The sequence below is a fragment of the Hevea brasiliensis genome, chromosome 12 (genome assembly GCF_030052815.1).
Source record: "Hevea brasiliensis isolate MT/VB/25A 57/8 chromosome 12, ASM3005281v1, whole genome shotgun sequence".
Taxonomy (NCBI): domain Eukaryota; kingdom Viridiplantae; phylum Streptophyta; class Magnoliopsida; order Malpighiales; family Euphorbiaceae; genus Hevea; species Hevea brasiliensis.
Genome location: NC_079504.1, coordinates 13,225,963 through 13,296,532, shown reverse-complemented (window position 1 = coordinate 13,296,532; position 70,570 = coordinate 13,225,963). Strand labels below are relative to the sequence as shown.

Here is a 70,570-nt window from a genome sequence, read left to right as displayed (position 1 = left end):
ACCATAATCTCTATAACTATCTAAAGCTAATGCACCATGTAGAGTGAAATGTAACATCGTCAATATTTTCACATCATAACAGTAAAAAGATAATCTGGAGCACTCACACACCCGATAAGGTCAAACAATAAATATATGGGAGCTGATCCCCTATACAGCCCTCTTAATATAACTTGTGCTAGCGAAGAACTCAGGCTGAACTTTCACTTAATAAACCAAATCGGGGTCCCAGCGAAGAACTGAAGCTGTGTCTACCCCGAAAGACCAGATCCCAGCGAAGATCTCAAGCCATGTCTACCCGTCCTGTTTATATCCAACACCATACCACACGCACGCCAACTCACGCACACTGCTTCAAATTATCACAACAACATCCATAGTACTTTAACAATTATGAATGCAACATAAAGCGTGCCTAGTGTTTAACTACATAAATACATATTTATAAGTGATACATGGGCATGCTTGAACATATAATAATATCGAAATTACAATTAAAATTAATATTTTACTCACAGTATATCGAGGACTATTGTGGCTGCTGAATAGAGAAAAATAGCTGACATCAATCACCTAAATAATTAAATTACAAATTTATTAGTACTAAATTAAAATAAAGCTCTAAAGAGACAATAGAAAGCCTAATTTATACCGAAAATTCGACAGAATTTTCCCTATATCTGGGACCTACCTAACCTGCAAAAGATTTTAAAATACACTTCTATATCTGCCAATCACACAATCACTACTCAATCACATTACAAGGCCCCTCCTGGGCCTACCCAAACAGTTAACAATCCACAATTTGAAAAATTATAATTTAGCCCCCATAACTAATCCTTTTGCAAAAACTATCCAAACGAGCCCTAAAAATTTTAAAATTTTACCCCGCTGTCCTTAATAATATTATAAGGCAATTGCAAAAGGAATTATAATTTTCTGATCATCCATGAATATTTTATGAATTTTATTCTAAATCGATATTAGCCGAAAATGAGCAACTTGGAGTTCGAGTTTACCTATGCCAATTCTGACACCTGAAACGCGTCCAGAACGCGTGAAAATGCTAGGATTGACTCTAATATTGATCATGTTCTAAGACAGGCCGTCAAGCAGCCAGATCTGGCTGAAAATGAGGTCCCGGCGCTGGTGAGCTATCCTCGATCTAATTACATCTAAATTAACTCCAAATTGTGTTAATAATTATTATAAAATTATTTTTAAATTTTGAAAATTGAAAAAGTTTGAAAATCTCACCAAATGATCTGGACCTTTTAATTATCGCCTTTTTCAAACAGTGTCCGATCGGAGCGAGACCAGTCCTATCTCGAAGATCTTGTCATCCTGAGTCCATTGGTGACCTTGGATTTTCGATCTGACGGTCGGATCGTCGAAAAAGTGGCCGAAAAGCCACTGCCGTCACTTTCTCTCTCCTCTTTCTCTCTCTTCGAAACTCACTGGAAACCTCCACAGAATGGAGCACCGCCGGTCAAGATGGGAAGCCCGTGGTCCCAGGAGTCGAGCGCCACCCTCACTTGGTCGGGCATGCAGGAATCGTCGAGAATCACGCTGAAAGGGCGGCCGCGCGGCGTTGGGGCCTCCTCGCCGCCGTTGTCGGAGGGTTGCCGGTGCCCGGGGAGGACCGCGGGAGCTTGCAGAACCTCTGCTGACGATCGACCACTAGGTCGGAGAGGCCTTGATGAGCGGAGAAGGAGAGGGAGAGAGACAAGAGGAAGAGAGAAACGGGAGGGAGGGGCTTGCTGCGTTTTTCAATTTGTGAGTTTTTTTTTATCTTGTAATTACATTATTAGTCCCTCAACTTTTTAGAGGTTTATAATTAGGTCCAAAATAATTTTTTTATTATGTTAAAATTTAATAAAATTCTAGTAATGATAAAAATAAATATAGTCTAGGAAAATTTAATTATTTTATTCTCATTTACTAAATTAATTTTAATTAATTTAATTATTATTACTTTATTTATTATTATTATTATTATTATTATTATTATTATTATTATCTTCCTTTATTTTTAAAATCAAATAAAATAAATCCTATGATATTAATAACATAATATTTTCTTTTTATTTTATTTAAAATTTAAAAATTTTTGAGGTTGTCACATCTTAAGTCTTAACAACAACAACAATTAAATCTTAATCCTGAACTAGTTGAGGTCGGTTATATTGAGTCTCAATGTGAGCTTCTTTAAAATTTTAAAGAAAAAGAAGCAACTTGCATTTATCTTCACCATGAATATGCTAAGACCTAAGGTGCCAAGATTACATGTTTTTGGGAGTGATGAGGTGATTTATGGGAAATTTTAAGTTAAACCAAAAATTATGGATTGTTAATTTTGAAAATTGAATTGAACTCAAAATGGTTAATTTTTAAAACTTAAATTGAGCTATTTTAACTATAAAATTGAACCAAAATAATATGGTTTTGTTTAGTTTCTTAAATGTTTTTTATTAAATAAGTTTATTTGTTTAAGATCTTCTCTATTAAGATTGTAAAACCGCTTTAGTTAATTTTCATTTAAATAATTATCTATTGAATAATTATAATTAAAATAATAAAATACTAATTAAAACTATTTGTATTCTAATTGAAATATGTTCATCTAATTTTAATATTTAAAAATATAAGATTAATATTTTATGAATAATAATTAAGAAAATATATATTTTTTAAAAAAATTGAGCATAATTTCAACAAAAAATTTGTGGATTAATTGACTCCCAAATTGAGATTCTTCCGATGAATTTTAGGGCCCTTGAAAAACCTTCGGAGGGTAAAATCGTCTTTCAAGAAAATTAAAACCCTAACCAGAGTGATACATAAGACCCTTGAAAACCAATTCCCTCTGCTGCTCGTCTCGTTGGCTATTAGAAGTTGCGCCTCAGTAGTCAGTACTCCTGAGTCCCTCTCTGCTCTCTCTCCCTCGCGAAGTCACTCCAATCCAAAATGGTAATTAGGGTTTCAATCGCTTTTACGTCATTAATTGTATTTTCTTTATTATATAAACAGCTGCATTTGCTTGCTCGTTTATGTGTGAAAGATTAAGCATCTTTTAGTTCTTTGAACAGTCTGTTTGCGTGCAGTCTCTGGTGGCGAATGAGGACTTTCAGCACATTTTGCGTGTGCTGAACACTAATGTTGATGGGAAGCAAAAGATAATGTTTGCTTTGACCTCAATCAAAGGTATTGGGAGGCGTTTTGCTAACATTGTCTGCAAGAAGGCTGATGTTGACATGAACAAGAGGTCTGCCACTTCTATACTCTGTTAATGTGTTTTCATGATTATTTTTACTTCGAAGAATCTCATTAAATTAAATGGATTTGCAAACATGGTCTTCTTAACTTATTCTGTTTATATGTTGGCTGAATTAGTGTGTTATCTTTCATTTACATAGTATTTGGTTCAATTCAATCACAAATTTAGAATTCATTTGAAATGAATTTAATAGTGTCCAAGAAATTATAATTTTCTGCTCTATCAAAAAAAAATTCTTATACTTGATAAATTTATAACAATTAACAAATATTTAAATCTTTTAACGATATATTAATAAACATAAAATAAATTCACGTCTCATAATATAAGATATTTATATAACATACATAGTGTCATTACTAAGTGCATAATAAACTTAGATATTGTTATGTAAGTTTTATGGAATTCATTTCAAATTCCATCAAATTTAATAGGAATTGGTTTTAATTATAACCAATTTCATGGAATTGAATTCCTGAAATTGAAATCTAAATTTTTTTAAAACAAATGCATAAAACAGGGAATTCAATTGAATTCCAAGAGATTTTGTGGAATTGAATTGAACCAAACATAGCCTTAGTGGGGATGCTTTTTTATAGAGACATGAATAGAATGGGTGGGGAAATTCTGACTTCTGGATTATTCTGCGGTGGAATATTTGAGATCTTTCTTGAAATGTAATGATTTACTTGTATTTTTTTTTTCTTATCTTGGATGATGTTTTACTGTTGGCAGTTTAAAATAATATGTGGTTTTGGAAGACAAATATCATAGAATTGGGATTGCAATGTTAAACCCGATAGTTATATGTTTGAACATTCTTTGAAATAATGCATCTAAAACTTGTGTGCTTTTAGTTTTTTTACCCATAGAAACAGATTTGGAGTTCTGCTTTATTACCAGTTTTGTGCTCTTATTGCCAAGGCTGTCTTATATTTGTGGTCGTCATTTTTCCTATCAATGGAGTTATAATTTTTCATTGATTTTGATATATTACCTAGTAGGGCTAAGCATTCGGTTCAAATTGGACCAAATCATTAAAACCGAATTAATTGAATTATCATATTTTAAAAATCGAACCGAACCGAAATAAATAAAAAATTGAATCAAACCGAGCTGCTATATTTCGGTTAGGTTTAGTTCTAAATGATCGGTTTGTAAGTTTTGATGGGTTTTTTTAATTTAAACTTGATTTTCAAGTTATGTGATCCGATTTTGACCTTGGTTTGAACCTAATAATTATTAATCAATGAAATATATATATATATATATATATATATATATATAATTACTTATAATTCATAAATTCCCTTTAAAAATAAATCAATTTAAAAATCAATAAAGCAATTCAGTTTGATTTGGTTTAACCTAACCGATTTTTTTTTTCAAAATCGAACCGAACTGAAGTAACAGAAATTCTTAAAATGCAAAATTGAATTGAACTGAATTATCTTAAAAATAGAACGAAATTATCGAATTAAGGTGGTTTGGTTTATTCGATTCAAACTGAATAGTGCTCACCCCTATCACCTAGCAGGGTTTCATACTGTGATTTATCTCTGACACCAGATCTTCTTGACATTGATGCCTTCAACTAGTTATGATTCATTAAGCCATCATTTTTTGTTGTATTACATGTGTAATGTGATTTACTTCATTGATTTCAGGGCTGGTGAATTAACTGCTGCTGAGCTGGATAATCTCATGGTCATTGTTGCAAATCCTCGTCAATTCAAGATCCCAGACTGGTTTTTGAACAGGCAGAAGGATTACAAGGATGGGAAATTTTCTCAAGTTGTGTCTAATGCACTGGACATGAAGTTGAGAGATGATTTAGAGCGACTAAAGAAGATCAGGTATTTTATTATTTCGATTATTAGTTGGTTTCCTTGTATAATGCCTTGCTCTCTAGTTTTGGAGAGCAACATTTACTCAACACTTATTTCTGGCTTGGTGTGCTGATCTTGTTTTTGGCTGAAAGAAGGTTTCCTTTGCTATTATTGGCTTCTTTATATAACTAAGATGGGCATTTCTTAGATGTCCACTTCTAAGTGTAGCTGGGAAGAATGGAAAACAGTACTTTTATCTTTTTCTTGGAAGGTGGTGGCAGTGTTATGGCTTAAGATGTTAAATCTATCTATATAAATATTGTAAAGCTGAGCTATGAAAAAGGAATACTAAAAAAGTTGCCAAGTGTCACTTTTTTTTTCATTACATATGGCGTTCCAAAATGTTCACACATGTTAAAGTTATTTAATAGGTGATGACTCTTTGTAATGCTAATATAAATTATTAGAAACTGGTAAGTTATATCTCATTTAAATGTTCACACGTGTTAAAGTTATTTAATAGGTTATGACTCTTGGTAATGCCAATATAAAATATTGGAAACTGGCAAGTTATATCTCATTAAATTTTTTTTTTATTATAACAAGTGCATCTTTAATTCATTTATGTAATGAGTGAACTAATTTAACTTTATTGTAGTTACAAAATGACTTTTAATGTGTTAAAGTTATTTTATAGGTTATGACCCTGGGCAATGCTAGCGTAGATTGATTTTTTTTTTTTTTTTTATTATACGCAATGCAGGGGCTTTCAACTAGTATAGTTATATAATTAGTTATTTGACTTGGATTATGCTCACACTGGTGGAACATAATACTGCTAGCTGATCAGACATCATTTTGCAGGAATCACCGGGGTCTGAGGCACTACTGGGGTCTTCGTGTCAGGGGACAACACACCAAGACCACTGGTCGTCGTGGAAAGACTGTTGGTGTCTCTAAGAAGCGGTGAAAATCCGTTCACTGGGTTGAACAATTTAATGTATGGGGTGGCAGGGTTGGTTCCATGCTCCAAGTTTTTGCACCAGAAAAATTTAGTTGTGTTTTTGTTAGATTGGAAGGGTTTTATCCTATAAAGTATTTTAACCATTTACTGTAGTTGCAGAATCCTTATTATATTATGTTAAAATGTTTGCAATTTGCATCTATTTGAGATGTGATTTTCTGTGTAAAATTATTATTAATATTGGCCTATTGTCTTTTTAGTGTTTGGATATATGGTTCTTTAGTGGTCAAGTTAGGCCCAGCCACTCACTGGAAGTGCATGTCATTTTCTGGGGGTTAATATGAACGCATTTGCATGGTTCCGTGCCTGCTTAAACAAAAAATAATTCGTTGTTATGCATCTCGCTTTCACCAAATGTCAAAGCTTAATCTTAACCATTTCCATAAAAATCCATGTATATTGAAGGTGTCATGTGGTTAAACTTTTTCAAGAGTTAGCCACGCGGCATTCGCATGATATGATATTTTTTTATGAAAATAATTTTTTCTAATGTTGTTACATGATTCCTTTTACGAAAAAAATAATGAAAAATTAATATATAAATTTGTAATAATTTAGTTAATAATAAAATTTAACTCAACTAAATCTTTATTCTAATAATTTGGAGTCGACTATATGAATTCTCTTTTTTCACTCTAAACGATTTTGGGTTAAATCCTAAAAAATGTGTAATGCTTTTAGGTCATGTTGTATCACTCTCCTCTAAATTAGTTTAGATTTACCATTTTTTTTTTCTATACTCTAACCTAATGTGCTCTATTTGCCTCTAAGTTTGTTTAAATCTGTATGTTTACGCTTCACATGACCAAACCACCTCAATCTCCCTTCTTTCAACTTATCCTCAATTGACACCACTCTTACCTTTTCTCTAATACTCTCATTACGGACTTTATCTAGTATAGTATGGCGACTCATCCACCTTAACATTCTCATCTCTGCAACTCTTATCTTAGACACATACGACTCCTTCAGTGTCTAACACTCACTACCATATAACATGGCCGATCTTATGGCTGTACGGTAAATATTTAGTTAATAATAAAATATAATTTAAATTATTAATATTAATATTTATTTTTATAATTTATACTTGCATATTTGGTATAATTCTCTTAAAAATAATATCTATTTAAAATAAAAAATAATTTTATTTAAAATAATAATTTTATTATTTAGTATATTTTTTCTATTTTATTTTATTTTTTATTTATATATTTTTTATAATTATTTTAAATATTAATATAGATTTATGTTAATAATTATTTTTTTTAGTATTTTATACAGGCTTTTTAATCATTTATTTAATGTTAAATTTATATTTTCTGTTATAATCGGTTAATATTGATTTCAAATATAAATACATTAAAAGTTTAGATCTTAAAAATTAATAAATTTACATACAAAAGCAGAGGTATTTAGTTAGTCTACATGTATAAAAAGCTCTATCATGTTTTTAGGTAGGACCAATCATGATTTTAAAATACTTATCAATTTCTAATTAGGTTGATATATACACTAGAGTACATTTAAAAATTTCCCATGATAAGGAATTTTTTAATTTGGACTATCTCCAATGAATTGTATATTTTGTTATATACATATTGCTTTAACATTTTTAGGTTAATGTAATAAATTTCTCTGGTAAATGTAATTTGATGAAAATCAAATTTTAAAGTGCATGTTACTTTCAAAAGTGAGAATAGACCTCTTTGATAGAGGCCATATTCATCTCATATGATTTTTGTGTAGTGTTATCCAATTATTATTATTTTTTTAATGGGCTTCGGATTCAATATCGTACGGTCTTGAAAACTTACAGCTTTGAAACACTAAATTTAAAAATTTTTATTTTTTAATTATTTTATTTCCTTATATATTTAGTTTCGATTGAAAATTAAATTCCAAATTATAATTTTGTGGACGACTCAATACTATTAAGCTAATTTATTATTTTTTTATTCACTATTTAAGTATTTATTTATTAAAAATTAATTCATTTTGTATAATACTTTTAAAAGTATATTATCTTTCGGTTTAATATCTTTAAAATTTTAAATAATTCTAAAATGTCTTCTAATAAAATTGAGTTTCGATTGGTAAATAAAAGTAATTAAATTAATAATTTAGTTATTATTTTTATTATATATATCTCACAATATTTATAAAAAAGATGACCTCTAATTAAAACACTATGAAATTAGCTTTTAAGATAGTGTTTATTATATATTTCTCTTATTTATACTGTTTATTGACATAGTATTTATATTAACTTGTAGAAATTGAGAGAATAGTTTATGAAAATCTATTATTTTTTATTTTTAGAGATTGAGAGTGTATTTTAACTAAGATCAATAAGATTTTATAATTATTTTTATATTTAATAATTAATTTAATAATTATTTTTATCAAACACTTCTATTTTAATAATTAATCATTAATAACTAATATCTAATAGTTAATAGCTACTAAAACAGTTAATAGCTAATATTTTCAATTAGGACTTAGTGTGCTTTTAGGCTTATGTGTTTTTAGTGATCGGCCGTATGATTCTTTAGTGGTCAATGTAAGGCCCAGCCAAGATTTAGCCGACTCACTCGTTGTGCATGTCATTTTCTGGGGTTAATGTGAACATAATTGCATGGTTTCGTGCCTGCTTAAACAAAAAATAATCCATTGTTATGAATCTCGCTTTCACTAAATGTCAAAGCTTAATCTTAACCAATTCTATTTCATGGTACACGTCACAACACATTTGGCATTCAAAGAGGATGACATGTGATGTTTTCTATGAAGATATATATATATTTTAATGTCATCACATGGTATTTTTTATCTCAAAAATAATGAAAAATTAATATACTAATTAATAATTATTGAATTAGTAGTAAAACATAATTTAATTATTAATATTAATATCTATTTTTATAATTTATATTCATATATTTAGTATAATTTTCATAAAATTAATATCTGTTTGAAATAACAAAGTAATTTTATTATTTAACCAATCTCAAATTATTCCATATGTTTAATTTATATTTTCATTTTACTACTATTTTTATTAAAAATACTTTTTGTGTTTATTATATTATGAAATCCTCAATAGAAAATAGTGAGATAAAAGTTTATTCTACATAAAAATTAATAAAATAAAATATGAGCTAATTATTAAAAATTTAAAATATTATTTTATTTTCATATATCAAACTGAAAAATTATTGATATATTATGTACATATTATAATTATTAGCTATATGCAAAATATTGGCAAATCCCTATAAGAGTGAGTATGCCTTTTTCCATGATATAGCCACGTGTCATTCTCTATAAATGAGTGTTTAATTCTTTTTTATAGTAATTAATTATTTTTTTATTTTTCTCTTAAATATTATTATAATTATTATGTTAATTTTTATTATATAAATAATTATTTTCTTTAATAATTATTGTCTATTCAAGGATTTTATGATTAAATGTGTTATTCAAAAATTTAGTATATTTTTTTAATAATTTTATTTATATAAAAATATAATATATTGATTTATATTTTATTTTTATATTTTATTTTCATTAAATGAAATATATTTTTTTATTAAAAAAATTTAATTATTATAATTTATTTCATCTTGATTAAATAATAAATATATACTTTATATGATTATTATTATTTCAAACGTGCCTTGACTTTTAAAGAAAATTTTATATCATTATTATAACATTATCTCCTATATTAAATAATTTCACATTATTTTACTTGAAAATATTATTTAATTACTTATTTAACTCTAAAAATTTTTAAAATCAGTTTTAAATATGTAAATTAGAAAATAATAAAATGTATTAATTGATAGTATCTTATTTAAATATTTAACTCTTAAAATTTTTATAATTAACTTTAAATATAACAATTAAAAAATAATAAAATATGTTAATTAATAGTATCATATTTAAAATGAAATGATTTTAATTATTTAAATGAAAGTGTATTTTTCTATTTTATTTTGCTTTTTATTTATGTATTTTTTATAATTATTTTATATATATATAAGGTTCTATGATGTTTTTAGATAGGGTTAACCATAATTTTAAATTACTTGTTAATTTTTAATTAGATAAAATTATCCAATTATAATTATTTTTTTAATGGGCCTCAAATTCAATATTATATAGTCTCGAAAGCTTATAGCTTTGAAAATGATTTCAACACCACTAATTTTAATTTTTTTTTATTTTTTAATTATTTTCGATTGAAATTTAAACTCGAACTTGTAGTTTTGCAGATAACTCCAATACCATTGAGCTAATTTATTATTATCTTTTTCTTTTTTTTTTCACTATTTAAGTATTTATTTATTAAAAATTAATTCTTTTTCTATAATAATTTTAAAAGTATATTATCTTTCGTGTCGGTTTAATATCTTTAAAATTTTAAATAATTTAAAATGCCTTCTAATAAAATTGAGTTCCAATTAGTGAATAAAATTAATTAAATTAATTATGTTAATTTAGTTATTATTTTTATTACATATATCTCACAATATTTATAAAAAAGATGACCTCTGATTAAAACACTATGAAATTGTCCTTTAATGCTCTAAAATCATAATTTTAGTATTGTCTTGAAATTTCTTTAATGTTATTAATTATTTTTTCTATCCCTATGAATTATATTAGTTTAATGTGACTAAAATTCATCCTACGTGCTATATATAAAATCAATTATTCATATTTTTGAAAAAATTAATGACATCTTAAATGCTTATGGTAATAATCATCAAATATTCTTTTTTTTCTATTTTTATTATTTAAATAATGTAAAAATAAATATTTCATTTTTCCAATTATATTATATGTTTATAATTTCATTAGTTTAATTTGTAAAATTATTTATTTTATTTCTTGTTAAGGATGCCTTATTTTCACACGTATTTATGAATGAGAATAATTCACCCTGGGATCGAAATTGAGAGTTAATGTTGAAATGAGAGATAAATATTAACATAACTTACTAACTTTGAATAAATGGATTTTATAAATCTTAAAAGTCTTCAAATTATTTATTTATAACACAAAACTCATTTTAAATATTTTCTTGTAAGTAGGAGATTGAGAGAATAAGAATTTAAATCTGATTCTGCCAAATGAGTTATATATTTTCAATCACAAATCAAGCTAAATTAAGCCATTTTAAATAGTTAATATATACAAATATAGATTGACATTTGAGATATTGAGTTTGATTTTATTACCATATATATCCCCAATATAATCTTAGCATATTTTACCATATTTGTGTCTACAAATTTGAATTTACAACCAAAATTTAATTGTAACACCCCTATATTCATTAGTTCTGTACATTCCACTATTCCGCTGACTAGTGTCAGTCTAGACAGTCAATGGGCTTAGAACCATATTTAAGTCACCTAGAAAAGTCACAAATAAAAAATTAATAATAATTACATAAAGGTAAAATAGAAATCAGGAAAATAAAGCATAATGGGTTAAAATGAGCCGAGGCTACAGTGATGGGTGATCGAACCGGGAAGTGACTGCGAGTTCAGTCACTGCCCTATTTTCGACTGGGACCTTATGGCACCTCAGACCTAATGATTATTGCGATGCTAATGGTAATGTAAAAATCATATAAAAGAATAGAGAACCAGATCAAATAATTGAACCAGAGTTGTGGAAGCAATTTAGTACTATTGAAAAAACAGATCAAACCGGTAAGGGGCAAATTGGTCAATTCACCCTTAGAGGTGACTTTTGGCCTAAATGTCCATTAAAATACAGAAAATTAAAATTGTGAAAAATAGATTATAAGTGAAAAGGTGAGTGAAAGAAAAGGAAAAAGAAATGAAAATTTCAAATTCAAAAAGATTTATGACATCATTCATGAGGTATGTATGACACAATAAAGAATTTTAATTTAATTTAACTAATTTGGGATAATTATAAAAGTGAGATAAATAAAAAAATTAAAAAAAAAAGTCTTCTTCTCTACCCATTGCCGTCCACTCTCTCATTTCTCTCACACTTCCACCATGAAAGCTCACCTCAAGCTCTTATAAACCCTAATTTTAGCCATAAATTCTCTAACTCCCTTTAAGTAAACCTTGCTTTTGGACGTTGGTAAAGTGATTGGCAACAAAAAGAAGAAGAAAGAAAGGAGGTTTGAAGACTTAGAAAATTCACAAATTTAGGTATATATGAATTAGTTTAACTTCTTGAAAGATTACTTGAAATTTAGTTTAGATACATGGAAATTGTGAAGAAAATGAAAAAAAATTGATGGGAATGGAGGGGTAGGGAATTCGGCCAACATGAGGGTATTAGGGCTTGATGGGAATTGATGGAATTAAACATGTTTTATGATAGCTTATGAAGTGTTGGATATAATTAGTGTAGTGAAATTGACATGAGTTAAGCAATTGGGAATTATGGTTCTTGACAACTAGGGTTTTAGTTGAAAATTGGGGATTTTGGTAGATTGATGACCAATTGACATAATTAATGCTTAAATTGGTCAATTGGTGTAAGATTTTCAGAAATCCTAATTTAATCAAAAATTTAATTTATGACCTAAACTTCAATTAATGATTTGAATAATTATTCAATATTACCCCCCATTTTAAAAATGAATGAAAATTGTTTTAAAATTCCTTGTAGTATATTTAATGAGTTATCGGTAAGCGAAGTTCGGTAATTTATTAGGTATACTACGGGATCATGTTATGCCTCACAGAAGGGCAATGTGTGACATTAATTTTGGTAAAAACAAATCATAGAGTGATATTTTAAAATATTCTATATAAAGAAATAGCAAATTTTAAACAACCAATTTAACAGACTAGTTAAATTTTTAATTGAGAAGAGGATTATTGTATATTTATAACTTTAAATTGGCTAATTATAACTGTTATTAATTTTTAAAATAGTATAAAATCAATAAAATTAAAAAATTAATTAATTAAAATTAAAAATAAATGTAAACATTTAAATTTTTAGTTATTATAATTATAACACATAAATTTTCACAATAGAGTTCTTTAAGAGATTGACCAAATTTTGATAAACGTTTATATTTTTTAATAGTGAACCTTTAATTAATAAAATTATCGTTATTTTTAAGAAAATTTGAATTAAAAAAAATAGATTTTAAAATTTTGATAATTATTTGGTAAGAAAATATTATATTTGGAAAATAATTTGTACTTTACTTATAATATTTTATTTATTTAGTAAAATATTCAAAGTCACCTTGATGCTATATTACCTTTAATAATTAGACATCTTTTAAAAATATTTCAATCATTAATTTCTCACAAAAATTTAAATATTTAATTTTCATAGAAAAAGATTATTTGAATTTGAAAGGTCAAACTAATTAAAAAGTTATATATTACAACAAAAATAATCTAATGTTTACCTTTCTTTCTCTTTATATATATATAGAGAGAGAGGATATCATGAATAATTTATCATTGTAAGCATTTGGAAGGTCAAAATTGGTTAAGGTATGAAAATTCAATATTATATAAATGCTATATGAAATTCAATAAATATCAACAAATTCAATTAAGTTGACTTTTAAAAAAAATTACCACTTAAGATAAATGTGATTCATTTGAAATTTTATGTGATAGCATCAAGAGAAAACATGTATGCTTTATATATATATATATATAATATGGTTTTGCACCTTGACACACGATTGACCGTAATTTAATTTTTATTAAATTGATATCTTGTGTTTTTTTTTCATTAGTAAATGTGGTCTAAATTATTAGTTATTGTTGCTGGTATGGTGAATATATGGCGTTGACATAGTAATACATGATGATACATAGCAGATATTGTGCTTACATAACATTCATGCGACGCTTATGGGGTATTAACGCGTCAACCATGTGTCGCTAAGTCAGTGTCACACCTTTGCCACATCAATATCATTTTTTTAATGGTAATGAACAATTTGTACCACAATTGTTCACAGAAGAAAACACATATTAAATTTACAAAAATTAAATCAAAATCTCTCATGTATCAAAACTGGAAACTGCATAATATTTTTTTTTTTACTTTTCCTTTTTTATTTTTGCTCTGATTTTCTAGGCCTAGTATGATTTTTTTTTTATTTAAAAAAGAACCGAGTTTAGCTAAGGCTTATCGTCCGTGCTCAAATGAGAACAAAAATTTGCAAAGATGGAAAATAGCTCGGTTGGGGAGCAAACCTATATGGCAAGAAAAGTAAATATGATTAATGTTAGAGATGATGATTTATTATCCTTTCTGGATAATTTTTACCTAAATTGGATTTATTATAAATCCAAAATAAATGATAAATGGTAAAATTTTGAGTCCTATATATTTATACATTTTGAATTAATGATAAATGGAGTCTAGATAAAAATTCCCATCCTCTCTTTAAAGAACATACTAAACAATAGGGCGTTGATATCAAGACACATAGAAATTGTCTTTTTTCTCATTAAATTAATATGAATCTTATTGCCTTCTTTCTGCCTAATAAAGATACTTCCTCAGATGCCATGAATCCAAACAATTTCCAATCTATATTCTTTTTGTCTCATTGCCAAAACCCACTTCTTCAATCTCCATTAATCTTGTATATAAAATGGGCTATTATTAGGGAGTCCTTGATCAGAGTAAGAGAGAAGTGGGTTACAAGGACCCATGTTAAAGATGTTGAACCTATTCAGGGAAGATGTTCTCTTCCTCGTACAAAACAAGTATGATATAGCCTTGGTTGCATTCCTCTCAATAGCAACATATGCTTTCTTGAAAGCTCGGAGAAAAGTCAATACAAGCAATAAAGAAGACAAAATCCCTGGTGGCCTTGGCCTGCCTTTCGTTGGTGAAACCTTTTCTTTTCTTTCGGCTACTAACAGTACAAGAGGGTGTTATGATTTTGTTAGGCTCCGGCGAAAATGGTCAGTGATGATCTCTTCTGTTTCTGTTAATAACAATATACATGTTCTTCATTTCTATCTTCTGCATATGAACCTGCAATAGTTTTATTTGTTTATTTATTTTCTTTAACAAGAAGGTATGGAAAGTGGTTCAAGACCAGAATGTTTGGCAAGATTCATGTTTTTGTTCCAAGTATAGAAGCTGCAAAAAAGGTGTTCACTAATGATTTTGGAGAATTTAACAAGGGATACATCAAATCAATGGCAACTGTTGTTGGAGAGAAGAGTGTTTTTGCAGTACCGATTGAAAGCCATACAAGGATTAGGCATGTTCTATCTGCTCTCTTTTCCATGTCTTCCCTTTCTAAATTTGTTGAGAAATTTGATCAAATGCTATCTCAGAGGTTGAACAAATTAGAACAAAATGGGAAAACCTTTCCAGTGCTTCCATTCACCATGAAGGTACTAAAATTACTTGCATTAATTTCGCACGGATTTTCTTATAGTTTCAGAAAGTAATTAAGCTTAGAAAATGTTTAAATGTCCACTGGCAGCTGACCTTAGATTCAATGTGCAACATGCTCATGAGCATTACAGAAGAATCCTTGCTGCAACAGATTCTGAGTGACTGTGCTGCAGTTTCAGATGCCTTACTATCTGTTCCTCTGATGATTCCTGGAACCACGTATTATAAAGGGATGAAAGTAAGAAAGTCAAAATTCTTTGAATTCTTAAAAGTTTCAATCCTATTCTGTAAATGCTTACACTGAACTCAAATGGTGAAAACAGGCACGTCAAAGGCTAATGGAAATCTTCAAAGAGATGATTGCCAGAAGGCGAAGTGGGAAGGAGTATAAAGATGATTTCCTGCAGTACTTGTTAGAAAGAGATTCCTGTCCATCTAGTGAAAAGCTCGAAGACTCAGAGATCATGGATAACCTGTTAACATTATTAGTTTCAGGGCAGGTCAGCTCTGCAGCTGCTATGATGTGGAGTGTCAAGTTCCTAGATGAGAACGGAGAAGTCCTGGACAAGCTCAGGGTAATATATATATATATATATATATATATATATATATATATATATATATATATATATATATATATATATATATTTTTTTTTTTTTTCTCTGACAGAAACAAAAATGTTTAGAGATGCTGAAATAAACCTGATATTTTTGTGAATTTACAGGAAGAACAATTGGACATAGCTAAAAATAAGCAAAGGGGAACCTCACTTTCCATGGAAGATATAAACAGGATGTCCTATGGATTAAAGGTTAGGCAATCTGAACCAAATCAGTTCTACACATAGAAACTGTACTCTATATCATTAACATTTGAAAGAAAACAAAAACAAATTCCCCAGGTTGTCAAAGAAACATTGAGAATGTCAAATGTTGTGTTATGGCTTCCCAGAGTTGCACAAAATGATTGCACACTTGATGGCAAGTTCTTGGTCTCCTTCCAATAATGTAGAAAAACCCTTCAATGGTATTTTCTAACTTCCTTTCTGTATTGTGTTTGTTCAGGTGTTGAGATGAAGAAAGGATGGATTGTAAATGTTGATGCAACATGCATACATTTCGACCCAGCTTTGTATGAGGATCCTATGCAATTCATCCCTTCAAGATTTGATGTAAAAGCTCTTGTTTATTCTTCCTCTTTATTGATTGATGATTGGGTGTTCAGATGTGATAACAAAAACTATATTGGGATGAAAATAACAGTTCTTAATTTCTGAATCTAGGAAATGCAAAAGCCATACAGTTTCTTACCATTTGGGGCTGGACCTCGGACGTGCTTAGGAATTGAAATGGCAAAACTATCTATGTTGGTGTTTCTACACAGGCTGACTAGTGGATATGAGTGAGTGATCTCATTTCACTCAAAATTTTTATTTTATTCGAAGTTGAAAGTATCTTTTGATCTCGAGCTTTACATGTAAAGTCACTTAATATACTCACATTCATTTGCATTTCATTTGACATCTAAATTTTCTAAAAGTGTAACTATTTAAATCCTGTAGTTGATGAATAGACAGACGTGAGATATAATTAAAGGTGATAATGCTAAATGACTTTTCCTGCAAAATTTAGGGATCAGAAGATGCATTTCGTCTTTATCATATAAATCCACATACTCTACACTTACATGAAGTTTGTTACTCATATCATATAGGTGGACAATTGAAGAACGAGACCCCAGCATGGAAAAGACAACACATGTTCCTAGACTGAGGAGTGGCTTGCCCATAACCTTAAAGGCCCTAACTAAAAATGGAAAGTAAAGTAATACATGGCATGGGCGAGCAAGATTTAGAAGCTCATGGGGTTTTTCAAGGCTAGAAAGTTTTAAGGACGCATGTGTTCATATTGTATGACCTATTTAATATGTTTTAAGTATTTTATGTTGAATAGGTTTGTGGGTAATGTGTTCTTATAAACACTTAGATAATCTATTTTATGGATAATGTGCTCTAATAAATATTTAGAATCTTCCTTCCTTAAATTAGTTTTTTGAGTGAGTTAGGCACGACCTATTTTCTTATCATAATAATACTTATAATTTGACGTATGTTTCTGTTTACGAGCATCATTTAATACTCAACTTATGTCATGTATTTTTGTTGGTGCTTTATGCTAAAAATCTGTTAGTATAGATTATTGGGTACAAAATAACTGCATAGCAAGTTTTTTTGTTAAAGTACCTTATAATTTAATTTTTAAAATATAATAAAAATCACAGTAAAATATTTTTTTAATGAAAAATAAACTAATTTTAAGATTTTTTTTATTAATAAAATAATATTTTTTAATTTAATGTTAGTAGATTGAAAATTATAAAACTTAATTCGTCACATTGCGTTTAATTGCTTGAATTTGGGTTGATTGTTGTAAAATTTAATAGAATTTTTTTTAAATAAAAACATGCCTTAGAAATTAACTTATTTCTCATAAAAAATAGAGGGATTAAACTATCATTTTTATCATAATTTAAATATCCTATTTATTATTATTATTATTATTATTATTATTATTATTAAATTTTAATTGAGCTTTGAATTTTAAAATTTATAGTCATAGAAATATGTCCAATATAATTCAATCACAACAAAGTAGGTTTATTTTTTGAAACATAAATTCTTGAAAAAAACCGAGACATTAATAAAATATTAAAGTGACTTATAATTGATATTTTATTTAAATTAATACTCCGTTTGTTTGAAGGAAAATGTTTTCCTAGAAAATATTTTCTTTATTTTTCAATGTTAAGAAGTATTTAAGAAATTTAGTTAAAGTTAAATAAGTCATTGGTTAAAGGAAAATAATATCAAAAATAAAGGAGAATGACTTTTTATTTTTAAAACCAAAAGTTATTTTGGTAATTTTTCTTTCCCAACTTTCACATACTTGACTTGGTAGATTTTGTGAATAATAACATAAAATACTAGGTATATGTTAAATAATAGAAAATATGAAAAATATTTTCTTAGAAAATGATTTTCACAGAAAATATTTTCTTTATTTTTTATTGTTTGGAGGTATTTAAGAAATTTAGTCAAAGGAAACTAAGTTATTGGTCAAAGGAAAATAACCTCAAAATAAAGGAAAATTGGCTAATTATTATATACACATGCTCATTTTTTCACAAAAAAGTGAGCTCTCCTTATAATATCTTATAATATGAAAAGTGAGTTTCACATGATTGTGACAGATGGTACATGTGCATCAGGTATACCTAATAATTTTTTTGGAAAATGATTTCTCAGTTTTAAATCAGGAAATTATTTTCCTAACTTTAGTTTCCCAGTTTTCATAATACTCAAGTTCTATTTGTTTCATAGAAAATAACTTATATATAGAAAATACTATGAAAATATTCTTTGTTATTTGGTTGCAATGTTAAATTAATGATATGTGTTTATTTTATACATGCATAAGTGTATTCATATTTGAATAAGATTATCAAAATTTAAAAATGAAAAATGACTTCCTCTTTTAAAAAATGAAAGTCATTTTCATTAAAAATGACTTAAGTTTTCCTTTACTTTCATTGATCAATTTTTTTGAGTATCCCAAAAACTAGAAAATGTGAAAAACAGCTTGGTAAAGTTTGTAAATTATTTATCGGAAAACAAACAAGTTTAAAAGTGTGTTTATTATTAACTTAAATTGAAACTGCTACCGAGAAAATTATTTTTTTAAATATATTAATTAAAAAATATCAAAAAAATTAAAATTAAAATTAATAAATTTTAATTATAAAAATATTAAAATAAAAAAATTATTTTTTTAAATAATATCTAAAATAGTGCTTTTAAAGTAATTTAGAGTTTTCAAACTTAATATCAAATAAGCACTTAAAATAATAAGTAAAAGTAGTTATTTTAAGACTTTATTTTTTAAGCTTATCATAAATACATCTAAATTTATCCTCAATTAGAATATTGAAACGATATATTTATTCTAAGTCCAAATACATAAAACAAATCATAAACAGATTTATTAATAAAAGAATTTTTATTAAGGATTAAAATGTTAAAGAATAATGAGAAAAAAAAAAATTACTCAAAAAATAATTTAAAAAATAATATATAAAAAAATGTTCTGGCATGCGGGAAACAAGCATGAGGAAAGCTGCGTCCTTGTTATTATTTGCTGGATGCCTTGTTTCCCTTGCAACTCCCCACGAGCCCTTCATTTCCCAACTGAAATTTCAATTCTCTCTCCAAATCATACAATTCTCTGCAATTCCCATGTTCAATCAATCTTCCAAGCCTCTAAATCCTACAACCGCTACTCCTCAACTCGCATTGCTTGCTTTCTTTGCCGTTTCATTCCCATGGTACGCGCCTTTTTTGTTAAATCAGAAACACTACTGTGTTTTACTCTCAGATCTGTTTTTCTTCTCATTAATGATTCGTCTCACTCTGTGGATTTCTTTGGGATCTGAATTATGACTTTTTTATTTTTGCATTGAATTGCAGATATGATTTTCAATTTGTTTAATTTTCTTTTTATTAGTCGTGAGTGTTGCGTGATTTAGCTGAGATCTATTTTGGTGATCAATGAAATTGTTTGATTTATGAATGTGAGATGCGATCCTTCTGCAGGACAAGTTTATTGTTCGTTGATTTTTTTAAAAAAAAAGTAATTTTCGAGCAGATTAAAATGTAGTGATTTTTAAGTGGTGTACCTTAGACAGTTTGAATTTCTTGTATATAAAGGGTTGACCTTTCAATGGTTGGTTACCATTCATAGAGTAGAGAGTTTGTTGAAACGGACATTTAATGTAATTTTTCTTGTCCAATAGTTTATTTGTTTATGAATTATTTTGGGCATGATTTGAATTGCTAGCTCAAAATCTGGGTAGGTAAATATTTCTGAGGAGTCTTCTGGGTAGGGAAATAAATAGGTCAGATCAGACGGAATAGACATTTCATGTTGAAGTGTTGCTACTCGTCCTCTGCTACTTAATAGTAGTTAGACATATCTATGTGCTTCCTTGTTTTATGATGGTGCATTTTCCATCTGAAGATTTACTGTCAAAATTCTAGCTTTTGAAAACTGGTAACCCAAATGATCATTGTCAATTCTGTTGACGCAGATGGACTTAAGCATAGAGGCTGAAGGGTAAAGTTTTGAAATAGTCATTTTGAAGTAATTTAGAATGGCTCCAGCTAGCAAGGCTGATAAAAAGGCTGCAGTGGATGCAGCTGCATGGACTTTTAACGTTGTCACTTCTGTTGGAATTATTATTGTCAACAAAGCCTTAATGGCCAATTATGACTTCAGTTATGGTGGGTTTACTTTCATTTCTTCCTATACTCATCCATTAATTCCTTTTTTCATTGTAGAAAATAGTAAATAATATGCTCGTTTGTTCTTCTTTGCATATATGCTTATCCAGAAAGCAATTCCTATTATGAATTTTACTATCAAAATATGCTTCACATTATACTTTTTGCAATATATATCGTGGAACTGGGAATTATGTTCCCTACTTTTATACAATTGTGAATCTCAAGTTTTATGCCGGTAGGTGTTAGGGGGTGTGCGGTTTCGGTCGGTTCGGGGTCTGCCTAGGAACTAAAACTGAATCAAAATTTCAGTACGGTTCCTGTTCGATTTGTCATTGTTTCAATTTCGGTTTGGTTCTCAGTTCTTAAAACAATTTTATGAAATAATTTCCTTAAAAAGTCATACTTAAATTAGCATTTAAGTTTTGAATTGAGTTTTTAATATATAATATATTATATAATATATCTTTTAGCTATTTTTACATTATATAATTTTTAATTATAAAGTTCATATATAATTTAAGATTAAATATATTATATAATATAATAGTGTAAGTATATCATATAATATATATTTTAACTATTTATTAATTATTAATTAAGTAATATTTAACTATAAGATATAAAAATAATTGTGAATTAACATATATATAACGTAATAGTACATTTATAATTAAGAATTATAAAGTAATTTAATGTTTTTATAATTAAAATTATTAAGAAAATACAAAAAATGAAACATAATATTAGGTTGTATTTAGTTCATAATTATATATACATATATAAATATTTATAATTATATTGAAAGTATATAATACATCTAAAAAAATAAATAAAATATGTATAAATTCAGTTCTTGGTTCAGTTACAGTTTGATTCGGTTTTGATACGGTTCTAAGTGAAGAATCAGAATCAAACTAAAGTATTAAAATAATTTCGGTTTGATATGGTTCTTGGCGGTTTGGTTTTGTATGGTTTGGGATCCCCAAGAACTGTGCACAGCCCTAGTAGGTGTTTGCAGTTTGCCATCATTTTTTTTTCTTTTATCTGATAAGACATCATCATTAATTGTTAGTCAGTGTAATATTAGTGACCCTAAGGATTTGTTATGGTCTTATGAAGAAAGCCTTGATAATAGGTCCACTTAACTGTCCATGCATATGGTGTTTGATCTTGCATGTTGATAACAGCTTCAAATAGAGCACTAGAATCATTTGGTCCTGCTTTATTCTGTGGGTTCCTTTAGTGAATGTTTGCAGTTATTGAACTACGTGTCTGATATATTAAGGATTTAGCAACTCTAGATCGTTTTGAAGATGATGTCCTAAATTGGATGGAATGGAGAAGAATCACTCAAATGGCTTAACCCTACTAGTTTGGGTTTAAGATTTGCTTGAGTATTTGATTTATTAGTTAATTTTACTAGCTGTACATGTTTGTTAACGCTTGCCTCTCTATCTCAACTTCTTTTAGATAGATAGCAGGAACATATTTTTGGTCTTAGTTCATAGAAAAGATTAGTTTTGTTGTTTTTGTTACCTATAGATGGCAAATTTTTTATGGATGAGCTTACATAAAATTTGTAGACAGATCCATACTTATCTAAAAATTCTGATCTCAGAAGAAAAAAAAATCAAAGACTCTCATTGAAATGGAACTCTAATAATTGTTTGCAGCTTCAAGGGGTGTGATTAAGCAAATCCTTTATCTCTCTTTAATTTATTCTTATTTTTGATGTTCTTGGTAGGATGGTGGATAGGGTTACTGAGAGGAGTCTCATTCTGGATATTGAAGTTTGATATGATTCTCCCATTTGCAATTTGTTAATGGGACCATTTTCTTTTTCTTTGATGGGTGAACAATTTTTGTTAATGTGCTAATCTTGTTGTAGATATTTAAGAGAGTGTTTGGCTTGAATATGAATATTTCTAAGAATGGAATGGTATGGATTAGCTGGGATTGTGAGGCTGTGGATGGTGTGGCTTCTTGAGTGCAAGGGGTGTGGTAAAATGATGGCCATTTTAAGTGGTAATCCTAGGTCAACAGCATCTAGGATAATGAAGATACAATATAGAACCTGAATTTGCAAATTGCAAATTTTGTAATTTCAGTTTTTTTTTCCCCTTCCCTTTGTTCAATCCCCAACTAGCTGACTTGTAGGATTTGGATTTGGCTTGTTTGACTGACAAACTATGATGAATTGAGTCAAACTATTGGCTGAACCATGATTACACCTTTTTTGAATGGTTTGGTTTATTTATAGTGTAGTGGGAAAAAAAAAAAGAAAGGCGCTAGTTCATTGGAATCAAAAACCGTTGTCGGGTAAAATGCTGTCAACTGATTTCTTTGTTTTTGGTCCCCTCTTTCTTTTCTAGGAAGAAACCTTATATCCTGTTGAATTTAATTACCTCTTTTTTGATAATATTTTTCTTCTATAAAAAGTGACATGAAAGTAACTAGGATTATTATTTTCTTGTTTGTGGTGGTGATTATTCAATTGAGACCAGTAAGTTAATGAAAGAAAGGATTTTGGCATTTGGCTTTTATATTATATGTAGTTGCTCTAAAAGTAAACTGCGTATCATTTGTTTGTTCACATTTTTTACTGCTTATGATTTCCTGCAGCTACAACTCTAACTGGTTTGCATTTTGCTACCACAACCTTGTTGGCTTTTGTTCTAAGGTGGCTGGGATACATACAAGCGTCTCATCTACCTTTCCCAGAGCTTTTGAAATTTGTCTTCTTTGCAAACTTCTCAATTGTTGGAATGAATGTTAGTCTAATGTGGAATTCAGTGGGATTTTATCAGGTAAAATTTTTGTTATGCTGGGTTTGGCTATTTCTTTATTGCAATAAATTCATTACATGCTGTTCCATTTTATTGTCAGATTGCAAAGCTGAGTATGATTCCTGTGTCCTGCCTTTTGGAAGTGTTGTTTGACAAGATTCGGTATTCACGAGACACAAAGCTGAGTATAGTAGTTGTTCTCTTGGGTGTTGGTGTTTGCACTATCACCGATGTAAGCGTGAATGCCAAGGGCTTCATTGCTGCTTTCATTGCAGTCTGGAGCACTTCTCTGCAACAGTATGTAAGTTGTCCTTTACACACCCTTTATCATGCGTACTTGTTTTAATGTGCATGCATCTATTTATTTATTTATACATGTATGATGATACCCTATTTCTATTTAAAGAAGCTTAAAACATCATAAATTACAACAACTGACTAGTCCAGTTTTCTGAAATTGTCTAGCAATTTTGTAACCATGTTGAATTGTTTATTTGCAGTATGTACATTACCTTCAAAGGAAGTATTCACTTAGTTCTTTTAACCTACTTGGCCATACTGCTCCAGCCCAGGCTGCTACATTGCTGTTAGTTGGCCCATTTTTGGATTACTGGTTGACAAACAGAAGAGTTTACGCTTACAACTATAATATAGTCTCTGTGGTGAGTGATTTAGTAGTATCTGACCACTTAGTTATGCATTTAATCTTGGTTATTATCTTGATGGATTAAGTGTAATTTGTAATTATCTCGACAGATTTGTAGACTTTAATGCATGCTGTAGAATATTTAGATTAAACTTTGATCACATCATTTCTTGGCATGAGTATGTGTTGTGCACAGGTGCATGATCATTTCTACATGACAACAGATGTCGGTTTCCATCTCCTTGTGGTTTTGATCTCCAGATGTATGTGTGTATATACATATCAATGATTTCATATGGCTTATAAAATTCATTATACAAATTTAAATATAGGCTTACAAGCTGGAAGTGATTTGGCTCTGTTAGATCCTAAATTTAGGAACCAAATTGATAGTGTTCATTAAATTTTTTTTTTTGGTGCAAAAATAGTAAAATTCTGATGCTCTGATGTTTTCTCATAGCACCTACTGGCCAAAAGATGCTCATTTTCCACCTGCAAAGAAAATTAAATAGAGAAAAAAGCACAAGTACAGCATTAATTTAGGCAACCCATTTTCCATTGAAAATGTGGGAACATAACAATAAATCTCTCACATATGCTCTACAACTTCTTGTGAGTCCAGTTGGTATATGCTAACAAATATCGTACAACCATATCCTGTGTAGCAATATTTGACTCCATTATTTGATTTGCTGTTCTGTTTTTGTGTAGCAATATTTTCCAATGATATAGCAAAGTGCATGAAACTTTTTGCTTATACAAATGGAATGAACTTACTGTTCAATACTCGGTTCTGTTGGTGTGTGCATGCTTCTTACCTTAGTTTACAAGAATCCTCTCTTACAATTCTCTCTTCATCTTGATCTCCACAGATGTTCATTATTCTGTCATGCACCATTGCGGTTGGGACCAACCTCAGCCAGTTCATCTGCATTGGCAGATTCACAGCAGTGTCATTTCAAGTACTTGGTCATATGAAGACAATCCTTGTGTTGATAATGGGGTTCTTCTTCTTCGGGAGAGAGGGCCTGAATCTACAGGTAATTCTGGGCATGGTCATAGCCGTGGTCGGAATGATCTGGTACGGAAATGCCTCAACCAAGCCTGGAGGAAAAGAGCGTTGGAGCATTTCACTACCTACAAGTAGACAACAAAAACATAGTAGTTTATCAGAATCCAGTGAACATGATCCAAAGGCCTAAGCATTCATGTCGGGTAAGTTAAAGCATACAAGGGTAGCTAATTCCAGGAACTCATAAATCATTTGAGAGAATAGAAAAGCTCATGGTTTGATGCTAATTAATCTCTTATTTATTCAATTATTTCTTGTTTTTCTTTTATTAGATCCTATCAAGAGAAAGTAGATTTTTTGCTTAGAGTTAGGCTGTACTTTTTTTTTTCTTGTTCAGGAATATATACTATGATAATTATTCCTTTTTCTGTGTGATCCTCAAAACTTTTGTCTCTTTAATATTTTTTTCTTTTCATAGAATGCGAAATAAAAAAAAAATAAATTCCTTGAATTATGAAGGAAGAATATATCTCATTCAAACCAAAAAAATTGATCGAATCAATTTATTTCAGAAATTTAATTTAATTTTTTTATTAATTCAATTCAATTTTTTATTTTAAGAAATTCAGTCTACATAGTTTGACTTTTTGAGAAAAAAAAAATTATAAAGTCAAATTAACTGAATAATTTATTTTTAATTAATTATTATTAAATCTCAAATTAGTGTAAAAATATAAAATATAACTGAAATTGAGCTTAAAATAAGTTGAAAATAAATTAAAAAAAAAAGCCAAGATGTAGACTAACTAAGTAAATTGAATCAAATTGATTTGATTTAATTTTTATTTTTTTTTAATTTAGTTTATTTGATTTAATCAGCTAAAAATTGTCGTTGATTTGATTATATATATATATTTTTTAATTAAGTTTGATTTGTTGAAAATTTTATTTTTTAATTTTCTAGGAGGAATCAATCCATGTTTACCCTAATCTCACTTTCTACTAAAAAAGGAATATATCTCATTTTATAAAAATGTTTGAAATGGAAATTGTCTTCACCCATGTATCATTCCACAGTCAAATTGTCGCAATTCAAAAAAAGTCAAATTGTCATTTCTAAATAGAATTCCATAGCCAATGCAATTCCTAATGAGACTAAATAAAAAATATTTATTTCTTAAAATAAAGTGGAAAAACATAAAAAAAAATGTTTTGAAAAAAATTATTTTGCTATTTTAATGTTTTAATAACTAAATTCATTGAATTTAATTTTAAGTTATTTTGTAATACTTTTTAATTAATATATTTTTAAAAAAATAATTTTTTCGATAGTACAATTATTATATCCAGACCGAATTAGTCGATTAAATTAGTGAATTAATCTTAAACTGGTCTGAATTTATAATTAAATCAAATAAGAAAATGATGCAGTGTGACATGATCAATACGACAGTTGAACTTGCGAACCGGTGTAATTCAATTGATTCGACTGATTTTATTATTCAATAAAATCTTTTTTTTTTTAGTATTGATATAGAGAATTAAATTCGAAACTTTATGAAAAGTCTTTAAAATTAAATTTAATTGAGCTAGGTTAATAGTTATGTGTTTTTTTTTTATTTCAAGATACTTACTTTTTAATATGTACTTAATATTTTATAAATATTAAAAAAAAGATTATACATTTATATAAATTTTTAGGCATTATATTATTAGTATATTTTTATATAAAATTTAAAAACATTATTAAATATTAAATATAATTTAATAAATGTTAATGTTTTTATTTAAATAATTAAAATTTAATTAATTATATTTATTTATATTATTAATCATTATATTTAATTAATTATAAATTAAATTATATATATTTAATTAATTTTAATTATAAATTAAATTATATATATATAATTAATTTTTAATGATCATTGGTTGAATCATTGACAATTGACTCATTTATTCAATTCTCTCGTATGATCAATTTTCAGATCGAATGTAATATCATTGCTTGACAATAATTTTAAATTTAATATCAAACATACCCTTAATAATGCAAATCAAACCCAACTTACGTCCCCGCAAAATTGATCCCAAATTCTTACGCCACTGCTCAATAATATTCTATTAATTAGTCCATGACTTTACCATAAGGTTAGCATCAATGCTACGGTACAGGTTTTGCTATCTATTTCCATCAAGAGGTGGATCAACGATGAAGGTTAGAAGCTTTGCCTTGTTCACGAAGTTTACCAATCTTCACGGTGTATGTAACGGGAAGATTTGGAGTTTAATTTTTATTTATTTATTTTAAGTTTATAATAAAATTATTAAAAATTAAATTATGACAAAATTCAATAAAAAAATTGATATAGCAATCATATTAATGTTTTAAAATATATTTTACATGCTAAAAAGGAGTGAGAAATAAAAAGAAATAAAAAAATATCACATTTTTTTTCATTTTATTGTTCATGTCCACACAAAAAACAGAGAAATAAAGGGGTAGGAAGAGAAATTAAACATAAATAAAAATGTTCTGGGTGGTGAAATAAACATATAAAATGTATTATATTTAACATTATATGATAAAAAAAAAAATCAAAAACTTTACTTCAAATATTAATTTTGGCAGAAACTTTTATATTTTAATTAATTTTAATTAAGAAACTTCATATTGATAAAAATAAAATAAATGAGTAATATAAAATATTATTAACTTAGTTTTATTTTTTTTCTCTTTTTTTATGCTTTTAATTCACATATTTCTTATCATTTTATTCCATATTTGAGGTTAAAGAATATATATATATATATATATATATATATATATATATATATATATATATATATATATATATATATATATATAAACAAATAATATAATCAAAATAAATGTAATTAAAAACCATAAAAAATTAATTGAAATAATATTTTTATCAAATTAAAAATAACTACTAAAATTGACATAAAATGTATAATATTAATGATGTAGGTAAATATTTAAATTAATTTTGTTAATTAAATAATTAAATTAAATTAATTACTAAAATTAAAATTAATGTAAAAATGTGTCATTAAATTGATAAAATTAAAATATTTGACTAAAATTGAAAATATTTATAGAGGTAATGATTATTTTTAATTATTTAGCTTAAATTTAATATATTTATCACGTTGTAGTTTGAATTTAACTAAAATTTAAATTTAATAATTTTATTTTTATTAAAATTAAAATTTACTGATTTTAAGTCACAAAATTGAAAATGTTTCAATAAACTAGATATGAGTGAAATTTGCCCCAACTTTTTACATGATGAACTGAAATTATTAAGCCCTAGACCTAGAGCCAAACAAGTTGGACGTCGTCGGTGGATGTAAAGCCGGGAACACTCCGAGTGGATAATACGTGTCGTAAGGTAACTGGATTTTCACTATTGTCCTGTACTCGTTGCGTACGTTTCCAAAACCTTTTCTGCCAAACCCTCATTCTTCCTCATGGAGAGTCAAACATGCCTCAATACGACACAGTTTTACACTAATCAAATGTATTGCACCCTACGCTACCGACTTTGCGGCACCTTCCCTTCCCACGTATAAAAGAACCACAAGCAATTCGCCTCTCATTTTCATCATCTTCTTTGCAGGACTCCTTTATTTATTTTTTTTAAGGGAAATTAGGGGAAATTTTTTAGTAATTGAACAAATTTGATAAATAAAATCAATCGGTGGAATCGGGAATTGGTAGCTATGGCGAAGAAGAGGAAATCAATAGCCACAAGCCTGGACGAGGTGGATCGGACCATGTATGCTTCATTTTGCAGCGCTGCTAACTCTCTCTCTCAGCTATATACCCAGGCTATGAACCACCAGAAACTTTCCTTCCAAGCCGGTGAACGTCACGGCCTTGTGGGATTCTCTCTCTCTCTCTCTCTCTCTCTCTCTCTCTCTCTCTGTTTGGTGTTCGTTGTTTATGTCTTTGATTTTGATGATTTTGTAGTGAAGATTGTTAATTTTGGGTTTTTGTTTTGATCAACCAAGCACATAGTTTTTTTTTTTTTCTTTTCTTTATGCGTTTTTTTGGATTGTTGTTTTAGGATAAAGGTTGTCTTTTTCTCTTCTTGTGGTATAATGTAACTGGCTTATTTGATTCTAACGATTTGAAAATTGAATGGATTGATTCACGTGGAATTGATGATGGTGTCGTCTTACCTCTGATTTTGGGTATTGTTAGTGAATTTTACAATTGATGGGGTTTTGCCTTTTTTTTTCCCTTTCTTTCTTTCTTTCTTTCTCTACTTTTTTTTGGTGGATTGTACTGTAAATGTAAAGGAGGATGATAGAAACTCCATTGCAGTAGACTGTTGATGCGCTAGATTGCTGTGGGAATCAATTTTTTTCAACCTATCTGACTTGTAGAAGCGACTGGAACTTGAAGATTTGAGTGTTATATTTTATTTGATGGACTAACAAAAAGTGTCTCCACGACTTTGTAATTGTGGAAAAAGAAAGTTTTAATTTTTCTTTTTTTCTCTACTTGTGTCTAATTGTTGCACCACTATCAATTGTTAGTTGAATTGAAGTAAGAGTTGGTTTTAGGAATTATAAATTTATAATTGAAAGTCATGGACCACTGCGATTCACTGTGGTGTCAGAGAGAAAATAAATTGTGTTTTAAGAAGTTGTTCATGATATAGGCAATTAAGAGGACTATGCTATATTGCAAGCGCAATGAGACAAATCAACAACAGATTATGACTCCTATGACATCACGTTGACATTTGCCTCTAATTTTGGATCTGTTGATTTCAAATATATGGATTTTTTTACCTAGGGAATGAGAGATGAGGTAGGCTTAGCTGGTGTAAAAACCGTTTTGGGGACATTAGTGAAGATGAAAATCAGATGGCTTGATAGTGTGGCTTTGGCACAAAGGTTGAATTTATGCTATTAAACTGTAGAAATACTAATTCAGTGATTACTACTTAGGAGTCATGAATTTTGACCTCTAATTTTGGATCTGTTGATTTCAAATATATGGATTTTTTTACCTAGGGAATGAGAGATGAGGTAGGCTTAGCTGGTGTAAAAACCCTTTTGGGGACATTAGTGAAGCTGAAAATCAGATGGCTTGATAGTGTGGCTTTGGCACAAAGGTTGAATTTATGCTATTAAACTGTAGAAATACTAATTCAGTGATTACTACTTAGGAGTCATGAATTTTGACAAATATTATGGAAACTGTTTGATGGGAAAACATGGGCAAAGTAATCAAGAAGTTTGGTTTAGGAAGTAACAATTAACTTGGGCAAAGTAATCAGGGAATTGATTGTGAGAGATGATGGAAACTCTTTGTGAGCTGCTAAAAACTATTAAATTACTAAAATGAGCTGATAAAAGTTTTGTTGTTTTATACAAAATGTGTTACTAGCTGATTCACCAATGGATAAGCACATTCTCATACTCAAGTCTTTGTATCAAATAATACTGTCATCTCAAGATTTGACATTGAGGAATTATAGTTTTTATTTGTGAGTGAGAGGCATAAAATAATGGGTGTCCTCTAGAGAGAAAATAGGTAGTGTTTTATGAACTTGTTCTTGTAAATGATTAAGATGGCTTGTCATTATGCTAGAACAAGATTCCAAATAAAGAAAAAATTATGCATGCACATTGATTGATTTAATTTTATATCTAATAGACCTCAAACGAAACAGATTATGGTAATCTAGCTACTGAAAATAAGGTAGTCTAGTTGGGCTAAAAAATGCCTGTTTGGTGAAATTGAGAACCTGGAAGACAGGTGTTCTAATAACGTGGTCTTTGCACAAAGGTTAAATTTGTGTCATAAAAATATTGAATAGTGATAGTTATCATTAAATTTTGACAGTCGATAAATATTACAGAAGCTCTAGAAGAGGAATTCTTGACTATAATTTTCGAACAGAGGAAGTTGCAATCATCAAGGATGATTTGGGATCAGTAATAGTTGACTTATACAATATATAACAGTTATTTTCATTTCCTAGTTGAATTTTGAGTTGTGCTTTTGGGCTTTTTTTTTTTCTTTTTCTTTTGATGCTTGTAGTTTCTTTTAGGTTATTGCTTGATGATCATCGGGTAATGATGACCTATGACATTGCACAATCTTGTCTGGCTTTGATTTGGACTAATGTATTTCTGTCTTGGTCTGAATCTAATAACTTACACTGGTCATGTTGATTTCAGGAACAACTTTATCAGTGGATTTGGAGACAACAAGAGGGAGGATCAAGAGTAGCAACAGTTGATATACTCAGTTACATTCAGGTTTTCCTAATTTATTTACAATCTATTCTCTTTTTTCCTTTGACTTTATATTTGTGTTTTAAAAAGGTTTTTTGATGCATCATGGTTGCATTACCTTGTGCCTTTGTAATATTTCCGAATATTCAACATCTACTTTTGCCTGTATTTGTGTTTGTGTGTGATGATGACCCTGCATTAGCTATGAATCTGAGTGTGAGATGTAGTAACCCAGAGTTCCAAATAGCAACGTCCTTTGAATTGAATTTTGTTACAATCATAATCACATCTTTACGTATCGATGTTATACTCTTCCACTGGTATCTATGCAGTCAAGGAAAACCAAATTTAAGGATTATGATATCCAATTCTTAATTATTAAAACTTTCTTCTAAATTTTTCTGTTTGGGAAGTTCACAGTTTTAGTAATGTTAGGAATTTTTGTTTTCATTAGGAATATTCAAAAGGCTTTTTTTGCTTCCTATTTAGTATTAGTTTAATTCTTCCTAGTATAAGTTATTTAAGACCCTAATACCAATATTGCTAGCTATTTTCTTAGTTTTTTGGTGGTAGAATTTTTATTTTGATTTGATTTGGAATTCTTGCTTTATTTTTTTTTTCTTTCCTTTTTCTCTCATCATCTCTATCTTTGCCTCTATTGCTGCTCCTTTCCTCAGTTGCTAGAATATTGCTGGTAGGTGCTGTTCACTGCCCCGCATTTCATTTCTTTTCTCTCTCTAATTAGCTCTGTTTTGATTTGCTAACCCTAAGCTCTACTTTCTTAAATCTAAACACTAAAACTTGGTAATTGCTTGAGATTGGCCTACTGAAAAAGCATTAGAAGGCTGGTTGGTCAACCTGTCCTACTTTAGTTTGGTATCAAAGTGGTAGACCCTCATTATTTGAACTTGATGAAGAGCACTTAAGGGCTGAAATTCAAAGATCACAAAAAACTGAAAGCGATGGTTACAATGTGTGATTGGACAAGTTGTTTTATCTAAAGGATGTGTATGGTGGTATAGAAAGAGCTCCTTTGTGCTTACTCTCTGATTTTTAGCAGTCAATCATCTTTTTAAGTTTAAAGAGCAACTTGATGCATGGAGAATTGTTGCATCTATATAGTGATAACTAGACATAGGCACATCCAGGTTTGACTGGAACTGGCCTGGTCAAAACCAGACCGAAAACATTGACACCCGGATTTGACAAGAATCATCTTGAATTGGAGCGAAACTGGAACAAACTGATTTTGATTGGTTCGGTTTGGTTCTGGATCAAAACCAGATTTTTTCGCCTTTTAAAAAAAAAAAAAAATTGATGTCAGATTTGTTTAAACTGGATAGAACTGAACTGGGATCAAATCGAACCTGAACCAGGATCAGAACCAAGGGGAACCCTTCAACCTAGTCCTACGTCCCCAGCCCTTAGGATCAGAACCAGACTGTGCCCATGCCCAATGATAATAACACCTTAATCCTACAAATATTCCCATTTTTACTGTTGAGAATGAAAGGATTTGATTGTTAAGACATTAAAGAATGTGTGAGCAACTAAAAATTATGAAATCCTATTTCTTGTTAAGACATAAAATGTGATTTTGATAAATTTTTCCTAATTTCCCAATCAAATGTTTAACAAGATTTTTAAGTAAGAAAAGTCTAATATTTAATAGCAAAAATATGTATATAATTATTTCCTATGAAATACTTGATGAAAAGATTAGTAATGAACTTCATTAAATTCTTTGATTGGATTTTGCCAGGGATATCATCTCTTTATTTGGCACGGATGGTAACAAATAAGTAATCAGAAATAGTTGGTTATGAGATCTATAAAATATAACTAATGATAAAACAAATAATAAGTAGTTAAATATAAAAAGTTTTTGCTCATGGCTTCACTACAATTTGTGTCAAACTTGCCTTGGGAGAAAATGTATTGGAAGCTTTTTGGGTATGATTTGCAAATATCTTGTGTTTGAAGATTTTTATACTTTTCACATAGAAAAAACATGAAATTTAGATTCATGTGACAAGATGAGAACCTGAGACTACTAATAATCGTGCAGTTTTAGCAGCAAAATTGTACAAATTTTATGTTTCTCTGCTGGAAGGATTGATGAAATATGACCCTTATGTTTACTACAAACTCGTTGGGGCTTGGTTTTGTTGATTACCAAGGAATCATTTGCTATTGTTGCTTAGTTTTTGTTTTGGTTGCAGACTTGCACTATGTAAAAGAAGCATTTTAGTTACATACATGTAAACATACATGGTTGTAGATATTTATGATGTTGTACGATTGCAAAATGCAATGCTTCTTGTAGAATGAGCTGGACTATTGTGGAGAAGAGCCGCCATTGTCCCCCCGAGCGCCACAACATCAGAATTCCCAACCAATTCAGTTCTCAAATTCCAGCTTCCTTGTTTCATCAGGTTCGTCTGGTCCAATAACTGCTGGCCAAGGTACTCGCACTGAGCACTGTGATCAACAACCCAAGAATTCAGTTTTCTCAAATGCTTTGTCAAGCCCTGTCCGGAGGAGTCTCCAGAATTATCATATTGCTCAGGACAGCTATTATCCACCTGGTGGTCCACCGTCAGGAAACGGAACCCGCAGTAACGAGCCCAACTTTCTTCAGCACCAGAACAGGGATCCTAATCCTGTTAGTTCCAATGACTCTTCAATGGATATCTAAGATAGTAGGTGTAAAAGCTTGGTGGCATGCGTACTGGTTAAAAGAATCAGAGGGCTGTTGCAATTGCATTAAGGTTTTGGCACATAGAAATGGTTACTTCATACAAGAATAATTGCATGAATCTGCTTGCTTGTTGAAGTGTGTGGAGAAGAATAGGTAAATCGTGTGGGTTGGCATGGGGCAAAATGGTATATGATGAGCACTGTAACCTATTAGTTCATCTTTTATTGTCTTTCGAATGCTTAGGATGGGTCTTCTATGTCATGTAAAGCTTCTTGTCGAATTGACTTGGCTACTTATAAGATGGTAATATTTGTTGCATTTTAGCTTTTGTTTTACTTCTTTAGATTGTCATCGTTAATGATATACGTCTGTAAAAAATAATTCATGTTCATGGTGCATTGCTAATTTTTATTTATTTTTTTTTAAAGTAGGACGGTTATTTATTTAAGTGAAAAGCTGTGAAATTATAACTAAGCCATCTCACTGGGCTATGAAATTAGGGCCTTTCTTGCCAAATTAGGGGCAGTTCAATTGTACTTCATTCTACTAAAACGAAACTCTGCCTCTAGAAAGAACTTGCTTTCTTTGGTTGGAGGCATGAAAAATAATTAAATCAATCTAAAGGGTTTTTTGGAAGATCCGTGTAGCTTGTGTGTGTTGATTGGAACAGTACCACTTGCTTTCGGTGCTGGCCGCCATTCCTTTAGGAATTTTGGCCGCCCTGCAAGGGTTTCGGATGTGTGGATTATGGTAGTTTGGGTTCGTCCTTGTGGGTTGAGGGTTGTTTGTGTGGGCTGGGCCTGGGCTTCTTAGTCTTGCATTTGCTGACTTCGTTTATCTTTACGCTGTGGCCCTTGTAATTCAAAAAAGACAGCAAATTCAAAAGACTTTTTGCACACCATTTTCCCTTGCAATGTTTTGGTTTAAAATTAATTCAATTAAAATCGAGTTCATAATTAATCAATACTATCTAGAAAAACCATTTTATTTATTTATTTATTTTAAATGGCGCATGCTGAAGCATCCTTAGTGACTTGCTGATTGAATCAGTCATCTATCGACTTGATCCCATCATTGATAGTATAAAATTAAATGACATGAATAAAATTTATTAAAGAATTATCTTCATTTATTCGTAGTCAGAGAGAGAATAAGAACAATTAACTAAAACAATCATGATGAGAATAGAAATCAAGAAATGGGGAAATATTACCAAACATGTAATTAGATAGTGATTAGAAATCAAGAAATGGGGAAATATTACCAAACATGTAATTAGATAGTGATTCCAATTTCTCTTTCTGAATCCATGATACCAAGAATCTGTTCATTTCTTGTTGCTGCGCAGTTCCAATCATTTGAATCAATTTATCTCTGCATATATATATATATATATACACACACACACACAGGCTTAATAACAGCCGGACCATGCAAGCTCAAGTTACCAAAAAACAAAGAAAAAAAGATTTGGATCCAAACTAATTAGCTTAACCAAACTATGGTCCAAGTCCCATGGACCCAAAAACCCTAGCTAAAGAAAAAAAAAAAAAAAGAAAAAAAAGGGACTTGGAGATGTGTTCCGTTAAGGGTTCAATGTTAAAAAAAAAAAAAATTAAAAAATTGAAAATTTAGGGGATCGGAAATGTTTTTAATTAGCTTATAATATATATGTATATATGGACGAGGATCATGCAGCAGTCTCTCAATTTGCAATGGGTTGACAAGAAATGAATATGCAACTTAGCTGCCAGCATTGCTCTCACAATCAGTTCCTCCTTTAGGGAATCACTAGCAACTTTTATATATTTTTTTGCGTATAAAGCAGTCAATTTCATCCTATCGGAGTCAAATTATTCATATGCATTGTGAATCTAAGATTTTCAATTGATAACTATTGAAAATCTCTATTTATTAAGATTTTATGAAGTAAATTGAAGTTTTTAGATTTATTTAACTTATTGTTATTGAAATCATCAGGAAAATTATAAATTTTCGAGTTCAAACTCTAATCAAAGTCAATAAAAAAAAATGTATCGATTTGCTAAAAACTCAATTTTCATTTAAGTGAGTCAAATAATATTACAAGCACAAAATATAACCATGTTCATATAGGGGTAGCCACGGTTAAGAAATCGCCGGTTATGATTTCTGAATCAGCAATTTAGATTCAATAAAATTATTAACCTGAACCAAACATACGGTTTCGGTTCGAGTCCTAATTTAAAACAATTTGAAGGAAGGTTTGAAAAAGAACAATTCAAGACGATTTGAATGACGGTTTGAGAGCGGTTTAGAAACAAAAATAAAGAAAAATTTTATTAATTTAGAATTAAGTTATATTTGAAAAAATATTATAATTTTTCTTAAAAAACTTTCAATCAAAATAAAATAAGAAAAAAGAGGATGAAACTATTTTATCTTTGAGAAAAATTTAATAAGAAAAGACTTGGACTTAAATAAAAAATTAGAAATGAAATTAATTTTTTAAAGAAATAAAAAAAAAGGTGCATGAATTTAATTTTGCTTATGTATCCTCTTGAGATATAGAGGAATCAAAGTTTCTAATTATATTTGTAGACACTATATTTTGTCCGGACCAATAAGAAATATGTGTAATTCCGTTGTTATTTTCACTATAATTTTAATTTCAATTGTCCTTTTTACATGTTGATTTTATTTTCAATCTTACATGTTAATTCCATTACCCTGGTTTAATTAAAGTTATTGAATTTCACTTTCATATGTAATCTGATTTTAATTTTGAAAAAGTAAATAAAATTATTTCTTAGAATATTTCTTGGTTAAAAAAAATTAACTTTATTATTTGAGGGGGAAAGTATACACTCATCCACACCTACCTGAGCATCGTCACATCCCTCTGAAAAGTTCTAAGGCCGATCTCTACATGAGAGCTAGGAGTAGGCTAATCTCTAGGAAGTAAGCCGATCTCTACATGAGAGCTAAGAGCAGGCTGATTTCTATAGGCAAGCTAGGAAGTAGGCCGATCTCTACGTGAGAGCTAGGAGCAGGCTGATCTCTATGGCCAATCTTTATAGGAGGGCTAGAAAGTAGGCCGATCTCTACATGAGAGCTAGGAGCAGGCTAATTTCTATTGCCGAACTCTATGGCCGATCTTTATGGGAGAACTAGGAAGTAGGCCAATCTCTACGAGAGAGCAAAGAGCAGGCTAAATTCTATGGCCAAACTTTATGGCCGATCTCTACGGGTGAGCTAGGAAACAAGGAGGGGGATTTGAGCATTAGGGTACTAAAATATCCAGCTCCACTAATGTTAGATTTTTAGGAAGAGAATCAGTCCCGAGCCTTAATTTTTAAAGATTAAATCTTCACTATCATATTAGAGTTGGTTAAAGCATTTAGGGTATAATTTGATCTTCACCATTAAGCTTATTTGTAAGGATAAATCCTGAGCCATTGGATTAAAGTAATAAGGACAAATAATCTTCACCATCAGATTAGAGTTGGTTAAAGTATTTGGGGTATAATTTGATCTTCACCATTAATCCTATTTGTAAGGATAAATCCTGGGCCATTAGATTAAAGTAATAAAGACAGATTTGGCTCCTTTTATCCAAAACCTTTGGATATGTTTTGTAGGGCATAATTCTCAACCATAGGATTAAAGAGAAAATGACAAAGAAGTCCTAGGTTAAATCCTTGCCTTTAATTTTTGATCTCTTTAATTCTTAACCCTCAGATTTTGTCCTTCTAAATCCAGACCCTTTATTTTCTCCATCTAGAATCCTGACCTTCCATCTTAGGACTCCCATTCCCTATAAATACTCAAAGTCTCCACTGTAGAAGGGGTCCTTTTTTTTTTTTTTTTTTTTTTTTTTTTTTCCAAAAGTAGAGCTTAGAATTTAAGAAAGAGGCTCACTCTCCATAACCCGTCCCTTCAAAAGTTCCTTAGCTCCACCTTCAATCTTCACAAGTCAGAGTATACTTACCCCATCATTGCTTAGAACCCCTTTGCAAATTAGCCAATCCTTTTATTTATTTATTTATTATTATATTTTTTTTATCCTTTTTTTTTACGTTTTAAACCTTACAGTAATTTCATTTTTAGATATAAGGTTCAGGAAAGAGTCCTTTCCTTGAACTCCCCCATTTTCCTTAAATTTTACAAAATCTTCTTTTTATAATAATTTCTTTAAAAATATGGGTTCGGAGAGAGCTAGGAACAAGCTAAACCCTATGGCCTAGCTCTATGGCTGATCTCTAAGAGCAAGCTAGCTCTAAGGTTGATCTCTATGAGCAAGCTAGGAAGATGGTCGATCTCTATGGGAGAGCCAAGAGTAGGCTAAATTCTATGGCCAAACTCTATGGTCGATCTCTATAGGCGAACTAAGAAGTAGGCTTATCTCTATGGGAGCCCAGAGCAAGCTAAATTCTATGGTCGAACTCTATGGTCGATCTCTTTGGGCAATAGGCCGATCTCTATGGGAGAGCTAGCAGCAAGCTAAATTCTACAGCCGAACTCTATTGCCGATCTTTATGGGCGAACTAGGAAGTAGGCTGATCTCTATGGGAGCCCAGAGCAAGCTAAATTCTATAGTCGACTCTATGGTCGATCTCTTTGGGCAATAGGCCGATCTCTATGGGAGAGCCAGGAGCAACCTAAATTATATGGCTGAACTCCATGGCCGATCTCTATGGGCGAACTAGAAAGTAAGCTGATCTCTATAGGAGCCTGGAGTAAGCTAAATTCTATGGTCGAACTCTATGACCGATTTCTTTCGGCAGTAAGCCGATCTCTATGGGAGCCAGAAGCAAGCTAAATTCTATGGTCGATCTCTATGGGCAAACTAAGAAGAAGGCTGATCTCTACGGGAGAGCCAAGAACAGGTTAAACTCTATGACCGAACTCCTCCTCCCTAAAATTTTGCAAAATCTTTTTCTTTATAATAAATTCCAAAAAATATAGGTTCGGGAGAGAGTACTTTCCTTGATCCCCACCTTCCTAAAATTTTACAAAATCCTTTTTTAATAATTTCTTTAAGAAAATAAGAGATCGAGAGAAAGTCCTTTGCTGGAATCTCTTAACTAAAATCTTAATAAAAAATATCTTAAGAGATCGAGGGAGAATTCTTGCCAGAATTTTGTCAACTAAAATTCGAATTAAAATATTTCAAGAGATCGGGAGGGAGTCCTTACCTGAATTCTTAGTTTAAATTTTAACAAAGTATTATAGGAGATCCAGAGAGAGTCCTTTCCTAGAATCTCTTAACTAAAATCTTAATAAAAAATATCTTAAGAGATCGGGGGAGAGTTCTTACCCGAATTCTCTCAACTAAAATTCAAATTAAAATATTTCAAGAGATCGGGAGAGAGTTCTTACCCGACTTCTCAGCTTAAACTCTTAACAAAATATATTGACAAATGTCGACACCATATTTTTGTCGATCCCCAAAATCAATTAAACTTTGAAACCGATCCCCAGTACTAAGTCTCCCTGTGACAGCTAATTACATTTCCGATCCCTCTTTGATAGACAGTCACATTTCCGATCTCTCCTCAAAGAATTGAATCAATGCTAAGTCCTCACATCAGTCAAATCCTTACCAGTCTATTAAATCGCTCACCGATCTCTCCGACCCGTTGTAGTATAAACGAAGTGAACTAGATCTTTTCTTACCAGTTTTATTGCCGATCTCCCTTTCAAAAGTTTAAGAGCTAAGGTTTTGGTCCGGTTTAATGAGGATTCCGATCTTAAGTGTTCAAGTCAAATTTTCAATTTTAATCAAGTCCTGTTCAGCACTTCTTCCCTACCGATCTCATGCTCATTGTGTTTTCCGATCTCTCACACTTAGGTTAATAATCATTTTCAGTTATTTCAACATACTCAGACAATCAAGTGTTTAATAATTTAGAAATTTTCCGATCATAACCATTCATCGAACAAAAAAGGGCATTCCACTTCATTTCATTTCAAAAATTTATACAAGTCATTCGGCTGGGGGATCACCCCCAGCCTGATCTACATTTTGCTCATTTTCTCTCTCACCCTCGGCCTCCTCTTCGCTTTCCTCCTCTCCTTCGGGAGCCAGGTCGGCCATCCAAGAGAAGTCCTCCTCTGGGTAACGCTTCTGGAGCTCGGCCAAGAGATCCTTGTGAGCGTTCACATAGGCACCGGCTATTCCTGTCACCATCTCTTCATCTTTTGCCTTAAGCTCCTCAGCAAGGTGAGCGACCTGAGCAGCTTCGTTGGCCCGGAGCGCCTGGACTTCTCTAAGAGCATGATCCCTTTCAGCCAGAACATGAGTCTGTTCGGCCAACTTATCCTCATAGTACTTCATGCACCCCTCAATTTGAGATATGTAATCCTGAGCGGATGAGAGTTGGGATCGGAGGGATGCCACCTCTTGACTCTTCTTCTCGACCTCCTTACCCAGGCGGTGCACCTTTTCCCGGACTATGTGCTGGTTCACCAAGCACTCTACATTCAGACTCATGGATCGGGTTAGGATGTCGTCAAGATTGTCCGGAGACAGTCTGTCCTGATCCTCCCGAAGGCAGATGGAAGACCCCAAGACTTTGGCAAAATCAGGGTTCTCCTGAACAGTCCTGTTGTTCTCCAGGGAAGCAATCAACACTTGAGCGCCACGAGAAGGGGGCCTCGCAGGAGGTCGAGAACGACCCCCTTCTGTGCTTGGAGCAACTGGAGGAGGTGGAGGCGGCTCTTCTCGTCGAGGAGGAGATCGGACGTCTCGCGATCGGTCCCGAAGGTCGAGGCGGGTCCCCTTGTATCTCCCCAGGTTCATGGCCGGGTGTTTGAAGTAGTGCCGAACGCTTCATCTCCTTTATTTTCCGAGAAATCTCTCTTTCTTTCTTCCGCTTCCTGGAACTTTCACCACCTGCCATACCTGCACAAAAAAGAGGTCAGTGAGATCGCTAAGGTCCAAAGATCTGAGAAATAGAAAATACCGATGCCAAGATCAGAGAGCTGAAGCCCGCGATTTTTGCCCGTGATCAACTCCATCGTCCAATGATGCAAATTTCGGCGATCCACCGCATCTAAACAGGAGTACTTTTGAGTGGCAGCTTGATTCTTCAGTTCCATCACTACTAGGCTTTCCTCCTTGTTCAGGGTAATACGCTTCGGAATCAAGGGCCCCTGGTGCCACCAGCTACGGGGGAAGTCCTCAAAGCAGGTCGGATTTTTGCTCCTCAGAATGAAGAAGCGGTTCTTCCAATTCTTAAGGGAGGAGGGCAGATCGGTAAAGAGCCCACAATGAGGCTTCGACTGAAAGAACCAGTGCTCTTCGTCCTTTCGGCGAGTTAGCCTGTGCAGTTCGGCGAACACCTTAGCCGTAGGTCTGATTCCCTTAGCTCGGCACAGGCCCCGGAAGGCTACCAAGATCCGCCACGAGTTAGGGTGAATTTGGGCAATGCACACTCGGTGAAATTTTAGGACCTCCTTGAACAAGTCGTCCAGAGGGAACCGAAGACCGGCCTTTAACTGTTCCTCGTATACCATCACCATGTCATTCTCTTCAAAGAAGTGATTGGCTCGGTGATAGCCGTGACACCGGATAAGTTCATATGAATCGGGCTCAATGTTGTACTCCTGGCTAAACGATTGCAGATCGGATTCTTGCAAGATCGATGGCAGCTCGTCCATAGGAAGATTCTCCCTCCCCAATGAAGGTGCATGCCTTGATGGTGCGATCCGCCCCCGAGCTGGAACGGAGACCCTAGGATGTTCTGGTTGTACGCTCGGCCCGACCACCTCTTCTTCATCAGACGACCACGAGAACTGAATGGAAGGAGGACTCGTCGCTCTCTGACCTTCGGCGCTGCTCATTTTCAAAGGAAATAAAGAATTTAAACTAAAAAGAAGATCAAAGCCCTTACCGGAGTCTGATTGGCGTCGGAAGAACTTGAGAAAATGAGAGAACTTTGAAGTTGTGAGCAAGAGACTGAAAATGACATACAGGAGCAAATGGCTAACCCTTTACCCTTATTTATACTCGTCCGAGCATTTAATGCTCACGATGTCCCAGGCAATGCATCGGTTAACGGGATTCGCCAGCTATTCTGACACGTCTCTCGAACACTCCAAATTCCATAAAGAGAACGGCTAATTAGAGATCGGCATATTAAGATAAATGTTTCGAATTGCGGATCAGTTAAGGGTTGTTCAGTTAGGAACCAGATTGGATAAACACATCAGAGATCGGAAAATAATCAGTGCAATAATAATAAGATGATAATTGACTTTTATTTCCAAAAGATTACATCATTTGGGCGATCTCTAGGGATCAGAATAATAGAGATCGGAAGATGGGAGATCAGTATGAGAGATCGGAATAGGAGCGTGGGAGGGATCGGAAGGCAAAAAGAATAAGACAAATCCCAAATAACCGTCGTCAGAATCAGAGCCGAGGTAGTTAAAGCGTGGCAGACGAGATCTCCACCGCACGCCTAAGAATCGCCCGCAATCTTGCCGACAGTGCGAGGTATGTCATGACAGTCCTGTACATCCCAATCTCCATCGTTGATCTCACTTGTAAGGACAAACCCGGAACCCTTGGATCAAGAAAGAAGACGACAAGACCAGCGTCTTTCCCTCCTAGCCCTCAGATCGCTCCGGACAAGAGGATTTGAGACCGTCAGATTGAAAGAAGAAAAGGACGAATATTCTGAAGAATAATCTCAGCCGTTCATTTTGGTTCTCTTTAATTCTCAAGCATCCGATCATGTCCTTCAAAATCCAGACCCTCCATCTCCCTTAAAATAAATCCTAACCCTTCATGGGGAGCACCCGATTCCTATAAATACCTGCCTGAAAACTGTTCAAAAGGACGGAAAAAAAGATATAGACAAGAGGCAGTAACTATAGCAGAATAACTCTGAAACTTAATTCAGTTTGTTACTCTGCTATTTTTTTTTTGGAGTTTTCGTAGAAAAAACTTTTGAAACTAGTTTTCTGAAGTGTTTTCTTGCAAAAGGGATTCTTGAATACTGAAATTTTTCATTTTCAGTTCGTTCATTATCCTGTGGCACTCCCACTTTCTGTCTTTGTTATCCTTTATTTCCATTGTCTAAGCTCAACTCCACTCAAGTTTGGTTATTTTGACCTGTTTACATTTTAACAAAGAATACTTCATTTCGAGGCAAACTATAGTCCTCCGACTGCCAACCTGTAATCTTGCTACTTTTTGCGATTCTGTAGTTAGTTCAATAGACTCGACTCCCTACAGGTCAGTGTTAATATCACCATTTTATTAAGTCTACTTCTCGTTTCACGTATTTCCTTTTGTCCTCTTTCTTATGCCTGTTGTTTTCTTTAAGTTCATGTCATGCTAAAAAAATACAAAGGAAAGATATGCTCTAGTTTACTCCCGTGTTGGCTAACCCACACTTTTGTTAATCTTTATTATTTCTGAACACAAATCATCTAGCCCCGAGTTACGTAGAAGCAGCTAGACAAAATGTAGGTAACTGTGTTTAAAGTGTCTCTTTGAAAAAAAGAGGATCTAAATTACACGTCAAGGAAATAGCAAAATTGAATCACTAGGCTGACATGGGAGGCAACCCGGCATAATGCCATAAGGCAGAATAAAAAAATCAAAACTCAGGTAAGAAAAAGGTACAGATGGGATACTGGTAAAGTGACCTTAGGGGAGGTCAGTAAAATTCAGTCCGGTGTCCCTTATTTAGTCTCAAAGTACCAACGAGTTAAAAGAAGTCTTATTTCGACCTTTGGCACCTTTAAATACTAAGACTCTTAAACTAGGACTCCTATGATATATGGTTGTGTCCAAATTTCGAAAAGGTCGGAAGAGAGCCTTTATCCATTCCTCAAACAAAATTTTTAACAAATAATTTAAAAGAGATCGGAGGAGAGTTCTTATCCGGTTCTCAATATAAAATTTAAAATAAATACTCAAAGGAGATCGGAGGAGAGTTCTTATCCGGTCTCAACTCAAAATTTTAATAAATATTAAATAGAGATCGGAGGAGAGTTCTTATCCGGTCTCAACTCAAAATCTTAATAATAAATATTGAATAGAGATCGGAGGAGAGTTCTTATCCGGTCTCAACTCAAAATTTTAATAAGTATCAAATAGAGATCGGAGGAGAGTTCTTATCCGGTCTCAACTCAAAATTTTAATAAATATTGAATAGAGATCGGAGGAGAGTTCTTATCCGGTCTCAACTCAAAATTTTAATAAATATTAAATAGAGATCGGAGGAGAGTTTTTATCCGGTCTCAAATCAGAATTTTAATAAATATTAAAGAGTTCAGAGAAGAGTTCTTATCCGATTCTTAAATTAAATTTTAATAAAATATTCCTTTCAAATAAAATTAACATACAACAGTAACTCACTAAGGTTGTCTCATTTACTTATGTATCTGGGTGATCCAAATTTAGTGAAAAATCAAATGTTCCTTTAGTCAAAAGGATTAACATGTCCATTCAAGCCCTCCTAACTAATGCAAAGTTAAATCTACTTACCCTTATTAAGGGACGAGGTGGGGTGCCTAACACCTTCCCCATCCGTTTACGGACCCCGAACCTAGAATCTCTGTCTTGAAGTGGTTTCATTTCAATTTATTTTCACAAATGGTTTTCTTTAGTTTCCCTCAAAACTAAGGTGGCGACTCCTCACTCTTTTCCACTTCGGTGAGGGTTCGTTCAGGCGACCGCAAAACACCTTGCGACAACAAATACATATTAAGAGATCAGGAAAGAGTTCTTACTCGAATTCTCAACTTAAATTCTAAATAAACTAAGAGATTAGTGGAGAGTTCTTACCCGACTTCTCAGTTTAAACTTTTAACAAAATATATTGATAAATACATATTAAGAGATCAGGAGAGAGTTCTTACCCGACTTCTCAGCTTAAACTCTTAACAAAATATATTGATAAATACATATTAAGAGATCAGGAGAGAGTTCTTACTCGAATTCTCAACTTAAATTCTAAATACACTAAGAGATCGAGGGAGAGTTCTTACCCGATTTCTCAGTTTAGACTTTTAACAAAATATATTAACAAATACATATTAAAAGATCGGGAGAGAGTTCTTACCCAAGTTTTCAACTTAATAAAAATATCTGAAGAGTTCGGGAGAGAGTTCTTACTCGACTTCTCAGCTTGAACTTTAACAAAATATATCAAGAGATCGGGAGAGAGTCCTTTCCCGAATTCTCAACAAAAATTCTAATAAAATATTTCAAAGCGGGAGAGAGTCCTTCCTCTTTTAATCCTGATACTTTTGTTACGAAACTCTCTATATGTTCTAAACAAGGGATCGGCGGGAGAGTTCTTCTGAAGTATCATGAGTATTATGTTGAGGCCTGATGGAGGATCCTCTTCAAGGCACTCATACTTATGAAGCAAAATTCCCTCTAAAAGCATCATAACTTTAGTATTCATATTAATTCTCAAAATACCTATTATACAATGCCCATTCACTGAAGGGTCATCTCATGTACTCGTGTTCTTGGGCAACCCGTGATAGTGAAATATTAAATATTCCTTTTGTCCATTACAAAGGATTAACATCGTCATTCTCCCCCCCTAAACTTTCGATTTCAATTTATAAAGAACACCTCATTAAATTCGCTTACCCTTGTCGAGGGACGAGGTAGGGTGCCTAACACCTTCCCTACCCGTATATGGACTCTGAACCTAGAATCTCTATTTTTGAAGTGGTTCTTAATTTACTTTTACATATGGTTTTCTTTAATTTTTCTCAAAATTAAAGTGGCAACTCCTCACTTTTCCCACTTTGGTGAGAACCGTCCGGCGATCGCAAAGTCCTTGCGACAGCTTGGCGACTCCACTGGGGAATTAAATTAACCCTGGTTTAGAGGTCTAAAAGCATATTTAATCTTGTGCTTTTGTAAATTAAAATCGATAATTATGGGATTTAACTTACGAAATCAAAGGCCTTAACATTTAGATTATCACTATTCTTTTTTACTTTTAATTGTTTAAATTATTTGACTTGTTATGTGCATCATTTAAATTCCCTTGAATAAGGAAGAGATAGATATGTCCCTTTACACACTTAACACTTACACAATGTCCTCACACACTTCAGCCATATACTCAGGCTTTCTTACCCTTTAGGAAGTAGGAGGGAGTCGTGTAGCGGTACCCATGGGTTCTACCCCGTTAGTATCTGTGAGGACTTCTGATCAAATTAGAACTCACTTCATTTATTATGATACCCATGGATTTTCCTGTTAGTATCGTGGTGATGGAATGGGGCTCTACTATGCACTGTAGGGACAATTTGGGAACTTTTAAACTTTAGAGAGCAAGACCTGAGCTAAACCATCATGCTAGTCAAGAGCTCTAGTAAGCCATCTCTGAAGGTAGAATCATCCAATTGGATAACACCTACCCAGTATTAGGATTTTCCCATTCATAGGATAAAAGGGACGCCCATTCTCTTCTTTGACTTTATTTATCATTTGAGCATCTTCCATCTTTAAGAAAAGGTAATTTCGAATCATACTGCTAAAGTAGGCTAAAACATCTTCTTACCTTGACAGATGTATAGATAATATTTACCTTAACCATATGACTTGAGATTACTTAAATCACGTATTTTCATTTTTATCCTCATATGATCAGGTATCATAAGATCTTCATTTGTAAAGGGTAAACAAGAGAATACTCAATGGTATCTTCAAGTCAGTCAGCTGATGAGATCACAATAATGAATGAATAGCAAAACTCCCGTAGGATTAATCCTCGTTAGAGTTAGGCGAAAAGTCATGAGCATGACATGAATAAATATCATGAACATGTGCATGACCTCGTCATTCATGGTTGGACTATTGAACGATGCCATTGGCTCAATGATTCAAATTACCCTTCTGCAAACATGACAATTAAATTGTCGTCATATCCTTTTGATCATAAAAATAATAACTAAATAAAGAAGCCAAGTAAATACAATAATATATTTGCCCACTCACAGCTTAAGAAAAGCTAACATTGCTCAACTCAAAGTGGATCTAGTGAAGCAATCTACTGCTCCTTCAAAAGTTTACTTAACTCGAGTAAGTTCAGAGTTTACAAGGCCAAGTCTCTGAATTGAAGGAGCAAGTTTCTAAGTTAATGAGGAAAATAGCCCAAAATAAAGCAACGATATCTCCCACTTATAACCCAAATGTCTCAGCATCCCCAAGACCAACCCTTAACCTCCTTCCAACCACTAAATACTGGTCCAGCAGCAATTACTAATACTCAAACCAATCCCCATGCCTTTATATTCTAGACTAATGAGACATCTTTCTCTCTTATGGCCCAATCCACCAGTATGCCTTAAACCCAGGGAATTCCTTACATTGAACATTACTCATTAGCACCTAATCCTACAATCCTACCAAACCCTTCAGCACAACCAGTTACCGATTCACCAGCATTAAGAGGGGTTGCGTATGGACCTACTAGGGCTGATAAGGTGAAAGAAAGGAAGAGTGAGAAATTGTCCACTCTAGAGGAGCAAATAAGAGCCATCGAAGGGTTGAATATGTATGGCTTACTAGATGTAGTGATACCTCCCAAGTTCAAAATCCTTGAGTTTGAGAAGTATAGTGGCACTGCTGATCCTCGTATACATTTGGTCACTTATATAGCAAAGATGTCTGTATTATCTTATGAGGACAAGGTACTGAACCATTTTTTCTGTAGGAGAGTCTTTCTAGTCCAAATTTGCGCTGGTATATTTAGTTGGATAGAAGTAAATTGCACTCCTGGAAAGACATAATAGATGCATTCCTAAAGAAGTATAAGTTTAATTGTGATATGGCCCCAACCAGGAGGAACCTCCAAAACTTGGTGCAAAAAGAAAGAGAAAACTTTAACAAATACGCTCATAGGTGGAGAGAGAAAGCCGCAAAAGTATATCCACCACTGATGGACAGTGAGCTTTTTTCTCCTGTTCATTGAAATGTTGAAAGCTCCTTATTCCAATCTAATGATCGGGAACACCTCCAATAACTTTGCTAACATTATACAGACCAGGGAGAGAATTGAAGCAAATCTAAGATTGGGGAGGGAAAGTTTAGTGAAAAGTATGATAAATTATGGGAAGAAAATGGAAGGGGAAGTGCATAATGTGACATAACAGGCCTATCAACCACATCCCCCACAAAATACCTACCGTACTCGATGTCCTTCGCAAAACCTAATGGTAGCCAATTTTCCACCATAGTTTCCAAATTATTCTTATCCCCAACCACAATAAGTCCCATAACCACCTGCTTACGCTTCACGTCCGCCGACTCAAACAAATCAGTTCATCCGACCACCCACTCCAAACCAATCAAAGGCCACCCAGGAATCCCAACCCACCACTACCTATGCCCTTAAGCGAAATTTATCGCTACCTTTTGAGCATAAACCAGATAGTCCCCATACCACTTGACCTTTTACAACCTATCCCATATCCGATGAGGTGTGATCCAAATGCTCGTTGTAAATACCATGGAGGGGCAATTGGTCACTCGATAGACAATTGTAGAACTCTTAAAGGTAAGGTACAGTCCCTTATCAGAAATGGGTGGTTGAAGATAGAAGGTGAAAGTGCAACTCCTAATGTTGAAACTAATTCAATTCCTAACCACAAAACTAGTAAAGGAGGCAATGTGAACATGATAGAATGCACAAGGGATGCCTTAGGAACCAAAAATGCTGATTGTGTAAATGAAAGGAAATCAAGAGCTTGATAATTGAGGGGCAAAGGATATCCCTATACTTTTCTTTGAGTAATGAATATTTGATTACCAACACTTGATTACTCCATCCATGGTGTCAAGTGGAACTATGAATGGACATTTTCTCATGATTAAGCATTAATAAATTAATAGTGTATTTTTCCAAAATTTCATATCCAGTTACTTCTTTTTGTTTAGCCTTTTACTTGCTTAATAAAGCCACTTAATAAAATTCTACTCTTTTAACCACCCCATTTCCATTTTCTTCAGGAATAATAATTAACCAAACCATAATGATTCAATCAACTCTGATATTCCTGAAGTTAACTTTAAAGGACCAATAATTGCCCTGGATACTAGTGATTCTGATGAAGAGGAACTATGCCACACATGCTAATGAACACATGATGGCCAAGCAAAACTTACGACAGAGACATTATTGAACTGTTTTGGAAGGAGAAATTATACTGAATATGTTTGAAAGTGTCACAAGTGCCAAATATATGCTGACTAGATAAATGTCCCATGCCATCCTTTTTTTGAATTTGGTAACCCTATGATCATTTGCAATGTGGAGCATCGATGCCATTGGAAGCCTCCGGGGTGATTCATCTTAATTCATCGCCTTATCGGCCCCAAATGAACAGAGCTATGGAAGCTGCAAACAAGAATCTCAAATGAATGATTGAAAAGATGACCGGCACTTACAAAGATTGGCATAATATGTTCCCATTTTCCCTCTATGCTTATCGGACAACAATAAGAACATCGATCGGGGCAATTCCATATTCGTTAGTGTATGGCATGAAAGTAGTTTCGCCAATCGAGGTGGAAATTCTTTCTCTACAAATCTTAATGGAGGTAGAGTTGGATGAAACCGCATAGATCAAACAAAATTCAATCAGGCTAGTAGCAGTCTGCCATGGACAGTTATACTAAAAAAGAATGGCTAGGGCACTTGAATAAGAATGTACAATCTCGAAAGCTCCAACCAGGAAATCTTATATCAAAGAAAATATTACCAAAGATATAGGACCTGAACTTCAAAAAAAAAAAAAGGCAGAGAGAAAAGAAAAGAAAATGTAGGAGTGAAAACCCGAAAAGGCGCTCCTTGCAAAATGAGTGAAAGAAGATGAAAACCCGCAAGGTCGCCTTTTGTAAAATGAGTGAAGGATGGAAACCCAAAAAGGCATCCTAAAAGAGTGAGAAAAAAAGAGGAAAAAAAAAAGAAAAGAAAAACAGAATGAACTCAAAACAAAAAAAAGGAGTAAAAACCTGAAAAATGCTCCTAGCAATATGAAACCTTATTGAGAATGCGAAATAGAGTGATAAGGATGGTCAATTGAATAAAGATGAAAGGTAGCAAGTGACCATGGCATAGGGATTCTTCTCAGATTACTAGTATTCGGGGCAGTGAAGGGTCCAGAAAAGTTAATGAAGGAATTCGTGAGATTTCTCTTTCTTCCAAATTTGTATACCTTCCACGTATTCTTATTCTTTGTTATTGCAAACCATTTCTATGTTATTTTTCTCATATTCCATTAACCCATTTACCTTGGAACATGTGTTGTTAACTTGTTAATGCTTTATTATGAGTTAAGAATTTAAAAATAGGTAACTTTATATACATTGCTTTGAGAATTGTAGGGAATGACTAAGCAGTGAACACACAACCTATTGATATGAGAAGTTGGGACTTGAACTTCAAAAAAAAAAAATCATAGGGGTAAAAATCCTAAAGGATGCCCCTAACAAAATGAGGGAAAGAAGGCAAAAATCTAAACGGGTGCCTTCTGCAAAACGAGTGAAGGATGAAAACCCGAGAGGGCATCCTAAAAAAGTGAGTTATCAAAAAAAAAAAAAAGAGGGAGTGAAAATCTGAAAATGCGCTCCTAAAGAAGCAAGTTGAGGCCATTCTTCAAAAACCCTTGAGTGACTTTCAGGAAGCAGAATGAAAGAAAAAGTAGAACGGGGTAGAATGAAATGTCTTGTCTTTGCAACTACTCAATTCTCAGCTTCAGGCTCACGGTTAAGTAAACTTTTGACTCGGGTAGAGTCCCTCACCAGGTTTGCTTTGAAGATTAAGCTTTAAATCTTTCGTAAATAAATGAACAATTTACCTATTAAGTAGCATATAATTAAATACTCACAGAATTCGAAATAAAATTATTAGCTTAGATATAATGGCCATCCATTTGTTCTTAAGCACCAATTTGTGCAATTTAATTTTCCTGCACTTTAATTTTAAGATCCATGTTAATTTTAATTTTCAGCATTTAATTTCCTGTTATCAACCTCTGGATTCAAGATCCAAGTTGATTTTAATTTTCAATATTTAATTTCCTGTCATCAACCTCTGAGTTCAAGATTCAAGTTGATTTTAATTTTCAGCATTTAATTTTCCTGTTATCAATATCTGGGTTCAAGATCCAAGTTGATTTTAATTTTCAACATTTAATTTCCTGTTATCAACCTCTGGGTTCAAGATCCAAGTTGATTTTAACTTTCAATATTTATGTCACACCTTACCTCTCTGTAAGGCATAACATGATCCCGTAGAATACTTAATGAACTACCGAACTTCACCTACCGATAACTCATTAAGTACCCTACAAGGGATTTTAAAATGATTTTCTTACATTTTGGAAGTGGTGAGCATTTTTGGTAGGAATTAAAACCATTTATTCAAAGTTTAAATACTAGTGAAATTTTTTTTTCCATTTAAATTTTGCCGCAAATTCTATAAAAATTTTGACAGAGTTTTCTCTGTATTTTGAGAAAACCGTTCTTCAAATACCTGTAAAAAGCACTTCTAAAAATTTTTCTCAACCACTACTTCGGTTTCACAATCAACTCAATCAATTTCACAATCATTTCCTTAAATTTTTAAAGTTCAAATTTCAATAGTCCTCAAGGTACAGTCAATCAATTTCATACATTCATATTTCTTTAAAGATAAACAATTTATGTATACATCATACAAAAATTTACATTAAGAAAATCCAAACTAAAGTTTATTACAAATTTTATACAGATTTTGTACAAGCTGCTCAAAACCCATCTTCACATGTCCATACATTTCTGTGCATTACATACATCAAAATAAATATTTACGATCAGGGTATAAATTATACCTGATAGCTTCAAAGCAGAACGATCCTTAATCCTCGTGACTCGATCTTTGCTCCTCTAGTCTCTCAGATCTGATAAAGCAATAGAAGCTATCGCTGAGTACTAGGACTCAGTGGTGCACAACATACTAAAATAATCTTTATGCAAAACTTAAATCACATTTATTCAAAAATTTGACTAAACATGAGCATTAAACACAAAAACATAAACTATGAGATTTTAATGCAAATCAGGTTCATTTCAAAGTATCAAAACACATTTCATAAAACCCACAGTTAGATCATGCCATTCGAAACAAATAGAATCTCAATAACCAGAGGCTAAAGAGAAATCATATCACAAGGCTAGTTAGCTCAAATATATGGATATCCATTCACATCCTCTTCAACTGGCACACCTCAACACTTCTCCAGAGAAGGAATCAAAATTCGAAACTAATTACCTTCACTAGTCGTGCTAGTGAGGTGTTCAAATATATGGTCATGACACTGTGGTTTCAAAACTTATCTTAACAATTTGCTAAACATTGTCATTTCAATATACATAATAACTTTCAACAATTTAAATCAAAACATCATAAAAATGCAATAATTCAATATTTCACATTATTCAAAACAATATGCAAAAGATGATTATAAAAAGTATACGTTGTGCACAAACCTCAAGCGAGTCGCCTCTTGGCCTTGACTCGGTTCCTCGGGTTTTTCCTCGGTATTCTTTTCAACTGAAACACATAATTTTACAATGTTTCAGTACTAGAACTTAACATAAATCCCAAAATAAATTTAGCTTCACATTTACCTAGTTCTAACGTGTTAAATTCGACGTTCTCGAAATTTTTGTGTTTCAGGTTACTATTCACTACACTATTCAAGTCAAATAATTGACTTTCTAAGGCTTAATAGGTATGGGAACTCCAAATTCACCCACATACCACATTTTGGTCACTAAACTTGTTGGTTTTGGTTGTTACTCAAATCCTAAGTATTTTAGGCAAATTTAGTAAATTTCAGTTTTGGAGTCCTAAGTTGCACTGTTCCATTGGTCACTTTATTGTTGGAATTCGGCAAAACTTTCTTCATAGAAAATGTTCCCCATTGTCTTAAGTTTATTCTTCTTTTTGAATCACCCCAATTGGAGTTTTGTAGCTCAAGTTATAGCCAAAATACAATTACTGTTCACGTGCACTGTTCATGCTGCAATTTTGGTTCTGGCAGATTTTTAATCCAACTTCGTTTAATAATTTGATCAAGTTAAGTCCGTAATTTGGTCTAATTTCCTTCATACGAAATGTTCTACTATGTCTTAGGTTTCCATCGGTTCAAGATTCACCTAAATCGGAGTTTTCTAGAGAGAGTTATAGCCATTGAAACCTTACTGTTCAAATGGCAATCCTGCAGTTTTGCAGGTTCAGTAACTCAACTTTGCTCAATAATTTGATTAGGTTAATGGCATAATTTGAGTTGGTGTTCTTCATGAAAGTTTTAGATCTATATCTTATCTAATTACTGGTAAAATTTCAGGTCATTTTGACCTTCCTAGCTCGAGTTATGACCAAATGAACAGTTACTGTTCATTTGGTCGATTTAATCTTGATGTGACTGCTCTCATTTCACTTTGGTCAATTTGTTCACCAAGTTTTAGTCAGTTTTTGGCCATGGTTCCTTAATGAAAATTGTGCTATTTTATGTCTATTTTCATCTCCAATTGGTGGCATATCAATTGGGCTTGTAAAATTTGAGTTTTGGTCCTTCAAAGTGGGTTTGGTCATGCTGCCAGCAGCATGACCATTGGACCTACGAATTTGGTTTTCATTTTCATAATTTCCACACATCTCTTTTGGTCATTATTGACCATTTTTCATCTCATAATAGACTAAAGTCATCATTTAATCATTTCTCCAAAATTTGCCTCAAAACCCTAGGCCTCCAAACCCTAATCTTACTAATTTTTGCATTTACTTGAATTCTAATTGTATATGTGATACTCATCCATTCATTTACACTTAACAACTTTATTGTTTGCATCAAAACATCCATTTCAAACATAACCCTAGCTGTCCAATTTCATACATAGTTCCTCAACAATTGTTTTTCTTTTCATATTTTTCTATTAGTTCTTTAATTTAATTCTCGATTCTGAAATTTTCTTTTCTCCGATTTTATTTGACAGTTAGGTCAGGAGTCAGCTCTCGGGGTCAATTGACCAAATTGCCCCTCGCCGGTTCATCCCGGTTTGCATATAATTCCATATTTGTTTCGGCTCCCTGACCTAATTATTTGACTGGCTTAACAGTTCTTTTTCGTGATTTTCTCTTTTCCACCGTGTTCATAAGGGTCCTAAGGACCGCAGCGTCACATTTTACGGTTCGAAATTTGAGTTTAAAATGACTTCGCAGTCATTCTCGAGAAGGTCACCCATCGCTATGACTCTCGGCTCGTTTAACTTCTTATGTTCTGTTTTTCTTATTTATACTTAACTACTTGAACATTACAAATTATTTATGTTTATGGTTTATCTAGTTGTCTTAAGTGTGGTTCTAATCCCCTTAATTGTCTGGACCGACACCGGTCACCGGAACAGTGAAATATATCAGGCTATACAAATAGGGGTGTTATAATTCTCCCCCCCTTAAATAAATTTCGTCTCGAAATTTTACCTGGTATCAATCTCTGAACAGCTGTGGGTATTGTCTCCTCATGTCCTCTTCTCGTTCCCAAATAGCCTCCTGGCCCAAATGATGGTTCCACAGCACTTTTACCAACGGTATCTACATGTTTCGTAGCTGCTTCACCTCATAAGCCAGAATCTCTATGGGTTCTTCTTCATATGTGATGTCTGGATTTACTTCAATTTCCTCTACTGGTAGTACATGAGATGGGTCTGATCGATACCTCCTCAACATAGACACATGGAAGACATTATGTATCTTTTGATACCTCCTCAACATAGACACATGGAAGACATTATGTATCTTTTCCAACTCTGGAGGTAGTGCCAACCGATATGCCAAAGGACCCACTCTTTTCAGAACCTCATATGGCCCAATGAAACGAGGACTCAGTTTTCCCTTTCTGCCGAATCTCATAATTCTCTTCCAAGGAGAAACTTTGAGGAAAACTTTCTCACCCACTGCATACTCAATATCCCTTTTCTTCAAATCAATGTAGGACTTCTGATGGTCTGATGCAGTCTTAAGTCGATCTCTGATCACCCTGATCTTCTCCTCAGTCTGCTGAACAATTTTGGGTCCAATCATCTTTCTTTCACCCACTTCATCCCAACACAACGGGGTTCTACATTTGCTGCCATACAAAGCTTCATATGGAGGCATTCCAATGCTTGATTGGTAGCTGTTGTTGTAAGCAAACTCAATCAAAGGCAAGTGTGTATCCCAAATGCACTCAAACTCAATCACACAAGCCCGTAGCATGTCCTCCAAGATCTGAATTACCCTCTTAGACTGGCCATCTGTCTGTGGGTGGAATGCAATACTAAAGTTCAATCTAGTTCCTAGGGCTCTCTGAAGACTACCCCAGAATCTAGAAGTGAACCTAGGATCTCTGTCTAATATGATGGATACTGGCACTCCATGCAGTCTCACAATCTCATCAATGTACAACTTGGCCAATCTTTCCATCCGAACTGGCAGAAAATGAGCAGACTTGGTCAGTCTGTCAACAATGACCCAAACCGCATCATGACTCTTCTGTGTCCTCGGAAGTCCCATCACAAAATCCATCGTTATTCTCTCCCATTTCCATTCAGTGCGGTAGTGGATGTAACAACCAGGTACTTGATGCTCGCTTTACTTGGCCGACAAGTTAGGCATTTAGAAACAAACTCTGCCACATTTCTTTTCATACCCATCCACCAGTAATGCTCCTTTAGCCCTCTATACATTTTTGTGCCACCAGGGTGCATGGCAAAAGGAGACTCATGTGCTTCCTTCAAAATGATCTGCCTCAAATCAACATCATTAGGAACACACATTCTGCCCTGGTGTAGCAATAGACCATCATCTCTGATTGAGAATTCTGGTTTCTTGCCTTGTCTGACTTCTTCCATCAACTTCTGATACTTCTGATCATTCTGAGTAGCCATTCTAATCTTATCAATCAACACTGGCTGTACATGCCATGCAACTGCTGTCTGCCCATCATCATTAATCTCTAAGCTAGCATGCAATGATCTTAACTCATGTACCAAAGACAAAGGAGTAACCCGTAGACTTGCCATAGTCTTGCGACTTAAGGCATCAGCCACAACATTAGCTTTCCCTGGCTGATAGTCTATCAGACAATCATAGTCTTTTATCAACTCTAACCATCTCCTCTGTTTCAAATTCAACTCTTTCTGGGTGCCCAAATACTTCAAACTCTTATGATCTGTGTAGATGTAGCACTTCTCCCCATACAAATAATGTCTCCAGATCTTAAGAGCAAACACGATAGCTGCAAGCTCCAAATCATGTGTCGGATAATTCTTCTCATGCGGTTTTAGCTGGCGTGATGCATAGGCAATGACATTTCGATCTTGCATCAACACACAACCTAACCCATTGTGAGAAGCATCACTATATACTGTATATTCTTTACCCGGAGTAGGTAAAGTCAGGACTGGAGCTTCAGTCAAACATCTCTTCAATTCATCAAAACTCTGCTGGCATTTGTCCGTCCACTGAAATTTCACATCTTTTCTAAGCAGCTTGGTCAATGGAGATGCCAACATGGAGAATCCCTTCGCAAATCGACTGTAGTATCCAGCTAACCCCAGAAAACTGCGAATCTCTGTGACATTTCTAGGTAGCCTCCAATTAAGGACAGCTTCAATCTTACTTGGATCTACCTTAATGCCCTCTTCTGATACTACATGCCCCAAGAAAGATATTTCTTTCAGCCAAAATTCACACTTCGACAATTTGGCATATAGTCGCTTTCTCTCAAAATCGTAGTACAATCCATGAGATGTCTATCATGCTCTTCTGCATTCCTCGAATAGACCAATATATCATCTATGAATACCACAACAAACTGGTCGAGGTATGGTCTGAAAATAGTGTTCATCAGATCCATAAAAGCAGCCGGAGCATTAGTTAACCCGAATGGCATGACTAGGAATTCATAATGGCCATAACGGGTTCTGAAGGCAGTTTTAGGAATACTCTGCTCTTGTACTTTCAGCTGATAATAACCTGATCTCAGGTCAATTTTGGAGAACACAGCTGCACCCCTCAACTGATCAAACAAGTCATCAATACGGCGTAATGGGTATCTGTTCTTTATTGTCACCTTATTCAACTGCCGATAATCAATGCATAACCGGAGAGTGCCATCCTTCTTCTTTACAAACAACACTGGCGCTCCCCAAGGTGACACACTAGGGCGGATAAAGCCCTTGTCAAGCAACTCCTGCAACTGTACTTTTAACTCTTTTAATTCTGCAGGTGCCATTCTATATGATGTTATAGAGATTGGGTCCACACCAGGCATAACATCAATCTCAAACTGCACCTCTCTTTCTGGAGGTAATCCTGGCAATTCATCAGGAAATACATCCAGAAAATCACATACCGTAGGGATGTCCCTCAGTACTGGACTCCCCACTTGGGTGTCTATCACATGTGCTAAGTATGCTTCACACCCCTTTCTAATCATTTTTCTGGCTAGTGCAGCCGAAATGATGTTTGATGGCAGTAAATGTCTCTCCCCGTGTATTACCACATCACCGTACAAAGGGAGACCAAAAGTGATCTTGATCTCTGATCAATCATGGCGTGATGCCTCGCTAACCAATCCATGCCCAATATAATATCATACTCTCTGAAGGGCATTTCAATCAAGTCTGACAGGAAAACATGTCCTTGGATCACCAAAGGACAGTCCCTATAAATTCTGTTGACCCAGACCTCTTGTCCTAACGGACTAGTTACTAGCACTTCAAAACCCATTTGCACACATGGAACAGCAAGTAAACTGACTATGCTAGCACTAACATATGAATGGGTTGAACCCGGATCAAACAACACAAATACTTCTTGATCAGAGATAAAGAATGTACCAGCTACCACATCAGAAGTCTCAGCCTCTTCTCGCTGTCTCATTGTGTAGACTCTGGCTGAAGCACTTCCTTGTGCTGATTCACCAACTGTGCCCTGACTGCCTGAAGCAGTGCCTCTACCTCTGCCTCTTCCTCTGCCAAATGACTGTGAACCTCTGGGAGTAGGACTCTGAATAGATCCCTCGGCAGTAGTAGGAGCTGGACCATATCTCGAAGACGGAGCACTAGTGCAGTCTCTTGCTAAATGACCCTTGCCTCCACAGTTAAAGCAGGCTCCAGTGGCCCAATAACACTCCCCCCCATGAATCTTGCCACAAGTCTCACAAGGGCGGGCAGAATGTGAACCCCTGCTCGACTGCTGTCCAGACCTAGGGGGTCTCTGTCCAGAAAATCTGCCTCTACCAAATTTTCCACCTCGACCCCTGCTGGGTCCACTAAACTTCTTTCTCTTTCCAGAGGTAGCACCAGAACTTGGCTCTACTGACTTTTCCCCTTTATCTTTTTCTGATTTCTCAGCTCTCTCTGATTTTTCTTTTATTGGGGTTGCTTCTTATTCAATTCTCTCCAGCTCAAGTGCTTGAGACATGAGCTCTGAGAAGTTGCTGTGTCGAAATCCCACAACTTGCATCCTTATGCTAGGCTTCAAACCCGTCTCAAATCTCTTACATCTTGCCTTGCTGGTAGTAAGGAGACTCCCCACATAGTAACTCAGGCGGGAGAACTCTCTCTCATACTCTGCCACTGATCGATTTCCTTGTTTTAGACTCAGAAACTCTTGTAACTTCTGATCAACATATGCATCTGGGATTTATTTCTGTCTGAACTCTCTGATGAAGTCATCCCAGGTCAGCACTGGTCGTTCAGCTAAGCTGTGGGGGATGGTCTTCCACCAATCATATGCATCCCCTTCCAGTAGCGACACCGAATACTCAAACTTTAGTTCATCTTGGCAGTGCAGTTTCTTAAACACTCTGTCCATTCTTTCAAGCCATTGTTCTGCCTCTAAAGGGTCCACTGTACCTTTAAATTCTGCAGCCCCATACTTCAGTAATTTATCATACTGTCTGGCTGGAGGCAGTGGTTGTGTCACAGGTGTTTGGGGTGGAGCTTGAGCAGGCATACCCCTAGCCATTTGCTGAAACATCGCAGCCATCTGCTGTGCGAATTGTGCAGGGAACTGCGGCATTTGTGGGGCTGGTGCTGCTGACCCACTGACATTCTGCAAAGCTGGGGCTTCCCCTTGTGCCTCAGCTTCAACAGACTGCTCAACTGAGCGATCCCCTTCTTCCATTTCAGGCTGAAGTTAGGGTATCTCCTGAACAAGTAACACATGGAGATTTCCCTCCGTTAGTTCATATTCATGATGTAATGTACTGTATGTAACAATTATGGACATTGAGCAGTTGTACTTAACAAGAAAAGACACAAATTCATAGGTTAAAACATACTTCAAAAATTTGCTCTGATACCACTAAAACATGTCACACCTTACCTCTCTGTAAGGCATAACATGATCCCGTAGAATACTTAATGAACTACCGAACTTCACCTACCGATAACTCATTAAGTACCCTACAAGGGATTTTAAAACGACTTTCTTACATTTTGGAAGTGGTGAGCATTTTTGGTAGGAATTAAAACCATTTATTCAAAGTTTAAATACTAGTGAAAATTTTTTTTTCCATTTAAATTTTGCCACAAATTCTATAAAAATTTTGACAGAGTTTCCTCTGTATTTTGAGAAAACCGTTCTTCAAATACCTGTAAAAAGCCCTTCTAAAAATTTTTCTCAACCACTACTTCGGTTTCACAACCAACTCAATCAATTTCACAATCATTTCCTTAAATTTCTCAAGTTCAAAATTCAACAGTCCTCAAGGTACAGTCAATCAATTTCATACATTCATATTTCTTTAAAGATAAACAATTTATGTATACATCATACAAAAATTTACATTAAGAAAATCCAAACTAAAGTTTATTACAAATTTTATATAGATTTTGTACAAGCTGCTCAAAATCCATCTTCACATGTCCATACATTTCTGTGCATTACATACATCAAAATAAATATTTACGATCAGGGTATAAATTATACCCGATAGCTTCAAAGCAGAACGATCCTTAATCCTCGACTCGATCTGCTCCTCTAGTCTCTGTATCTGCGGCAAAGATAAAGCTATCGCTGAGTACTAGGACTCAGTGGTGCACAACATACTAAAATAATCTTTATGCAAAACTTAAATCACATTTATTCAAAAATTTGACTAAACATGAGCATTAAACACAAAAACATAAACTATGAGATTTTAATGCAAATCAGGTTCATTTCAAAGTATCAAAACACATTTCATAAAACCCACAGTTAGATCATGCCATTCGAAACAAATAGAATCTCAATAGCCAGAGGCTAAAGAGAAATCATATCACAAGGCTAGCTAGCTCAAATATATGGATATCCATTCACATCCTCTTCTACTGGCACACCTCAACACTTCTCCAGAGAAGGAATCAAAATTCGAAACTAATTACCTTCACTAGTCGTGCTAGTGAGGTGTTCAAATATATGGTCATGACACTGTGGTTTCAAAACTTATCTTAACAATTTGCTAAACATTGTCATTTCAATATACATAATAACTTTCAACAATTTAAATCAAAACATCATAAAAATGCAATAATTCAATATTTCACATTATTCAAAACAGTATGCAAAAGATGATTATAAAAAGTATACGTTGTGCACAAACCTCAAGCGAGTCGCCTTTTGGCCTTGACTCGGTTCCTCGGGTTTTTCCCCGGTATTCTTTTCAACTGAAACACACAATTTTACAATGTTTCAATACTAGAACTTAACATAAATCCCAAAATAAATTTAGCTTCACATTTACCTAGTTCTAACGTGTTAAATTCGACGTTCTCGAAATTTTTGTGTTTCGGGTTACTATTCACTACACTATTCAAGTCAAATAATTGACTTTCTAAGGCTTAATAGGTATGGGAACTCCAACTTCACCCACATACCACATTTTGGTCACTAAACTTGTTGGTTTTGGTTGTTACTCAAATCCTAAGTATTTTAGGCAAATTTGGTAAATTTCAGTTTTGGAGTCCTAAGTTGCACTGTTCCATTGGTCACTTTATTGTTGGAATTCGGCAAAACTTTCTTCATAGAAAATGTTTCCCATTGTCTTAAGTTTATTCTTCTTTTTGAATCACCCCAATTGGAGTTTTTTAGCTCAAGTTATAGCCAAAATACAATTACTGTTCACGTGCACTGTTTATGCTGCAATTTTGGTTCTGGCAGATTTTTAATCCAACTTCGTTTAATAATTTGATCAAGTTAAGTCCGTAATTTGGTCTAATTTCCTTCATACGAAATGTTCTACTATGTCTTAGGTTTCCATCGGTTCAAGATTCACCTAAATCGGAGTTTTCTAGAGAGAGTTATAGCCATTGAAACCTTACTGTTCAAATGGCAATCCTGCAGTTTTGCAGGTTCAGTAACTCAAGTTTGCTCAATAATTTGATTAGGTTAATGGCATAATTTGGGTTGGTGTTCTTCATGAAAGTTTTAGATCTATATCTTATCTAATTACTGGTAAAATTTCAGGTCATTTTGACCTTCCTAGCTCGAGTTATGACCAAATGAACAGTTACTGTTCATTTGGTCAATTTGGTACAGTGGCAGCCTGCTCTCATTTCACTTTGGTCAATTTATTCACCAAGTTTTAGTCAGTTTTTGGCCATGGTTTCTCAATGAAAATTGTGCTATTTTATGTCTATTTTCATATCCAATTGGTGGCATATCAATTGGGCTTGTAAAATTTGAGTTTTGGTCCTTCAAAGTGGGTTTGGTCATGCTGCCAGCAGCATGACCATTGGACCTATGAATTTGGTTTTCATTTTCACAATTTCCACACATCTCTTTTGGTCATTATTGACCATTTTTCATCTCATAATAGACTAAAGTCATCATTTAATCATTTCTCCAAAATTTGCCTCAAAACCCTAGGCCTCCAAACCCTAATCTTACTAATTTTTGCATTTACTTGAATTCTAATTGTATATGTGATACTCATCCATTCATTTACACTTAACAACTTTATTGTTTGCATCAAAACATCCATTTCAAACATAACCCTAGCTGTCCAATTTCATACATAGTTCCTCAACAATTGTTTTTCTTTTCATATTTTTCTATTAGTTCTTTAATTTAATTCTCGATTCCGAAATTTTCTTTTCTCCGATTTTATTTGACAGTTAGGTCAGGAGTCAGCTCTCGGGGTCAATTGACCAAATTGCCCCTCGCCGGTTCATCCCGGTTTGCATATAATTCCATATTTCTTTCTGCTTTCTGACCTAATTATTTGACTGGCTTAACAGTTCTTTTTCGTGATTTTCTCTTTTCCACCGTGTTCATAAGGGTCCTAAGGACCGCAGCGTCACATTTTACCGTTCGAAATTTGAGTTTAAAATGACTTCGCAGTCATTCCCGAGAAGGTCACCCATCGCTGTGACTCTCGGCTCGTTTAACTTCTTATGTTCTGTTTTTCTTATTTATACTTAACTACTTGAACATTACTAATTATTTATGTTTATGGTTTATCTAGTTGTCTTAAGTGTGGTTCTAATCCCCTTAATTGTCTGGACCGACACCGGTCACCGGAACAGTGAAATATACCAGGCTATACAAATAGGGGTGTTACAATTTAATTCTCTGTCATCAACCTCTGGGTTCAAGATCCAAGTTGATTTTAATTTTTAGCAGTTAGTTTTCCTGTTATCAACCTCTGGGTTTCAGCATTTAATTTTCCTGTCATCAACCTCTGGGTTCAAGATTCAAGTTGATTTTAATTTTCAGCATTTAATTTCCTATCATCAACCTCTGGGTTTAAGATTCAAGTTGATTTTAATTTTCAGCATTTAATTTCATGTCATCAACCTCTGGGTTCAAGATCCAAGTTGATTTTAATTTTCAACATTTAATTTCCTGTCATCAACCTTTGGGTTCAAGATCCAAGTTGATTTTAACTTTCGGCATTTAATTTTCTGTTATCAACCTCTGGGTTTAAGATCCAAGTTGATTTTAATTTTCAGTATTATAATTTTATCAACACCTGAGTTCAAAATTCAAGTTGATTTTTATTTCCAATATTTCAATTTCTTATTATCAACCTCTGGGTTCAAGATCTAAGTTGATTTTAATTTCAGTATTTTAATTTCCTGTTATCAACCTCTGGATTCAAGATCCAAGTTGATTTTAATTTCCAGTACTTTAGTTTCCTGTGATCAACCTCTGGATTTAAGATCCAAGTTGATTTTAATTTTTAGCATTTTAATTTCTTGTCATCAACCTCTAGGTTCAAGATCCAAGTTGATTTTAATTTCTTGCCATCAACCTCTGGATTCAAGATCCAAGTTAATTTTAATTTTATGTCATCAACCTTTGGACTCAAGACCTATGTTGATTTTAATTACTTGCAAGTTATTTTTCCGTGTTATCAACCTCCGAACTCAAGGTTCATGTTGATTCTAGACTCAAAGTCCATGTTGATTTTAAGATTTTAAAACTTTTTATGTATCGAGACAATTTATTTATATCAACTTTTCAAGTTTATATGTTAAAATGGTTTTCCCTTTATTCAAACTCCAATATGCCCACTTTTGCATTTTGAAGGGTTTCAGATTCGGTTTAGTTTCATGTCTTACCCGTCCAAAATATGAGTCTATATCTTTACATGTTTCCTATCTAGAGAAAACTCGAAATTTAATTTCCATTTTCTTTAATAGAAAACATGTAAAGAGGGGCAGCTGTATGTAGACCCTTATTTTGTGATGAGTATGTGCATTGAGGCCGTGGGAAACCCGATGATGAAAAATTATATGACTGTAAGATGTAATTGAAGGCATGGAGCTGAATTATTAATTCTGTGGCATGATCTTGAAAAAATAAAAATAATAATAAAGTTTTGGGGAAATTAATTTAATTAAATTTAAATAAAATTTTATTTTGTTTAAATTTAATATGGGCAGTTCTTAAATGGATCTAATTAAGTTTAATTGAGCTCTATGGGCCTAAGAAAGCCTAGTTAAGAATTTTAAATGAGACCCATTTAATTATTTTCTAAAAATTAAAATAACAAAATATCTCTCTCCTCCTTGGCCCCACTCTCTTCCTCACTCCTTATTGGTGCCTTCCATTTTTTCCTGTCTTCCTATTGGTTGAAACACCTCACCCATATCCCAGTCTTATTCGAATTCTGCAATCGCAGTTGTTTAAGTCATCTAAACTTTATCACCCTAAGACTCCAAATCCTACCACACCTCTTCCTCATTCCCTATTAGTGCCTTCCATTTTTTCCTGTATTCCTATTGGTTGAAACACCTCACCCATTTTCCAGTCTTATTCGAATTCTACAATTGTAGTTGTTCAAGTCATCTAAACTTTATCATCCTAAGACTCCAAACCCTATCACACCTCTCTCCCAAAACCCTATAAATACCCTACTAGAGAAGAGAAGAAGGGGATGATGGGAGGAAAGAGGAAGAGAAAATTCAGAGCTATAGGAAATTTAGAGATATTCAAGACTCTTTGAGTTCTTTCTTATTTTTTTTTCTTTTCTTCAAGAAGATTTGCATACAAGATTTCTATAAGGTCAGTTTTTTATTGTTTTCTTTTCAAGATCTATGCCACACAATATTTTAATTCTATGCTCTTTGTCTTCAATTTATTTTATATGTTCATATGGATCATGTAATCATGTTTAATTTGAGGGGATACACAACTCTGCACATGTTTAGTTTCTGTCTCTTTATTTCTTTTATTTTCTTTAGTTTCTTTATTTTTTCTTACAAACAAAATTGGTAAGTAGCCCTAAGGTAAATACCAAAGGGCATTTGCGTGGAGCTTATATGGAGCTAAGCGGGAGTAAGCCGGATATCATTGCCATACTAGAAGAGAAGACCCTTTTTAAGGGTAGCTTGCCAATGGCAACGCATTTATCAACAAGTAAGTAGTTCTAAACTTCTCGAATAACCATTGGCATGAAATTGTAGTAATAATAGAACTTTCATTTGGTAAATTAAAATTAACTTTGTTTTTAATTTAACTGACTTTTGCATGTAATTAATTTAAATAAATACTTTGTAAATTAAAATTAATCTTGTTTGTAAATTAAACTAATATTGGCATGTAAAATAAATTTAATTTAATACTTGGTAATTGTAAAATAAATTTGCATGCTAGAAATCTTTATTAGGTTGTGATTGTTTGGGACTTATGTGATATTAGAATAAATTACACATGTACATAATTAACTTAGTTCAATTATCCTTAGGGTAACTTGGTAAAAATTAATTAATTAGGTTAAATAGAAACATAGGGTTATTTGAAATTGAATTTGTTTGTAAATTAAATTCCCAATAATAAATTAATTTTAGTCATCTGGTAAATATCATTTAAATAATTAGCAACCCCATAGATAGGAATTACTTGTGCATGAAAATTGTGTGTAAACAACAACCCTTTTTGTGAATTACTTGCGTGTGTAGGATTAGAATTGCATTTTTTAGGATAAAGTTTAATAAAGGAATAATAAACAAGACTTCTAGAAACATTAGTAGAGGACTGGCACTCGAATTAATGAGGTTAGTGAAGGAACGGAAGCGTGAAAAACACAAGATTATACCATTGAATTCAAAAATTTTCACCTAAGGTCACATGCACCATGCAAGATTTATTTTTATATGATTTAAAATTTTATTTTTTTTTTTTTTTTATTTTTTTTTTTTATTTTTTATTTTTTTTATTATTTTTTTTTTTTTAATTTTTTATTTTTTATTAAATTATTTAGATTACAATATTGAATTAATTTTATCAAGAATGATTACGCCTTCTTCAACACATCTGCCATTGCTTTGTTCTTTGTCAGACCCCACCACACCTCTTTGTTGTACACCAGCCCTTAGCACACACCAAGAGAACACCTTCTAAAGCCTTTTCTATTTAATTAGAAATTAAGTTTTAGAATTTTAAGAGATTTTTGTAGAGAAGAGAAGAGAAACAATTTCTAATTTCTCTTAATTCAGATTTTTGATTTGAGAATATGATTGATGAAGAATTGAAGAGAAGAGAAGAGGAGAGAGAGGAAGGGAGCTGAGATGAGATGAGAGAGAGGCTTTTTATTTTTTTTTTTTGGTTATTTTTTCTTAACACGTATATAGTTAACACACTAAACTACCACCATAGCCACTCCTCTTTTTGTGTCTCAGTCAAGTTCACCCATCAAAATTCAAGTCATTTTCTTATATTTAATTTAATTACATTTTACAAAAATTTTTACAAAAAAAAAAATTTAAAAAAATTTATGTGTGTGTGTCCATGTCACCATCTCATGCATGCCATGTGTCACCAAAATGAAAAAATCTTAATGTAAAATCTCTCTTCTTTCTTTTAATAATATTAAATAATTTAAATTAAAATTAATTTAAATAAAAATTAAATAAATAATTTATAAATTATATTTAAATTATTATTCAATTTAAATTAATATTTAAACACTTTAAATATAAATTTAATTTTTTAATATACAATATTTTTTATTTTTTTTTTTTTTCAGATTTAATTTTTAAATTAATAATTAATATTTAATTAAAAAATTAATTTAATTAAATTAATAAATTAATTAATTTTAATTTAAAAATATGTTTAATGTGTGTGTGTGTGTGGACTGTCACTGGCTCATCACTGTCACATGATACTTCATGATATCAACTATAATTCTCTCTTCTTTCCATTCTTCATTTCATTTCTCTCTTTCATTTTATGAAAATCATTTTAACACCACCTCATATACCATTGCCATGCCCACCCAATTATTAATAAGTAGGTTTACCTTAAATGAATTTAATATACATATATGTTACCATGCATCTCTCCTCAACTAAAAACTCAAAATCTCAACTCAAGTTTCACTTCAACTCATATTTTATTTTTTATTTATTATCTTTTTTTTATTTTTTTTTCTTTAAGATTTTTTCTTTTTTTTCTCTTTTTTCTCTCTCTAATCTATCTCTCTCTCTCTGAAAAAAAAGAAAAACAACAAGAAAAAATTAAAAATGAATTTATTTATTTTACTTTTTTTACTTATTCATCTTGATCAACACAACCACTATATATATATATATAAGCCCAACACCACACCATATATGCCCATATAATAGTACAAGTATGAAAGCAAAGAAATCACTCAAAAACTATATATAATATATAAGATATATATCTCTATCTAAAGATTATATATATATATATTATGATTGACAACAAATTGACAGAGTAAAACTCCAATGCTTGTGTTGTCATAAGTGTCAATTGTTGCCCTACTTATCATTTATAAGTGCCTATCATGTTTGTTATATGGCATGAGACTCACCATTCCATCTTATTTATATCTCATATAAATAACTTGGGAAAACAAAGAATACATCTTTCTGGATAAGTCATGTCCTTATTATGAAGTATCCTCGATTGTGAACCTATTTATGATACTTTGTGCTAGAAATATTGTCACTCATATTCTTAACAACTTAAGAATAATATTTCTAACAAAATATCAATGGACCTTTTCTATTACACATAAATATATTATGTAAACGGAAAAGTAGAAATGCCTTTTATTATTAAAAATATGTACAAGATACATACTAAATGATATGCTCTAGGGCATACTACTAACAGTTAGACCAGGCGTAAGGGGTGCCTAACACCTTCCCCTTACGTACCCACTATCCCGAACCTAGACATTAAGCTATGGTAATGACGGTTGTGGAAACTCTGCAAGGAGTAAGTTGCCATCCATGACCCTCGGAAGAAACACTGAATATGTCCCGGTTATTACCCGGGTGGCAACTCCTGTCTATCTATGCCTTTGTGGCATAAATCCTTAGTACCGTGGTAGTGTTATGGGAAGACGGTACTTACCAGTGGTTTGATTCTATTAGGATTGTATGAAGTGCATGTCTAGGAAATGCTGTCTAAGGAGGTGGTACTTAAGTGAGACCATTGTGACTCCACCATCTTTCCTGGGCATTACCTGGTGCATTTTATATAATTCTAATGGATGATATTTCGCCTCACGCCCCACCCCTACACTGTAGACACCATATTTTGTCCAGATCAATAAGAAATATGTGTAATTGCGTTGTTATTTTCACTATAATTTTAATTTCAATTGTCGTTTTTACATGTTGATTTTATTTTCAATCTTACATGCTAATTCCATTGCCTTGATTTAATTAAAGTTATTGAATTTCACTTTCATGTGTAATCTGATTTTAATTTTGAAAAAAGTAAATAAAATTATTTCTTAGAATATTTCTTGGTTAAAAAAATTAACATTATTATTTGAGGGGGAAAGTATACACTCATCCACACCTACCTAAGCATCGTCACATCCCTCTGAAGAGTTCTAAGGCCGATCTCTACATGAGAGCTAGGAGTAGGCTAATCTCTAGGAAGTAGGCTGATCTCTACATGAGAGCTAGGAGTAGGCTAATCTATATGGCCTATCTCTATAGCCAAGCTAAGAAGTAGGCCAATCTCTACGTGAGAGCTAGGAGCAGGCTGATCTTTATGGCCGATCTCTATAGGCACGCTAGAAAGCAGGCCTATCTCTACAAGAGAGCTAGGAGCAGGTTAATTTCTATTGCTGAACTCTATGGCCGATCTCTATGGGAGAACTAGGAAATAGGCCGATCTTTACGAGAGAGAAAAGAGCAAGCTAAATTCTATGGCCAAACTCTATGGCCGATCTCTATGGGTCGAGCTAGGAAGCAAGGAGAGGGATCTGAGTATTAGGGTACTCAAATATCCAGCTCTACTAATGTTAGATTTTTAGGAAGAGAATCAGTCCCGAGCCTTAATTTTTAAAGATTAAATCTTTACCATCATATTAGAGTTGGTTAAAGCATTTAGGGTACAATTTGATCTTCACCATTAATCTTATTTGTAAGGATAAATTCTGAGCCATTGGATTAAAGTAATAAGGACAGATAATCTTCACCATCAGATTGGAGTTGGTTAAAGTATTTGGGGTACAATTTGATCTTCACTATTAATCCTATTTGTAAGGACAAATCTTGGGCCATTAGATTAAAGTAATAAAGACAGATTTGGCTCCTTTTATCCATAACCTTTGGATCTGTTTTGTAAGGCATAATTCTCAACCATAGGATTAAAGAGAAAATGACAAAGAAGTCCTAGGTTAAATCCTTGACCTTAATTTTTGATCTCTTTAATTCTTAACCCTCAGATTTTATCCTTCTAAATCCATACCCTTTATTTTCTCCATCTAGAATCCTGACCTTCCATCTTAGGACTCCCATTCCCTATAAATACTCAAAGTCTCCACTGTAGAAGGGGTCTTTTTTTTTTTCCAAAAGTAGAGCTTAGAATTTAAGAAAGAGGCTCACTCTCCATAACCCGTCACTTCAAAAGTTCCTTAGCTCCACCTTCAATCTTCACAAGTCAGAGTATACTTACCCCATCATTGCTTAGAACCCCTTTGCACATTGGCCAATCCTTTTATTTATTTATTTATTATATTTTTTTATCCTTTTTTTTACGTCTTAAACCTTACAGTATATGAGGTTCAGGAAAGGGTCCTTTCCTTGAATTCCCCCCTTTTCCTAAAATTTTGCAAAATCTTTTTTTTATAATAATTTCTTTAAAAATATGGGTTCAGAGAGAGCTAGGAGCAAGCTAAACTCTATGGTCTAGCTCTATGGCTGATTTCTATGAGCAAGCTAGGAAGATGGCCGATATCTATTAGCAAGCTAGGAAGTAGGCCGATCTCTTTGGGAGAGCCAGGAGTAGGCTAAATTCTATGGCTGATATCTATAGGCGAAATAAGAAGTAGGCTGATCTCTATGGGAGCCCGAAGCAAGCTAAATTCTGTGGTCGAACTCTATGGTCGATCTCTTTGGGCAATAGGCCGATCTCTATGGGAGAGCCAGCAGCAAGCTAAATTCTACGGCCAAACTCTATGGCCGATCTCTATGGGCGAACTAGGAAGTAGGCTGATCTCTATGGGAGCTAGGAGCAAGCTAAATTATATGGTCGAACTCTATGGTCGATTTCTTTGGGCAATAGGCCGATCTCTATGGGAGAGCCAAGAGCAACCTAAATTATATGGTTGAACTCAATGGCCGATTTCTATGGGCGAACTAGAAAGTAGGCTAATCTCTATGGGAGCCCGGAGTAAGCTAAATTCTATGGTCGAACTCTATGGCTGATCTCTTTCGGTAGTAGGCCGATCTCTATGGGAGCCAGGAGCAAGATAAATTCTACGGCCGATCTCTATGGGCAAAC

General features: G+C 32.9%; 4 protein-coding genes across 4 annotated transcripts; all 4 read left to right on the top strand.

Annotated features, from left to right (window-relative positions):
• The first annotated feature begins 2,810 nt into the window (after positions 1-2,810).
• On the top strand, positions 2,811-6,340 carry LOC110637974 (40S ribosomal protein S18-like). Its single transcript, XM_058131172.1, has 4 exons — positions 2,811-2,970; positions 3,105-3,265; positions 4,945-5,133; positions 5,971-6,340. Exons 1-4 carry the CDS (start codon positions 2,968-2,970, stop codon positions 6,074-6,076), a joined length of 459 nt encoding a protein of 152 aa, XP_057987155.1. The 5' UTR covers positions 2,811-2,967; the 3' UTR covers positions 6,077-6,340.
• An 8,449-nt stretch (positions 6,341-14,789) lies between these two features.
• Positions 14,790-17,593, top strand: LOC110637986 (abscisic acid 8'-hydroxylase 3-like). The gene is made up of 9 exons (XM_021788375.2): positions 14,790-15,087; positions 15,204-15,528; positions 15,621-15,770; positions 15,856-16,107; positions 16,258-16,344; positions 16,435-16,513; positions 16,598-16,704; positions 16,816-16,934; positions 17,247-17,593. The coding sequence occupies exons 1-9, from the start codon at positions 14,831-14,833 to the stop codon at positions 17,353-17,355; spliced, it is 1,485 nt and encodes a 494-aa protein (XP_021644067.1). The 5' UTR covers positions 14,790-14,830; the 3' UTR covers positions 17,356-17,593.
• A 2,098-nt stretch (positions 17,594-19,691) lies between these two features.
• On the top strand, positions 19,692-25,759 carry LOC110637985 (UDP-rhamnose/UDP-galactose transporter 6). The gene is made up of 6 exons (XM_021788374.2): positions 19,692-19,913; positions 20,676-20,868; positions 23,494-23,678; positions 23,758-23,958; positions 24,158-24,319; positions 25,176-25,759. Exons 2-6 carry the CDS (start codon positions 20,739-20,741, stop codon positions 25,503-25,505), a joined length of 1,008 nt encoding a protein of 335 aa, XP_021644066.2. The 5' UTR covers positions 19,692-19,913; positions 20,676-20,738; the 3' UTR covers positions 25,506-25,759.
• A 3,149-nt stretch (positions 25,760-28,908) lies between these two features.
• Positions 28,909-34,616, top strand: LOC110637965 (uncharacterized). Its single transcript, XM_021788356.2, has 3 exons — positions 28,909-29,221; positions 31,541-31,621; positions 33,924-34,616. The coding sequence occupies exons 1-3, from the start codon at positions 29,063-29,065 to the stop codon at positions 34,293-34,295; spliced, it is 612 nt and encodes a 203-aa protein (XP_021644048.2). The 5' UTR covers positions 28,909-29,062; the 3' UTR covers positions 34,296-34,616.
• The last annotated feature ends 35,954 nt before the right edge of the window (positions 34,617-70,570 follow it).

Excerpts from the sequence above, each read along its gene's own strand:
- LOC110637974 (XM_058131172.1), top strand. Across the intron at positions 3,266-4,944 it reads GATGTTGACATGAACAAGAG|GGCTGGTGAATTAACTGCTG; the intron begins GTCTGCCACTTC and ends CATTGATTTCAG. Across the intron at positions 5,134-5,970 it reads GAGCGACTAAAGAAGATCAG|GAATCACCGGGGTCTGAGGC; the intron begins GTATTTTATTAT and ends ATCATTTTGCAG.
- LOC110637986 (XM_021788375.2), top strand. The coding sequence starts at position 14,831 with ATGTTAAAGATGTTGAACCTATTCAGGGAAGATGTTCTCTTCCTCGTA. Across the intron at positions 15,088-15,203 it reads GTTAGGCTCCGGCGAAAATG|GTATGGAAAGTGGTTCAAGA; the intron begins GTCAGTGATGAT and ends TTTAACAAGAAG. Across the intron at positions 16,108-16,257 it reads AAGTCCTGGACAAGCTCAGG|GAAGAACAATTGGACATAGC; the intron begins GTAATATATATA and ends GTGAATTTACAG.
- LOC110637985 (XM_021788374.2), top strand. The coding sequence starts at position 20,739 with ATGGCTCCAGCTAGCAAGGCTGATAAAAAGGCTGCAGTGGATGCAGCT. Across the intron at positions 20,869-23,493 it reads CAATTATGACTTCAGTTATG|CTACAACTCTAACTGGTTTG; the intron begins GTGGGTTTACTT and ends GATTTCCTGCAG. Across the intron at positions 23,679-23,757 it reads ATTCAGTGGGATTTTATCAG|ATTGCAAAGCTGAGTATGAT; the intron begins GTAAAATTTTTG and ends TTTTATTGTCAG.
- LOC110637965 (XM_021788356.2), top strand. The coding sequence starts at position 29,063 with ATGGCGAAGAAGAGGAAATCAATAGCCACAAGCCTGGACGAGGTGGAT. Across the intron at positions 29,222-31,540 it reads CCGGTGAACGTCACGGCCTT|GAACAACTTTATCAGTGGAT; the intron begins GTGGGATTCTCT and ends TGTTGATTTCAG. Across the intron at positions 31,622-33,923 it reads ATATACTCAGTTACATTCAG|AATGAGCTGGACTATTGTGG; the intron begins GTTTTCCTAATT and ends TGCTTCTTGTAG.